General features: G+C 43.4%; 6 protein-coding genes across 7 annotated transcripts in view; 2 read left to right on the top strand and 4 right to left on the bottom strand.

Moving 5' to 3' along the window:
• strn3 (striatin, calmodulin binding protein 3) overlaps positions 1–8,539 on the bottom strand; it is a 21,994-nt gene extending 13,455 nt beyond the window's left edge. The window contains exons 1-4 of the mRNA XM_084045466.1: positions 7,954–8,539; positions 1,938–2,041; positions 1,649–1,719; positions 292–373 (exon numbers count right to left, since the gene is read on the bottom strand). Of these exons, the coding sequence (XP_083901592.1) occupies positions 292–373; positions 1,649–1,719; positions 1,938–2,041; positions 7,954–8,271 (575 nt within the window). The 5' untranslated portion in view covers positions 8,272–8,539. The remainder of the gene's footprint in view (positions 1–291; positions 374–1,648; positions 1,720–1,937; positions 2,042–7,953) is intronic.
• Positions 8,540–10,853: 2,314 nt separating this feature from the next.
• On the bottom strand, positions 10,854–20,130 carry LOC311036135 (zinc transporter ZIP12-like; the record flags this gene model as incomplete). The annotated part of the gene is made up of 11 exons (XM_084044659.1): positions 10,854–10,931; positions 12,453–12,640; positions 13,277–13,429; positions 13,812–13,875; positions 15,884–15,964; positions 16,487–16,648; positions 17,007–17,179; positions 17,775–17,886; positions 18,762–18,841; positions 19,299–19,311; positions 20,074–20,130. 11 exons carry the CDS (start codon positions 20,128–20,130, stop codon positions 10,854–10,856), a joined length of 1,161 nt encoding a protein of 386 aa, XP_083900785.1.
• A 1,788-nt stretch (positions 20,131–21,918) lies between these two features.
• sptssa (serine palmitoyltransferase, small subunit A) lies at positions 21,919–26,337 on the bottom strand. Its single transcript, XM_084045176.1, has 2 exons — positions 26,089–26,337; positions 21,919–23,386 (listed from the first exon to the last, which is right to left on the bottom strand). Exons 1-2 carry the CDS (start codon positions 26,189–26,191, stop codon positions 23,283–23,285), a joined length of 207 nt encoding a protein of 68 aa, XP_083901302.1. The 5' UTR covers positions 26,192–26,337; the 3' UTR covers positions 21,919–23,282.
• A 1,476-nt stretch (positions 26,338–27,813) lies between these two features.
• Positions 27,814–36,597, bottom strand: eapp (e2f-associated phosphoprotein). Of its 2 annotated transcripts, none has more exons than XM_084044455.1 (6): positions 36,439–36,597; positions 34,071–34,258; positions 32,294–32,407; positions 31,543–31,657; positions 30,281–30,394; positions 27,814–29,003 (listed from the first exon to the last, which is right to left on the bottom strand). In XM_084044455.1, exons 1-6 carry the CDS (start codon positions 36,522–36,524, stop codon positions 28,679–28,681), a joined length of 942 nt encoding a protein of 313 aa, XP_083900581.1. In that variant the 5' UTR covers positions 36,525–36,597; the 3' UTR covers positions 27,814–28,678. The 2 variants fall into 2 exon arrangements, with proteins under 2 accessions (XP_083900581.1, XP_083900582.1); XM_084044456.1 differs by having other exon boundaries at positions 32,294–32,404.
• A 2,403-nt stretch (positions 36,598–39,000) lies between these two features.
• Positions 39,001–42,389, top strand: LOC311036134 (prominin-1-A-like; the record flags this gene model as incomplete). The annotated part of the gene is made up of 2 exons (XM_084044658.1): positions 39,001–41,106; positions 42,360–42,389. 2 exons carry the CDS (start codon positions 39,001–39,003, stop codon positions 42,387–42,389), a joined length of 2,136 nt encoding a protein of 711 aa, XP_083900784.1.
• Positions 42,390–60,780: 18,391 nt separating this feature from the next.
• LOC311036133 (uncharacterized protein) lies at positions 60,781–61,726 on the top strand (the record flags this gene model as incomplete). Its single annotated transcript, XM_084044657.1, has 2 exons — positions 60,781–61,155; positions 61,632–61,726. Exons 1-2 carry the CDS (start codon positions 60,837–60,839, stop codon positions 61,724–61,726), a joined length of 414 nt encoding a protein of 137 aa, XP_083900783.1. The 5' UTR covers positions 60,781–60,836.
• Between the last annotated feature and the right edge of the window lie 9,816 nt (positions 61,727–71,542).

The following is a 71,542-nucleotide window of genomic DNA, read 5'->3' as shown; positions in this document are numbered from 1 at the left end:
TGATATATTGCTCAGGCTCTAGTGCTAATGTGTCTTGTTCCATGTTAAACAATACCTCTACATGCTGTAGAACATTGGTAAATGATTCATATTTATTTACACACACGCACAAAACAAGCTTTTGCACTTAGCGTCATTCATGTTTTACCCTATCCAATCGCCAGAGTGGTTTCGTGTGTACAGAGTGTGTGTGTGTGTGTGTGTGTGTGTGTGTGTGTGTGTGTGTGTGTGTGTGTGTGTGTGTGTGTGTGTGTGTGTGTGTGTGTGTGTGTGTGTGTGCGCGTCTCTTACTGTCGTAGAAGCTGTCTTCCCTGTTTCCATGTCAGCTGACTGTTGGCAGGAACTGCTGACACCTCTGTGTCTTTATATTCCTCTAGAGGAGAGGAGAGGAGAGGAGAGGAGAGGAGAGGAGAGGAGAGGGCACATTTTATGTGGATGTATGGTGTTGTACTGTTTGTAATGTAAACACGGTCTATAAACCGACCTCCGGTTTTTATTATTTAAAAACAATGTTGTTTACCCCAAAATAAATGGCATGGCTTCCATGTGTATCTGAGACTTCATTGGCTAGTCTATGACGTCAGTCATCTGTGACATCAGTACTAAGACATCAGTCATCTATGACATCAGTACTAAGACATCAGTCATCTGTGACATCAGTACTAAGACATCAGTCATCTATGACATCAGTACTAAGACATCAGTCATCTGTGACATCAGTACTAAGACATCAGTCATCTATGACATCAGTACTAAGACATCAGTCATCTGTGACATCAGTACTAAGACATCAGTCATCTATGACATCAGTACTAAGACATCAGTCATCTATGACGTCAGTACTAAGACATCAGTCATCTATGACGTCAGTACTAAGACGTCAGTCATCTATGACATCAATACTATGCAGGCATGCAAGCAGAGCAGGGGTGGAAAAAGGTGACAAGATAGGGCACGTGCACAGAACAATTTCTGGGGTCCAAAAACATTTTAGCGGGTGGGAACACCACCGTGTTAAGCTATACAGTTTGTCTTCAGTATTCTCCAAGTTATTTTCTCATTGACTCATAAATGTTGATAGAAAATATTGTTTCCCCGATAGGCCTGCCACCCCCAGAAGCAAATATTTGAGTAAAAAATGTTGGCTAAATATATATTATATATTCAAAGATATGCGCAAATTTTCAAGATTTTTCAAAAATAGCAGCTCTACAAGCTGTACTATTTTTGAATAGCCAAAGTATACAATAATGGTTAAAGTGGTTAAAATGATTGTGACATGCATTAACCTATTTAGCTGGGGACCCCCTGGTACCCCACCAAGAGTCCCTGGGGGTCCCCGGACCCCACTTTGAGAACCAATGATCTATGACGTATGACTCCAAATTTGGGCAAGGTTTCAGCCTGATCAGAGCCACTTTATGACTCCATTATAAAAGTATAAAGTTTAACATTTCAAAAAGTATACAACGTGAACAGACAAACTATAAAACAAAAAGCCATTTAGGTCTCCTAAGCCATCTAGATGAGGGTCTGTGAGTCTGACCGGGGGCTAATCTCACAAACAACTGCACTGAAAAATGTACATGCTGCCAGCAAGGTCAGCATCATAGACTTTCTGTACAGTTATGTAGATCTGATGTCCTACCTGTCTGATAGCTGGACGTTTTGACTCCCTGGTTCAACTCTGTTCCATATTTTAATTTGTGATATTTTGCTCTGTGGGGAAAACACAAAACATTCATATAAATAATATTAGAGCACCTTTAATCGTCATAATTATTAATCATATTATTTTTTATGTATAGTATCTGGACATCCATACAAATACTATATATAACATTGCAGCACTTCATATAATACATTTACAGAAATATATTTGACACTGTCACAACAATATATTGTTATAATGATGAATGCTTGTTACTGTAACTTGCCTCTCTTGTTTCAAAGCGTATTCCAACATTTTTATTCGTCGGACCAAATCATTCTTCAGGTTCTCTTGTCCTTTCCTCTCTCCCTGGAGGAACGCTATCCTCGCCTGGACCAGACAGACAGACAGACAGACAGACAGACAGACAGACAGACAGACAGACAGACAGACAGACAGACAGACAGACAGACAGACATATGGACAGTGAGAGACAGTTAGCTCAAAGGTTTTCAAACTTTTTTTTATCAAACCAGGGCAGAAGGAAAGAAAAATGGGGGAGAATAATAATAACAATAATAATAATAATCATTTTTGTTTCAATTCAAATTCAATTCATAAGATTATTGTCCCAGTTTGCACTTACATCAAACTGGCATCCCTAAACGTGCCGCGTTTAGAACTACTTTTGACACTTTTGTGTGACGCTGTAGTAATGATCCTAGTAGGGCATTTATTTACGGGAGAAAAACAAAAAGTTAGATTAAGGAGTTTTCTGCCCGACAGCAACGATAATAATGCCTATTGCTTGTTAGATGTAGACCTGATGAAGACCTGTGCGGGGTCGAAAACGTTGTCCTCAATAAAGCTATCTCCTTGGAGCTGTTGTACAGTGTGCTTCTTCTCTCCAGTGTAATGTATTGTCGTCCAGCACCTGTGCAGCTTTATTTTTGGATGTGCATGCTTCACCTTGGACTCTATAATATAACATTTGCGGACTCTTTAAAAAATGATGTGATGTGATGCGCTGTGACCTTGTAGATTTTTCTTTTTCGTATCTTTTTTTAAAGCTCTTTCTGCAATAGGGGGCCTATCGAGACTATGTATGCCTGTTTAGGGGTCGTTGGCATGGACCCCTGTGCCCCGTTGGCATGGACCCCTGTGCTTTTACGGCTGATAATGACCAGCTTAAAGGTCATTATACATCAATAATACACACCGACATATGGCCAACGACTGGCCAATATATCGGTGGGGCTCTACAATCAGTAGGGTTGTTGCACCAATAATAACACGGCCATTATGGTTGGCCAATAACAACGTTAACTTCAAGTTATTGAAGTCTTGTTACATCACAAGTTTAAACCAGGTATAAACGTTTGATTGGGTGAAATAATTGAGCAAGCTTCCTACAAATTGCAGTTATTATACATAGTTAAATAAGAGTAACAAAGGATAAAGATATACAAAGGCACAAGAATGGTACCACATACAGTAGTCAGCCTTCTATCAGCTTAAACAGATATTGAAGGACTTATGTTTCAGCAGAAAAACTTGTCAGTGCATTCATCTTCTAGTAGACTTGTTACTGTAGCAGCGTCTACAGATCTCCCTAAGAAACAACAACAATCACACGACTACAGTTGATTCAGTAGATTTCTTTGGCTATTAAAAGATTAGCAGATATACAAGCTTGTAGATCTGCTATTTTTGAAAAATCGTGAACATTTGTGCAAATCTTTGAATATGTATATATATTTTAAAGCGAACATTTGTAACTCAAATCTTATTGCTTCTGGGGATTCTACAAATGTCTTCTAAATCCTATAACAAAAAATTCAGTGGTGCTCAAACTTTTTCATGTCAAGGACCTCCCAAAATGACATGTATTTGGCAGCGGACCCCCATCTGAAAACATTTTGTTCCAGGGACCCCCCCCCTCCCCCCAGAAGCAAAGATTTCCTAATGGATTAATACCAAGAAAGTGGATCATCTCACTCCAGTTCAGAGCTTCACACTGGCTCACTTGTCTGTCAAAGGATTTATTTTCAAATGGCTACTGTTGATTTATAAAGCAGTGAATGGTTTAGGGCCCAAATAAATGTCTGATCCTGTGCCGATATCATGAACCATGTCTGAGGTCATCATAGGACACAGGTCTGCACTCTATCTACCTCTAATACACACTGTCACATACACACACAACTACATCATTCTACACACTGTTGCATAAACACTGTCACATATACACACCAGTAAGACTCCCTAATCGGGAGATAAGCGACCGTAGGTCACATGTATACAGAAGAGGGCTGTAACGGCGATTGGTTCCTAGTTGTGTGGGCAATGTATAGTTTTGTTTGGTGGTCTAAGAAATGTGGTGGCAGGCATGTTGATGACATGAGTGTACACATACTGTGTAGTGTGTAGCAATTTGCATGTTTTTAGGGGCAAAACTGTAGGAGTAGTGGGCAAAAATGTGTTGTGAAAAGCGGCCTGAAGGTGGCGCTAGAAGAGGGCCATGTGAGAAATTAGGGGTGGGGTGTCCGCGTTGCCTTGGCGGACGAATAGGTACCGGCCGCGGCTCTCCCGGACGCTCCTAGCCCGAGTTACGGCATTTTATGTGAGCTGCAGTGGCAGGGGGTCCTCCACTGGGGGCGCCACCACTTTTGCATCCGTTCTGGAGCACCAGGAGTGGGTGGTCCCCGGGAATGCCCCGTGAGCAGCCCCGTTGGGGTGGTCATTTGGTAATTTGTCCACATGTGCTCATTTTTTACACTTGGGGGTCCCCGAGGCAGCTGGGGGTCCCTGGAGCTCCGGGGGTCCTTGGAGGGTGTAGTTTGGCAGGTAAGGAGTGTGTGTGCAAAATCTGGCATGGATCGGGGCAACGGGTGCGGAGATATGAGCAGGGCAAAAGTGTGACGGGACGTGTGTGACGGAGGGACGGACGGACACCTGGAGCAGGTTTCTATAGTAAATGCGACCTACGGTCGCAACAATACACACTGTCACATATACACACACAACTACATCATTCTAATACACACTGCCACATATACACACACAACTACATCATTCTAATACACACTGTTACATATACACACACAACTACATCATTCTAATACACACTGTCACATATACACACACAACTACATCATTCTAACACACACTGTCACATATACACACATAACTACATCATTCTAATACACACTGTCACATTACCATATTGTTATAGTATTGAGTAATAGTATTACAACATAAGAATAGAGTAATCGTTTGGTAAGTGTAATAGAGTATATCAATAATAGAGTAAGAGTAATAGTATTGTTAGTGTAATAAAGAGCAAATTAATAATAATAGTGTAATAATAATAATAAAGCAATAGTTGTAGAGTAATATTGTGTGTAATAAATAGCCTGGTTACCAGATCCCATGAACCACAGGCAGAGAATCTCATTGTACATGAGGACACATTATTTATGTTTATAACTGTACTGTATATTGTACAGTAAGTATTTAATGTATACAGTACTGTGTATATGGTACAGCAGGTATTTAATGTATACAGTACTGTGTATATTGTACAGTAACTGTACTGTATATTGTACAGTAAGTATTTAATGTATACAGTACTGTGTATATTGTACAGCAGGTATTTAATGTATACAGTAATGTGTATATTGTACAGTAAGTATTTAATGTATACAGTACTGTGTATATTGTACAGAATGTGTTCATACTGTACTGTATATAATTCCATATTAGGTTGAATCATGTTTGTGAGCCACAGCGGTGGTGACAGCGAGCAGCTCTTATTTCTGACGTCAGATGCAGTCACGGTAAAGGCATGCAGCACTCACACACTCACACAGTCACACACACACACACACGGTCACACACACACACAGTCTCACACACACACCAACAAGTCTGTACACGGCCATGAACGCACACAGAGTAAAATCCTCCGTGTTAATGTAACTCCCAGGAGTGTAAATGGTACCAAATCGACCCGTTTTACTATGCAGGCGCGCACACACACACACACACACACACACACACACACACACACACACACACACATACACACACACACAAACACACACAAACACTCACGCGCCTCCAGTTCAGTTAACCTACTTGAGGGTGTGTTAGGACAAATACATGGACTGTCACTTCACCTCTCTCTCTCATTCTGTCTTCTCTCTCTCTCTCTCTCTCTCTCTCTCTGACCCACTGTCTCTCTCTCATTCTGTCTTCCCTCTCTCTGACCCACTATATCTCTCTCTCTCATTCTGCCTTTTCTCTCCCTCTCTCTCTCTGTCACTCTCTCATTCTATCTTCTCTCTCTCTCTCTCTCTCTCACACACGTCATGATACTATAAATCAGGGGTCGTCAATGTTTTCAGGCCAAGGACCCCCTAGCTGAGATAGAGATGAAGCAGCCAGGGACCCCCTACTCTATATTGTATAAAATTGTGTTTCAGATTAAAGTTTTTTTTTTACTTAGTCTGCTATTTTTTTCCCTCTACACCTATAGCCTCTTTGCCAAAAATAGCCGATCTACAAGCTCTCAACGCCTCGCAGCGCGAGGCGTTGAGAGCTTGTAGATCTGCTATTTTCGGCTAATGTTCCCCTCAGAAAAGGAATTCCAGGGTTCAAGTGGTTAATGTAAAAAAGCAAAAACACAAAGATTTGGCAGACCCCCTATAGTAGCTCTGAGGACCCCCTAGGGGTCCCCGACCCCCTGTTGAAGACCCCTGCTATAAATTGATGTCCACCCAGACTGGACGGTTGACAGAGAGGTGATCAATGCTGTTGATCAGAGGATCGCTCTCGACTACAACAGCGTGGCTTCAGTTAGCTGCTAGCGTAACAACCATTCATGGTTCTTTTTAGCGTCTCTTTACTGATGTGTGTCTGTCCACACAATGACAACAACAACAAATCAACACCTTAGCTCAATGGTCCTCAAAGTGGCCCCCGGGGACCCCCAGGGGTCCCCACAGAGTGCCGCGCTTGTTAGATCTGCTATTTGTGGAAAAATCCCTGGCACAAAATATGCTTTGATATGGGGGGGGGGGGGTCCGCAGCCAAATAGATGTCATTTTGGGGGTCCTTGACCTGAAAATGTTTTGAGAACCACTGCCTTAGCTAACACTATGGCTAAAGCTAGCATGACAGTAGTAGTGAGTGTCTGTGGACCAATCCAATATGGCTACTCTGTTATTTATAACAAATCACTTCTCTGATTGAGATAATAAACACAATACAATGTTGTTAAGTATGTCATAATCCTCTCAAACCTAGCACTACTACCATAGTCAGTGTTATGATTGTATCCATTAATGGCTTGTACATGGAATTTAGTCAACACATCTGTTATTAGTAAGTTATGACACTTCAATATCAAACAAACAAACAAACAACAACAAAAAGGGTCTATTTGGTTAAACAGAGTTAAAATAACACTGAGGATTTTGCTGTTTAGTTTGCAGCTGATGGTCAGAAGAACTTAAGGGTTTGCTATTGTTGTTAGTTTAACTATTCTTGTGTATTTCTATTCTATTCTGTTTTTACAGATCTGTTACTCTGACAGTGTGTACACATGGAACCAAATGGACCCCGAAAGAGTCCATTTGGTTCCATTTGTACTCTCAGAGAAGAATGGTTAACAGCTGGCAGTCAGAAAAACTTAAGCCTTGGTTATCGTTGTTAAGTTTTTATTCTGTTCTGTTCTTACAGATTTCTAACTCTGAGAGTGTACAAATGGAACCAAATGGACCCTTAAAGGGTCCATTTGGTTCCATTTGTACACTCTCAAGAGTTATGGGTGTCCATGGCCGTCAGGCTAGCATAATCAAACATGGGGGTTCATTGAAATTAAAACAAAAGTTTAAGAATCACTGTTCTGTTCTGTTCCATTCCATTCTATCCTGACAGTATGGTAGTTCTCTCTCTGGGAGATACTGATCTATTCTGTCAGTATGGTAGTTCTCTCTCTGGGGGAGTTCTGATCTGTTCTATGATAGAATAGAACAGATCAGAACCCCCCAGAGAGACAGGATAGAACTTCTATCCTGTCAGTATGGCAGTTATCTCTCTGGAGGTTCTGTTCTATCCTGTCAGTCAGTATGGTAGTTCTCTCTCTGGAGGTTCTGTTTTATCCTGTCAGTATGGTAGTTCTCTGTCTTGGGGATTCTGATCTGTTCTATTCTATCAGTATGGTAGTTATCTCTCTGGAGGGTTCTGATCTATTCTATCAGTATGGTAGTTATCTCTCTGAGGGGGTTCTAACTGACCTGCAGCTCGGCCCGCTCCACCTCCCAGTGGGCTCTCTCCATCTCGAAGCGGGCCCACTCGTGCTGGATGTAGTGCAGGATGCCGGGGATGGTGTACTGCTGCGGCCGAGGAGGGTGCATCTCCTCCGGCTGCTGCTGCTGCCCGTGTCCGCTCCCTCCACCGCCGGAGCCGGAGCCTCCACCGGAGCTCCCCCCCGGACCCGGAGGCACCGGGCTGGGCGCCGGGGTGGCGGTGTGCTGCTCCCGGCCTGCCTGCTGCTGCTTCCCGGCCATCCCTCCTCCTCCTCCGCCTCCTCCGTCGCCGGGGTGTTCTTCCATTTTTCTTTCAGGAGAAGTAGTTGGGGGAAAAAATGTATTTATTCCTCCTGTTTTCCTCTTCTTTATTCTTCTTTCTGAGTTTCTTTCCCTTTACTGTGTGTTGTTTTTTTCTCCCCCTCCCTAAGCGGTGTTTTCTTTTCTTTTTTCCCCCTCGCTGGGGAGGTGTTTGAGGGAAGGCTGTGCTTGGTTGTTGTTTTTTTTTACTGTCTGTCACAAGAAGAGTTTTGTGGATTCAGCCCGTCGCCATTTTGGCTCTGCTGCTGCTGCTGCTACCGCGGTGTATGACGGGACATCATCTTCATGATCACCGTTGCCAGATTCTGTGAGAGAGACAAGCAACCAGGTCTATGAAAACAAGCCGAATAGAAGCAACTAGACTTTTTTTGATTGATTGAATACTTTATAATAAAGTATTCCCGGCCATAAAGTAATACTTTATAATAAAGTATTCAATCAATCAAAAAAAGCCTAGTTGCTTGTTTTTCATGATTTGTGTGCGTGGGGAACTCATTTGAAACAAGCCCAGTGCTTTAATGAGTCTTCCAGTTTAGTAGACTTTAGTAGAGAACAACAGTACATCCATGTACTGTTGTTCTCATGTCTTACTAAATAAAGTACATCAATCAATCAATGTGCTTTTTTCTGCAGAAAAAAAGCACATGAAAGTACAGTTCAATACAAGGTCAGCTAAGAGGATTTAATTGAACAGATCTACAAGCTCACAACGCGTCACATCATCTGCTATTTTCAAAAAAGATGTGAAAATGTGGAATATTTTCGAAACATTTTAACAACACAAATCTTGTATGGGCCGGGGGTCCCTGACTCCCAGGCACAAATACATATTCATTTGGGGGTCCTTTCCAAATTCCTTGACATGCAATAGTTTGAGAACCACTGGTTTAATCAACATTAGGGATTAAGAAACAAGCACAAATAACCAACAACACTTTAGAAACAAGCCCAAAAAACCGCAGCCCGCAACTAACTGTAAAGTCACAAGCGACTTTACAGAAAAACAAGCCCAAAGTCGCTTATAATAAGCGGACGTGGCAACGCTGTTCATTATGCGACGCGTTGCACGACGGGACGGGAAACTCTCCGATGTGACGTGACGTGACGTCATCGGGTTGTGTGTAAACTTAGCCTGGGATCAATACCATTGTCGGGTTTCTGATCCGGTCTGGAGCGGAAATAACTTTACGTCATCAGGTGGCCGGAAACAATAACCGGAACCACTGGTGCCGTGCACCTCCAAAATGATTCCCCTAGTTTAAAACTCGTAGCGCAACTAGCGAGACTAAACTAATTCAGAGCTTGTAGATCCGGTATTTTTTGGCAAAGAGTTATAGGTGTAGAGAGAAAAAAGAGCAGCAGAAGTTTATCTGAAACACAATTTTATACAATATAGAGGGGGTCCCTTCTTCATCCCTCTCTCGGCTAGGGGGTCCTTGGCCTGAAAACGTTGAAGACCCCTGGACTAAACTAATTGATTCGCATTATGTGGGGAACAAAAACAATGTGACGCCAACCGGAACCCACCACCGGAACCATGATTCTTTTTTCCCTTTTTTTCTAAACCGGATCACACGGCTAGTTTTAGAACGAATACCAGGCTTTCCTCCGCGGTGGAAATACTGGTGAGTGGTGACGCGAGGTTAATGTGATGTGACGCTATGTGATATGTGAATGTGAGGGAGCTGAAACCAATAACTCAGTTTTCCATCGTTTAATCTTATCTGTATTTATGTATCTAAATCTAAATCGGACAAATATGCCTACAAAGCATGAACAAGAAGCACAGCCATCCATCACCCACAAGATGGCGGTATTGAAAAACAAATAAAGGCTCAGGCACATTTCTATTCACAGTTCAAGTCATATTCAAAGCAGCAGCAGCACTGTCTATGTTACTTTTTTTTGTTGGTATTAATAAAATGTAATTTTGTCCAATATGTATGTTAATATTGCATTTTTTAAAAAATAAGAAAAGCAGTTTATTTCACAAAATAATTTATTGGTATTTACAAATTATTATTGTACAAAGTCCCGAATCAAATATTCAGGACCCGTGCATCAAACAACCATAAAGCAACATTAACAACACACTCTACCATCCTTCAGTGGTGGAAAACGTACTTAAATGTTTTACTTAAGTAAAAGTATCAATACTGCAATGTAGAAATACTCTGTTACAATTAAAAGTCCGGAATTCAAAATGTACTTGAGTCAAGTATAAAAGTATTTGCATCAAAATGGAAATGAAATACTCGAGTAAAGTACAAATGCCTCAAAATTCTACTTATGTACAAGTACTTATTTACTCACCTCTGTAATTTAATTCATGAATCCCAGGATCCATTTTCTTTTGGACTTACATGATCAGACAGTATAGCCTATATGCCTCCTACAGACTACGGTACTTAACAGGTCACACTTGGACCATTGATATGCAGGAGTAGGCAGCTTTAGCTTTGTAAAAGGTGCAAATGGGGCAGCCAATGTATCACTGCAGTAACGTATCTATTGTTGTCGGAGCAGAATTATTTTTTATGTCGAATCTTGCCCTGCAGTTTGAGCAGCTAGACAGGGCAGGCCGGGTCTTTACTGTCCGGGCCATGGCCCCAGTGGCCCTCATGACGCTTCGCCGCTGTCATAACCTGTCATAAAAAGCACATTCATACAGCTAACATAAAGTACATCCTTGCTGCTACTGTTCCTCTCACTCTCTGACCAATTTGACTGGTCAAAATATTGCGGTTGAAGACACGTCCATGAATGAGAAATTGTGCAGTACTTGAGATAATAATCAACAACTTGAAAAAGTTATACACTTATTTGTGTGTACACACTGTGTGTGCGTGTGCGTGTGCGTGTGCGTGTGCGTGTGCGTGTGCATGTGTGTGCGGGTGCATGTGTGACTATTTAGAACATTGGTTCACAACCTTTTCAGGCCACGACCCCCCCAAAATAATCTTATGTGAATTGGGGACCCCCCACCCTGACAAGCACTCGGAATTGTAGGAGTTGAGGCATTATATTTAGGTTAGCTCGGTTCCACATACAGTAGCTGATCTACAAGCTATACTGTAAATCAGCTTTTTTCACAATGTTTGCCTCTTTCTTAGGTATTTTATTATTTGATAATTTGGACAGTGTTAGATTTTTTTTCATAGTATAGTTTGTTGATAACTTTTGACGCGATGAAAAAATCATTTAAAATGTGTTAAAAGGTCTTAAAAGTCCTTACATTTTCACTTTAGAAATGTGCAGATACCCTGTATACTGTATGTTGGTTTGTTTACTGTTGAGTGAGAAAACAATGTTGCACAATAAGAAAATCCCCCCCCCCCCCAAAATCATGTGGGGTCAGGCCCACTGGTTTAGAACATTTAAAGTTCAAACAGTGCGAGCAGAAAGAGACAGGCCAAGCCCATGAGTAAACCCAGGATCTGGACGAGAAACATGAGCCATGGTCTGTTGGTCTTCACATGACTCATCTCTGGAAGCTATTGGCAAAGAGAGAGTCAAATGTTACAAACATGTCATCAAGTTCATGGGTCAAACAATTACCACTGTTGATGTTTTCGGTTTAGTTTTTCGTTTTTTCTGTCAATATCAGCTGTGTGTACTGTGTAGGAGCGGAATTCTCTGTTCAGAAATTTAAAATGGCAATAGATGGGCTATTTTCAACTACCCAAAGTAAATAGTACATTTTTTAACTAATTGTAGTGGAGTAAAAAGTACAATATTTGCCTCTCGGATGTAGTGGAGTAGAAGTCTAAATGATCGAAAAGTGTAAAAACAATATAAATGTTTTTAAAGCGGCACTATGTAACTTTTTTTTATAATGAATACATGTCATTTTGTCCATTCTGTATGGTAGAGTATGTTAATACAAAATAACTTATATCATTGGGGTGGTTGTATTTTGTCTCCCTGCTCTTCTATTGAGACATTTAATCGTGTCAAAGGTCATGTCTCACCTAGATTTTGACCAGATGGTCGAGATTAAATATATCCCCTGAGCAAGCAGGCAGGCTCTATTAGCTCAATGGTAAAAATGTCAGCCCTTACGCAGGAAACCAGGTTCAAATCCGGGGTAGAAGAGGAAAGTTACATAGTGCAGCTTTAAGTAAAGAATTTGAGTAAACGTACGTAGTTACTTTCCATTTGCTTACCATTTCTACCAGAGCCAAATAGAGGAAGAACCCTGCAGTAAGGCTGGAGATCCACTGCAGGACGTGTGTCTCGGTGGAGACAAGCAACCCGATGTACAGACCCAGGAAGGAGAACAGAGCGCCGAATAAGTTCCACAGCACAGCGCTCCTCACAGGGACCCCTAAGCTGAGCAACACCGCAAAGTCCCCTGGGAAGTCAAGTGAAGGTACGTATAGACCATTAGTTCTCAAACCTTTTTGTGTCAAGAAACCCCAAATTGAAAACCGCAAAGCAAGGGTGATGCAACTTTGATGATGGAGAGGGCCACTGTATTTCTACACTCACTCCAGGGGGCCACATTGCATATGGTTGCTGTCGGGCAGAAACCTCTTATCTCTGTATTTTAAAAAAAACAAAACAATCGATCTACAAGCTGAAAACGCGTTGAGCTTGTAGATCGGCTATTTTTGCTATTTAGGAATTGGAATCCTGAATATTTTTGTTGCTATTTTTTAATTAAAGGAACTACACCATGAATTTTTACTTTTCCTTCTTTTTTGTGTGTTTTTGGTCTCCCCTACCTCTCTTCTATCCCCAAAAATACCCCAGTTTGAACACTCAGGCTTTCACAGCAAATCTGGGGTTTTCTGTAAATTGGTCTCAAAACAGGCCAAACTGATTTGCACCCTGACGTGACGTCACGTCAGGGTATAATCCCTCCCGTTTTTCAGTTCCAACCAATCTCTCTCTCTCTCTCTCTCTCTCTCTCTCTCTCTCTCTCTCTCTCTCTCTCTCTCTCTCTCTCTCTCTCTCTCTCTCTCTCTCTCTCTGTGCCAACTCTTACCGATCTCATGCGGGATTTCATGGCAGAGGATGGCCACAGTCGCTGCCAGGCCAGTCTCGGCCGACACAGAGAAGGCTGCCGCCATGACCAGGCCATCAACAAAGTTATGAAGGCAGTCTCCCACGATTATCATCACGGCCAGCCGGGAACACCCTGGGAACACAAAAGAGAGCTCATCCTTGGACCATGACAATTGCAATCTCATGCCAGGAGATTAATTATACAGTGCACAGCACACTAAACTCTCTCTCTCTCTCTCTCTCTCTCTCTCTCTCTCTCTCTCTCTCTCTCTCTCTCTCTCTCTCTCTCTCTCTCTCTCGTGTGTGTGTGTGTGTGTGTGTGTGTGTGTGTGTGTGTGTGTGTGTGTGTGTGTGTGTGTGTGTGTGTGTGTGTGTGTGCGCGCGTGTGCGTGTGCACTGTGCACCCAGACGCACGCCCCTGCACAGTGGCAGCTGTCTGGAGCACTGTCTGGGAGAAGAAAATCTTTTAAAAGCCTTTATTATGAGATTTGCACGCGCAAGGTAGTGTTCCTTACTTTGATGTGTAGGGCCCTCGGTAGCTGGTTCTTCACCACACCCCAAGTCCTGCGCTGTTCCCTGCTGGTCACAGAAAAAGATAAATCATTTTAGATGTTTTATCACAGCCACCCCTTGAGTGGCTGTGATATGGTCCTTGTTCGCTTTTATTAACGGCAAAATGGCAACTTGACTTCAGAAAATATGCATCAAGTTGATACAATGTAATGATGGCTACATTGATACTGCCGTCCGGATGACTACAATGAGGAGAGGAGAGGAGAGGAGAGGAGAGGAGAGGAGAGGAGAGGAGAGGAGAGGAGAGGAGAGGAGAGGAGAGGATGTGTGTGTGTGTGTGTGTGGGGGGGGGGGGGGGGGGGGGGGTACAAACACAGAAAATATTCACAGTGGTCGGGAGGACAGCGCTACCCTGTCAAACATATTTACAAAGTAAACATTTTAAATGAACTAATGTATAATTAATTGTATTGCTTTTTTCTGTTTGCTGTGGGTCTCATGTGTTGTGTGACCCCACCCTGCCTTATCAGACAGGCTGGCACATTGAAGGCATTTACATTCCTGTGTCATCATGCTTGTTGATAAGTAAATGAACCTGTCTGGGTTGCGGGGGGGAGGAGCTAAGTGTTTCAATCCTATGTGGGACAAAAGGCCTTTTGATGCTGAGGGACGCCTGTGGTATTTGGTGTATACAAACTGTTACAAATCAGTGTGAGACTGAGGTCGTTTCCATGCGATTCTCTGCTGCTGAATTGTAAGTCCTGAACTCCTTTTGATATCAAAATATAATCACTCATTCCTCTGAACTGTGAACTGTCGTCTTTGCCTTATTATCTTATTTCACTGAGTCCCCATTCAGATTTCCACCACAACCCCAGTAGAGAAAGGAAAGCTCCAGGATATTTAAAAAGTATCGTTGCAAAGCTAAATCTGAGGAAGAAAATTAGGATGTAGATTATTTCTACAGGGTTGCTTATGGTGTACCAAAAATCTGGAGAAGTAAGAAGCAGCCCAGAGTACAGTAGCTCTATCTACTTGTGAGGCTGTGCACTGGCAGCTAGCACACAAGAGAGCATGTACCTTGAACAACAATTAAAAGAAATGGATAGAGGTAGCCAGCATACACCAGTTAAGATATATGAGGACAACCAGGGAGCTATCACTCTATCCAAAGACCCAGTTTGCAGACAAAGAAGCAAGCATGTAGACATTAAATACTATTTTATTAGTTCTGCACAAGCAGAGGGTAAGATAGCAATAGAATACTGCCCTACGGCAGAGATGGTTGCTGTGTGTCGGTGTCCTAACTAAGCTACTGACAAAGGCTAAGTTTGAAAAATGTCAAGATTATTTGTTTGGAGAGTGATGTGATTTGCCAGGTTCAATTAAAATGCCAGAGGGAAAAGAGAAAAAAAAGAAATGTGTAAAGATGTGTTGTTCTAGGGAGCTATGAACATGTCTTTGAGTGGGGGTGTTGAGTATTGAACATAATTATGCAACGCCATGTTAGTGTTCTGACGTCATCACGTGCCTGCGTCTGCGTGCACGCTCTGTCTGCTAATGCACTCTGAGCATGCGCATTATGCCTTTCATAACCGGCTGAACCACCATTGGTTACACCATACGCTGTGACAATGGCTAACGCAACATTACCTCACTCACTAAGGACCCACAAATAGCCATAGCCTCTGGCTGCACCCCTTTTTGCTAAATGGCTTTTAAAGAAAATGGAAAATAGCAAAAATAGCCCACTGACAAGCTCACAACGTGTCACATCAGATAAATAAATATAAGTATATAAAATATTGATTTTAATCGAGGTAAACCCTTTGGCTATGGCTCCTGTTCAAAACAACAGCAGGCGCACAAGAGTCTCAGACGATAGAAGCATTTGCAGTGGCACACTATGCGGGAGTCTTGAAATACCAGATTTGGCCATATGCACCAGGCTTCTGTGGCTTCAATAATCCTCACGGTTCTGGGGGCTTGATTGCTGGTGGCCCACACTTTGAAAAGCTGTGGGTCATACTACTCACTGTAAGAGTTGGTGGTGAAGTTGGTTGAGCAGACTCACCAGCTCCATGGTGGAGAGAGACTTGCCTCTCTGACCCTGGCCGTTGCCGGTGATCTCCAAGGGAAGGTCGTGGGAATGGCCCTTTAGCAGAGAAAGAGGTTCGTCAGACTACAGTCACACCAGAGGTCACCTGGCTCAGAGGTTCAGCCAGGGCCTCTCAAGGAAGCTGGCTGCAGATACGCGCAGCAGTGGTGGTAAAGTAACTAAGTACATTTACTCAAGCACTGTACTTTTGAGGTATTTGTACTTTACTTGAATATTTCCAATTTCAGTACTAGTTACTTTGCACATATAAATTACTATATTATAAAACATACATTAACCACTTTAGCCCTGTTTTATACCTAGGTTATTTGAAAACAGCCGCTCTACAAGCTCACAACGCGCTGTGAGCTTGTAGATATGCTATTTTCAAACATTTTAGTACTTTTACTTTTCGTACTTTAGGTACATTTTGATACCAATACTTTTGTACTTATACTCAAGTAAATTTTGACTTTTACTTGTAACAGAGTACTTCTACAATGCAGGGTTGATTGTTATGCTTACAAACTGATAAAGGCTTGAGCAAACAATATTTAGGGGACAAAAGCTTTATCTTACATGGCCATTAGATGGAACCACAAAGGAGAATAATCTTTGAAGGAGGAAGAATCCAAAGATTCCAGCGATGACGACCAAGATCTTCCATAGATACTCCTTGTCCTTTTTAACGTCCTCACTGTCGTGACGGTGATCGTGGTGGTCATCATGGAGGTCAAGGATCTGCAATGGAATCCAAAATCAAGAAGTGTTGATTTTGACAGGAACCCCAAGATCCGGCTCCCTTAAAAGAGCCATTAATCCCATCTCTACTGTTAATGTACATACACAGAGAGAAATATATTCATATTTACACACTCATCATCTTCAGTAAACCCTAAAGAAGATCTCAGTGGTTAAAACACTGTCTATGTCAGCGTGATAAATGTAGTCTGCATCATATGGCTATTTGTGTGCAATCTCATCGTTTGATTTGAATAGTTCATGGATGGCACACCATGGTCAGTGCCACCTTCCTTTTGCTCATCATGGGTGCCTTAACTGCCTTCCACCCATAGCACCTGTTCTTATATGAGCATACCTGTGGTATGAGATGTAGCAGGGCATCTCCTGAGAGGGTTCCAACTGCGACCCCGACAAACAGCTGAAGGACGAGGGTGTACGTTTCCTGACACTTCTTGAAGAAGGTCAGGCAGATGCCCAGCATTGAACCAACCGTGACAATCAGAGCTGCAGCAGTACTGTAGCCATACTCTGGGGGGGGGGGGCACAGAAAGACAGAGAAATATTAAGAATGTGAGTTTGTATGTATGTATGTATGTATGTATGTATGCATGTATGTATGCATGCATGCATTTTCCAATACTTTTCCAATATTTCCAATACTTTTACTTCTACTCCACTACATCTCAGAGGCAAATAATTTACTTTTACCCCACTACAATCATTGGAAAACTTTAGTTACTACGTAGTTACTTTGCAGATTTTTATTATTATCATAATACATACATTAACCACTTCAGCCCTACTGTATATACATTTCAGCCATTTGAAAATAGCCGATCTACAACAATGCGTGGCGATGCATTGTGAGCTTGTAGATTTTCAAAAGATTTTTATACATTTGAAAACTTGAAATGGGACATTTTGCATAATGACTACTTTTACTTTTGGTACTGTAAGTACATTTTGATGCCAATACTTTTACATTTTTACTACATTTTGAATTCTGGACTTTTACTTGTAACAGAGTATTGCTACAGAGTATTTCTACATTGCAGACAAATGTTTTACAAGTAGGCTACTTGTTCCACCACTGGTTAGGGTCCAATCAGTGATGAGGACTTACTCTCAACGGCAGTGGGTGGACCTCCTCTCGCTGTCCGCTCGGTGGTGGACACACCGCCATCGCCTAGCAACGATGCAGCAGCGATGGCCTGGCAGATTTGTCTGAAGGGCTCCTTGGAAATTGGAGAGTGTGGATCCAGAGCAAAAACATGTTACAACTCTCACATGTCCATAAACGTTCAAATTTCAAATATTGTGAAATTAATATAATTGCTGACCCTCGAGCCACGGATGTTACAAGTTGAGCCGGACCACGATAAGTAGGCCTACCCGTATCTCCCGTATTGTTCAATAAAAAAACATTTTAATTTGATCGGCGGCCATTTTCTATTATTATTTTTTGTAATGTATCAGAGTGCAATACACATCCCAACCAGTAATGTCGCATAGTTGAAAGCATCGGAGAAAATTCTGAGAAAATGGCCGGCGATCGGATTAAAAAGCTTTTTTATTGAACAATACGGAATATACAGGTACGTAGACCATTGCGGCTCAACTTGTTACATCCGTGGCTTGGGGGTCAGCACTTTATATTTGAAATTTGAACCTTTATGTACATGTGACAGTTGTAAATGTAAAAAACAGTTCCATGACGCTTGTGACAGACGAGCGTCACGTGAACCATGGCTAGATATTCACCCAGCTGGGTTTAACGAGACAGAAGCGCAAAATGAAATAATCCGATCATCTTATACAAAATGTAAGCATATGCCAAGTTAACTGAAGTTATATAGCTGATGCTGAGCTAAACATAGTTGTTTTTATATTTAAACTTTATGATGAAAGGCCTCACACGTCACACAGACTCTCCATATAGGCTGGGCGCTGCGCGCACCGGAGACTCCATTGCGCAAGAGAAGGGAAAGGCATTGATTGCATTCATTAATGCCTCAAATAAACATCAAATAAAGATCGAGTGCGAGTCTTTGACTCGAGTCCCCATCTCTGGTACATATTAAATCAAAGTGCGTTCTATTCCAATCCTTACCTTATCACACAGCTCTTCTTGCTGAATCCTGGTGAGCAGAGCTTCAATCTGGTTGAGCCGAGGCTGGACGTCTGGGAGACCTACGGCCCCGAGATACCAAGGAAGACCAAGGTATAGGAGCAATGATAAAGACCACATTTTCTGAACTCCCTGACAATCCTGTCCTGGCAGCTGGCTGAGGGCTTGTGGTGATGTGGTGTGGGACAAAGCAAGTGAAGAGGACAAGTGAAAACAGTGAAGAGGCTAGAGTGAGAGAAGTAAGAGAGAGAGCAGAGGATGAATAGTGTTCCTGTAGAAAGGTGCCTGGTGGCTGCTGATGGGAGTGGCTACTGGCCAGGAGCATGGAGGAGCGGAGGTGAAAGAGGAGGGGGAGAGAGAGAGAGAGAGAGAGAGAGAGAGAGAGAGAGAGAGAGAGAGAGAGAGAGAGAGAGAGAGGGGGGGGGGAGAAACAGAGAGAGAGAGAGAGGGGGGGGGGAGCAATGAGTTTGTTCATTTATCCTCTCATCTTTTAAATAGTACTACTTAATGTAGTCCCACCTGTCAGCAGGTCCTGCAATATGGTGACACATATGGGACTCTTACAAAGTCCATTTTAACTCTGAGAGTGTAGTAATTGTATATTTTGGCAATTTTTGAAACATTTGGAAAGATTTGGCAAAAAGACCTTAATGTGGTTAAGGCCCTTAACCACATTAAGGTCTTCTTACCCTTAACTTAAGGGTAAGAATAGAAAGAATAGGATCTGATCCTATAGGCCAGCCAAAGGTATGTTTGAGTCTATATTTACAATGATGGACACATGTTGACTGAAGTTAATTGTGAATGAATCCTACAACAGAAGAGACTATAGTGAAGGTGTTTACCTAGAGAGGCAGACTGGATGGAGTTTCCTTTGCGACATATGTAACCAACTTTCTTATCACAGAGGCTGCCCTCCCACGCTTTCACAGCATCAACAGGGTTGCACTGATCACGGGGTGGCCTTTTGGACAAGTGCGTGTACTACTAGATTTGTAGTTATGTGTTCTTAGAGTCAAGTTCCTGTTTTGAGTTGCGTTCTAACAACATTGTGTCATGACATACAGTATACAGTAGTATTGTGCTTTACTCACCTGGCCACCAGTTTAAATATCTGAATGGGTTTCCATTACTCCACTGACTGTTGAGTCCAATCCACAGAGACGTTCCATAGGCAACCTATTCCGGTTCCTGTTGTCAAACAGTTTGTCAGACAACAGTCATTGTTACTGTACACTGTAAACATACTGTACATTGTAAACACTGTACACTGTACTGTACACTGTAAACATACTGTACTGTTCCTACTTCCTAGCTGTGTAATAGACAGAGCTCCAGTGATGGGAGTCATGGGACTATAACTTTCAAAGTATTTTTTATTGTGAATTTGGTTGGAGAATGGCACAACAGACTGCTCTGAATATTCACAACAGATAAAACATTCTGTATTGTAGCGTTCGCAACAGTAATGATGAGTCAATGAAAACGAATCGGCTTTATTATTGGACATCGCACTATTAAATGCTACTGTCTGGGTCATCATTAACTACATCATCGAGGACATATAGGCCTATGAGGACCCCTTATATTGAATCAAGCCGAAGGGCTTCTTTGGGGGTTTCATCCTTTTTAGTTGACCTTGTATTTTGAACTGTACTTCCATGTGATTTTTCTCTCTGCAAACTTCTAAACAAAGTATTCAATCAATCCATCAATCAAATTGAGTTTCTGCTCGATGATGTAGCGATTATATCATCTTCTAGTGAAAACATTTCTAGTGAGAGAGTAGATCTGCAAGGAAACCCACCTCTTGTCAATAATACAACAGGTAAACTATACATTTTATTATCGATCCATGTATCTACAACTTTTACACACGTCTTTAGACAGCCACAGCACTGCATGTCATGCAATAACATAGCCCTGATACATGATTTATGGATGAACTTCAACATAGTGTTTGCACGTTCTCCCTATTTGCCCCGTACATCTACATAAACGTTCAGATTTCAAATATAAAGTGCTTGCCTTATGGCCACGGATGTAACAATTATTTACGAGCCCTCAGAAGTACCCTTATCTTTCGTATTGTTCAATAAAAAGCATTTTAATCCGATAGGTGGCCATTTTCCCCTCATGCTTTCAACTACTTGACCCTATCGGTTGGGAGGTGTATTGCAGTCCCTGATAGATTATAACTATGATAAAATGGCCACGATCGGATTAAAATGCTTTCTATTGAACAATACGGGATATACGGGTAATTCTGAGGACCCATACATGATTGTAACATCCGTGGCCATGGGGTAAGCACTTTATATTTGAAATTTGAACGAATTGAATTTGAATTTGAATATGTAAGATATATATTTTGTACAATATTTTTGTTCCAGTGACCCCGCAGAAGCAAAGATTTGAGTTACAAATGCTCGCTTTAAAAAATATATATTCAAAGATTTGCACAATTTTCTTTAAATCCCCCCCCCCCCCCAAAAAAAAATAGCATTTTTTTTTAATAGCCCAAACAAAATCCAGAGTGATAGACAGTGGACATGCGTCCCACAAATTGAGACGCTGTTCTGCATTTTGATTGATAGGCTCCAGTTTTCAAATGCGTTTAAAATCTTGGTTTTATCAACTAACTGGCTGTGCGCAGCGGAGCCTGTCATCAGGGGGCGGGCCGAGTGAGTGAGTGAGTGAGTGAGTGAGTGAGTGAGTGAGTGAGTGAGTGAGTGTAGATTTGCTATTTTCAAATGGCCAAAATATATATATATATGTATATATGGCTGAAGTGGTTAGTGTGTTTTGTAATATAATCAAAAAGTAACAAGTAACTTAAGTTTTCATATAATTGTAGTGGAGTAAAAGTACAATATTATCCTCTGAGATGTAGTGGAGTAGAAGTAAAAGTACAGAAAATTGGAAATACTCCAGTAAAGTTAAGATACCTCAACATTGTGCTTAAGTACAGTACTTGAGTAAATGTACTTAGTCACTTTACACCACTGAGTATAATGACCAACAGTGTGATCAAGTCAAAGACTATTTGACTTAGGCAAAAAATAGAAATGGCCCAAGTGTGGAGTAAGTCACTTATTGTATAACAATAGTCATATATTGTTATTAACCCTTTGGATGAAATGATTGTTTGTTTTGGTTATTTTTTTTTGTTTTCTGAAAACGTTTAAAAAAAAGACATTTTAGCAAGGTAACGCATTGACAGATAAAGATGGGACAGTGACGCCAGGCCATCATTAGAGTCTGTCTTGTTTAATATAGTCTTTCAGTGTTAATGCACCAACCTCACAGAAACAAAGTCCTCATTATGTGCAAATCATACCTGGCAATAAAAAATCATTCTGATGCTATACATTCATGTTAACTCATCAGTGATAGCCCCGCCCCTATCTACTTAACATCGTTGATAACTTCTTATACTGTTCTGAGATAGTCAACTTTTTTAAAGGTAATGAGAAAATATTTCATTATTACAGTTAGTAATGCCAGATAGTAATAATATAATATATACAGTATATTAAGTCATGAGTCCAACTACAAAACTTTACAAATATGTAGGCACAATTATAAACACACCTCGTGAGAGAGATATGCCATTTTGAAGGGGAGATTTCCTGGTGTTAAGCAGTGGAATTACATATCACAAAAAGATATTTCAGAAGCAGTGGAATACATATCATAAAAATATATTTTCATAATCGTGGAGCAGTTCAAATGAGCCATCAATCAGCGAAACAACTTCAGCGATATTGGATCCATTCCATTCACTCGTCACATACGCCGACATCAACGCTTGAATGTTTCATGTCATTTGGAGACATTTTTGTGTGCAGTGTGTGTGTGACACATCATCACAGCAGGAGAAAACACAAAATAAAAGATGCTGCGTGCCACCCGAATCCAGCAAATAACCCTTAAGGAAGTCAGTGATGTGACCTGGTCCACTCCACACCTCCATATCCTCACAGCAGCAGCGTAACGTTGGAAGAGGTTCAGACAGTACAGTCGTTACAGAGGGAGTAGCTTTGAGGGGAAACCTCCACCACCCCAACCATATTCATAACAGACACACAGAGCGGTCTAGCCCAGTGGTTCCCAAATGTTTTCATGTTCCAAGGACCCCCAAATTAACATGTATTTGGCCACGGACCCACATCTGAAAAGATTTTGTGCCAGAAAATGTTGAACACGCAAACACAAAGATTTGTTGAAAATAGCCAATCTACAAGGTAGGGGTTTAAAGTGGTTGAAGTGATTCATGATGTTATAATAACTCATTTTAGCTGGGGACGTCCTGGAACCCTCTCAAAAGACCCCATTAAGAACCGCTGGTCTAGCCAGGCAGACGGGACGGGGGTCAGGTGGTGGTGTCTGTCCAGGAGCAGGTCAGGTACAGTAGTGTGGGTGGGGTCATCGGTCCAGGAGGCGGGGGGGGGGGGGATATGTGGGCGGAGTCATTGGTCCAGGAGGTGTGTGGGGGCGGGGTCACTGGGCCAGTTGGAAGTACCGCAGGATAGCCATGATGTGTTGAGGCATGAACACATAGCCTGTGTAAACAGCCATACCCGCTACCGACACCAGCAGAGAGTCTGAAGAACACTGTTAAAGAACAATATTTACACTGACAGAGAGAGACAGGAAGAGCAACACTTCCCCTAAATGGCAAATGTGTTCAGTCATGTATAGATTTGTCTTATAATAATTAAGGCTGAGACAAACCCTTTTTTAGGCTCCAGCAGTGGTCCCGATTAATGAACCATTATCAAAACAAATATTTAATTAATGTATTCAGACTAATCAATTTAGTCAATTATTTTATTGTTTGCGTCAATTCATTGATAGAATATAGGTTTCGGTATATTTCCGGTGAAATGCCCAGCCTTAGGTTGTAGTATGCTGCAGGCTTTAACCAGGGCTCTATACTAGTGTCGTTTCTGTTTTCTGTTATTGTGGGGAGCTTGTCGGTCAGCTATTTTCTGTTAAAAGCTTTCCCCACAATATGGATGCTGGAGTCAAACACAAGAGTTATAATCCGTCAACAACATCCACCTGACCGCATAATGAGGCGCAGTTTACGGAGCTAGTTCAGGCCAGGCAACTCAGGGATTGGCCATCCGACCAGGTGACTAGTCACATGCATTTTTTCTCCTGGTCGGTGGGTTGTAAGTATTGCTCTGCTACCTGTTCATTCTAGTTGCTCTCTTCTGCTTGGCTGTCGTGCCAACACTGCTGCTGCGCTGTTGCTGAGATCTGCTGGATCTGCTGCTGAGATCTGCTGGATCTGCTGCTTGCTTGCTACGTATGCTGCTACCATGAATAGTCTCATCCCACCGCCTCCCCGGCATCCACCTGTAGTTTCTGTTTCTAGATCCCCGTGGGGGTCTTTATTCACTCCCTGTAAATGCTATTTGGCATGTAACATTTATTAAAATGTTATTCTTACAGGGAGTGAATGGATTCAGAGTCCTGACGCCAAACCATGCTTCTTTATGCTTCATATATCTATGCTCAAGCTTGCTTAATAAATATATATTCTAATCCAATCCAATTGTTGTCTGACTGAAATATATAAAACACTTTTAACACAGAGTATACAAACTACTTAACACTGATATTTGATGTCAACTGTTAAATCTCATTCAGCAGGAAAGCAGATGTGCATGAAACAGGATTTGATGTCACTAGGATAAATGTGACCTCAAACTTTTGTGGTTATAGTTACACAAGAACGCCAATGCAACATTTGAGATTGATCATATTCTAAGTAAGCTTTTACATATCGTAGCTGTCGGGTGGAAACCTCATATGTCCAAAACTGCTACTTTTCAGGATTCAAATTCAAAAGTAGCAGATCAAAACGGCTACTTAAGCTCAAAACGCCATGTATCAAACTTGCTGATCTGCTAACTTTTGATGCTTTTGTGTGACGCTGTAGTGTGATCAAGTAGGGCGTTAATTTACGAAAAAACACAAAAAGGTTAAAATATGGTTTAGAGGTTTCTGCCCGACAACAACAATATACTGTATTTCAAACGGCGTGGCTCCAATGTGTGGATCTCAGACTATCTTGTGACCAGCCTGTTACATCAGCCATCTATGACAACAGTCATTTATGACATATCTATGATATGACTCCAAATTTGGGCAAGGTTTCAGCAAACAAAAAGTTTAAATATGGAGATTTCTGCCCGACAGCAACGATATCTAAAGTGAATTATTAAACCATTTAACTGTTGCCTTCAACTACAGTCCAGCAGTACAGCCCATGATATCACCAATTCTATAAGATTACATCTTAAATTAAGTGTACACACATTAAAGGAGGTTTAAAATGTTGATTTAAAACGTAAAATAGGTTACTGCAGAGGTACAGGGGTATTGTTTTATTTAAAAAAAGAATGTCCATTTGTCTTTACATATTTTTAAAACATTTTCCAAATTTATGTTAATAAATCATGATTCTGTCCATTTTGAATAGCTTGTAGGCCTATAGATGGTTATTGTGCAATTGACATTGTGCTCAGTTAATTAGGTATGTTTATAAATGTCAGTACACTACAGCCACCCTACTCACTGTACCTTGTACATGCATGTTTAAAATAAAAGCATGAATATATTAATCTGTCTATTCTTTTTTGATAGCTTAGTATTGAATACACAATAACATGGTATGTTATCGTATGAAACACAATTTTGTACATAATTATACAATATATGTTGTAGCCCCCACACCCTACGAGGTAGGGGGTCACTGGCCTGAAAACGTTGAAGACCCCTGCTCTATAGTAATCATTGCCAGAGTGTTTGTTCAGTATCAGTGGTCTCCTCATCTCTCCATGTGTATTTTCAGGCGAGGATACCAATTTAAACCAAAGAGGAGAGAGAAGTCATACAGCATACAGAAAATTAAATAAAACACAAATGAGCAGTTCACATTTTAAGCCGATGTACGGCTCACTTCTGATTGGATGAAATGAGTGACCCACCTGATGTTTACTAAAGAGCCAGAGAGACCAGACTGTTACTGAACAAACACTCTCATAGCAATGATTTATGAGAATATACAGCAGATAGAGCTTTAACCTTATAACACAACACTTTGTTTTAAACAAAAGCACCTTCAATCATTCTGTTTTCCACACACAGGTTAAGTAGCAACATGTTAGCCTGCTAACCTAAGCCTGAGGCTAGGCTACACGTTAGCATCCTAGGCTAAGGTTATTATAACATAGTTTAGGTTTAGGATTAGCATGCCAGGCTAAGTGTTAGCATGTTATTAATGAAAGGATACTGAACACCGTCCTCTCCCAGGGCTCCAACATGTACAGAGCTGTGACCAACAGGTACTGGTAGTAAAACCACGAGAGCTGCTTCCAACAGTCTCCCAGCGACATCTCTGCACCGTGTTTTACTTCTTTAACACTGAGAGAACACTCTTTCCTTCTTGTTTTCTTCCTCTTCTCTCTCTGTCTGTCTGTGGGATCATTCAGAAATGAACTAATCGATCCGTTCGTTGTGTTTCACTACTTCCTGGTGTGGAAACTGCAGTAAACATATCAAGGTGTGGTCGCTGACGTCACTGATTCACTTCCTGGTGTCCCAAAAAGTACGGTGACTGTGAAGACAACCTAGGATTGGTCAGTGACGTCGTTGTACATTTGAGATTAAATTTGTCACAAAACAAACCAAAACGTTATACTTCACTTACTGGTAACACTGGTAACTCATGTGATGCCTGTCATGCAAGGCATTATGCTGTAGTGCAGGTCTGTAAATCATACTATGTATTTTTAACATAAAAACAAATAATAAATATATATATATATATATATATATATATATATATATATATATATATATATATATATATATATATATATATATATATATATGTAAAGAAAAAACAAAACTAGGTACTGGTCAGTGATAACATCGCTCCCCCCCCCCACACACACACACACACACACACACACGTGACGTCTTGATTAAAGCTCTGTACATTTTTGCCAGTCAGGCATAATAATTTGATTAATTTCGCTGATTCCCCTTTCACTCTGCACTGATGTATGGGGTGACTTTTGTGCACTTCAATAAAGACCTGATATAATCAGATGTGTTTCTCGCCCCTCCCATTTGTATGCGAGAGCTGGGTAAAACCTTCTGGGAACTCATAGATTACATCAGATGTAGCTTCCTCATTGCTCTGATCAAGTCCCTGAATCCATCAATTACACCAACAGTAGGCAGCATGAATGTTTTGCTCACATGTGAGCATGCAGATGAGCTATTTTCACTAATTCTTTATACCACCACTGTATATCAGACTAATCGATTTAGTCGATAATAAAAATGTATTCGATTTTTGTGTGTCAATTTGTTGATATATGTATGATGACATTACAAAAAAAAAAGTCAACAAAAAAAAACTGCTTCACATTATTCGATTAACCTAACCTGAGCAAGATTAAGTCGTTTATTGGTTCTAAATATGGGTTTCGATAGATTCTTGGTTAATTGCCAAGCCCTATTTCAAACCAGGTACGGTAACCTTATGTGACTGAAGGCCCAACGTCAGGTGGGTGGGTGGTGACGTTACTGATGTTACTTAGTAGCACTTCATTCTCCTGTCATTCTCTTCCCTTAATCTATGACCCCGTAGTCGGCCCACACAAATTAATTACGTTACTTTGATCTTTTACTTTATAAGTCGCTCTAGAGATCAGTATTTCTCAAACTTGACCTGTATAACTCTGAGTGCATACCAATGTTATGGAACCCCCCTCAAGGAATGGAATGGAACCTCCTCAAGGAACCCCCCTCATGGAACCCTGAGGGTCCCTGGACCCCACTTTGAGAACCACTAATCTAGAAAAGAGCGTCGGCTAAAAGCAAGAGATGGTGGAGTGTAGATCCCATAGTCAAGAGGAACTCACTGTCACACAGTTATTGGCTAGTCGGTTGTCAAGCAGGGACCTCTTCAAAGACCTCCAAAACAAAACACAGAAAATTCTGTCACTGTAGTTGATTATTTTTATTCCATTTTCCAGGGTAGATTATATTTGGACAACATGTTCTCAAAGAAGTGCATGATGTATTACTGACCGTTCTTCCAGGTCAAGATCTGGGAGCTCTACAGCTGGGCCCTGTTTAATGTTGGACTCAACAAACTCAACAGTCTGATTTTACAAAACAAATAATAAACCAACCCGATCGCCAGAGGAAACGTTCTCATTGAACGTTTTTCAACGTTTCTCAAAATCCGTGCATAGACTCCTGGAAAACCACAAATTCCGTGCATAGCCGCCTCGCATCTCCCCCATTGTGACTAAACCATTTCGGAGGCGCGCAGTCTCAAGGGAATTGTCGCCGTGTGAAGGACCACCGAGCGAGCTAAAGCGAGCGAGTTGCCGTCCTGAACATTGCGACATTCCCTTGAGCCTACTCAGCGCTGTTTGAGTTACGTACCGATAGGCACAGAATCGTAAATTTTGTTGTGGGGACTGCTCTACTTCCTGGTTTTTCCGGGTTGCGACTGGTTACGCCCACCGTGGGACTCCCCGTACATATGCACGGAATTTGGGGGTTTCTAGGCGACTATGCACGGAATGACGTGCACAAATCCGTGCAATGTATACTAATTCTCTGGCGATCAGGCTGAATAAACACTGTGTTGAGCAGAGCCAGTGTTCAGTGCGTGTTCAGGTGTGTGTTTAGCAGGCGACATGGCAAAATGTCTGTTCTCACTTTAAAATAAAAGTGAGAAAGTGCTGGCGTTATTCTCTTTATGTAGAACTATTTAGAGCCGTGAAACCCAGTACGTTTGTCATGTCGTTATTGTTTGACTGCAGTTCGAAGTAGTGCTCGCATTCACTCCTTCTAGTTTAGCAGTGACTAGCCAGGATGTTGAAGAAATGATAAACTTCGTCTTTATCAAACACGGCCACTTCGGTGGAACACTCTGTACACAGGACAGGATGATAGACCTCCTCTGAGTCCAACACTGCTGCTGCTGTTGTTGTTGCGGCTTCTGACGTTGATGCTCCTGACGCTGTTGTTGTTGTTGTTGTTGATGCTGCCGGCGTATTCTTCCTCTTCCTGTTCCGGTTTCTCCTGTGGTTTTGTGTTTTGTATCGAAGCATCTCAGCGGTGTTGACGCTACAGTTCAGAACAAACATGGCTCTGTACTGAGAGCGATACCTCTCGTGTCTGGAACAGAAGAAAATACACTACAATGTCACAGTGCAATCAGAATACAACATGATACCTCAACATTATAACATATAACAATTAAAATATAATAGCAAAACAATCAAATATAATAAATGAGTGGCCTTGTTGGTTCCCAAGCCAAGTGGCGCATAGGGTAAGGAGCCTCCTGTTTCTGTAGCATGAGTTAGCTTGATGTACAAGTATATCCCCCAGCCATGATGTACAAGTACTGTACACCCCCTGGACATGACGCTAGTATGTGTCAGGGACTTACTCACAAAACAACCCTTAAATGCTGAGTGAATTGGCTAAAATATACAGTAATACAGTACATACAGATTATTAACTCTGGCATTTGTTGTTTCCTGAGGTTGGTTACTAAAGGTAACAATGAAAGGCAGGGTGATAATTAATTAGCGTCCTAATTATCTCTAAAGGGACCCTATTTAATCAAAAAAGAAAACATGATCACATTTGTGTTGAGCAGAGCCAGTGTTCAGGTGTGTTTAGCAGGCGACATGGCAAAATGTCTGTTCTCACTTTAAAATAAAAGTGAGAGTGCTGGCGTTATTCTCTTTATGTAGAACTATTTAGAGCCGTGAAACCCAGTAAGTTTGTCATGTCGTTATTGTTTGACTGCAGTTCGAAGTTGGGGGAAATACAGAGTTCCTTCAGCAGAGGACAGTTGAAGGTGCTCCAAGTTATATTTTTTGGTACAAAGTTAAAGCTCTATATTCTGATAGTAATCATTGCAATAGAGCGTTTGTTCAATAAGTCTCCCTGTCGCTACAGCTCTTTAACAGAAAAAAAAACATTCAGGTGGGTCACCAATCCAATCAAGAGAGAGAAGACAAATTATCAGTTCAAATGTGATAGTACTCCAATAATTTCAATTTTGTCTGCTCATTGTTTTGTATTTGTTTCATCACTTTTCAACACCTATTTCATTGGTTAATCCTGTATGAGTTCTCTCTCCTGACTGGATGAAATTGGTATCCTGTCACGTTGCAACGTGCTGTAAGCTTATAGATCTGCTAATTTGACTTATATGTGGTCATATGTCTTTTCACAAGAAAACAGGGATATTCAGACCTGATGAAATTCAAATCTTTATAAAAAAGTAAAACATTTATAATGTTGCTATATACCTGTATAGCCACACCTTAAATGACACAGAAAAATAGGCTTGAAAAATATAACAATATATAGGTGTAACAGGTCTAAATGGGTTAAATTCACATCATTACTATTAATAACATTATGATTATTCTGACCTCTGGCAGTCCAGACAGAGTGTGATCATACAGGAGGGACAGTTGAGGACAGCGTCACTGCTGGACAGATTCTGGACAGACCCTTTACACAACTTGGCACGCTTTCCACTGTACCTGGACAATACAGACAGACATACAAGGTTTAGTTTACCTTACTTGTCATTCTGTACAGACAAACTTTACTTTCCAACAAGGCAAGTCGAACATGACGGTGAGAATTGCCAGCATAGCTGTGAATGCAGCAGCATGTGTACAGTTTATATTTCAATGTACTTTGAATCGAGAAGTTTTGCTTGATTTCCTTCTTCCTATTTTCATACATCAACGAATCAATACAAATAAATTCATATAGACTTTTTCAAATTGCCAATACCGATGTCGTTATTGTTTTGGTGACGTCATGCTGCCATGTCTCTAGAAATGCACAAAATATCTATCTATCTATGTGTCTGTCTCCCGAAATATCTTGAGATTGATCGACAGATTGACTTTGCATCGCGGTGTGAGCTTACAGTTATACAGTGTGCAAGATTCTTCAAAGACAGTAAAGAAATGTGAGCTTATAGACAGGGGTGCACATAACTGGTGCGCAGGTGCGCACCCAAAATAAATGATGCGCGGCACATCAGACGACGCGGGACAGGAATTTCCAAGCTTTTATTTTTTAGCAAAAATAAAAAATAAAAGCCTGGAGATCGAGGCTAGGAATTTACTTCCTGAAGCCACACTCAAACAATCACGCTAAAGCATGCGTCGGCCCCATGTACAGCCATTAGGCGCAGGGGGAGAGGACGCATGCTGCAAGTGATTGTGCGAGTGTTGCCTCGCATCCTGACATAGACACGCTGCGACTCGCAGCACGCTGTGTTACCGGCACTCGTCACCGATGCTTAACGCAAAATATGCCGTGAACGTCCCAATGTGGCGGATAAAAGCAGCGCAGCACAGGGCAGAAAAAAACGGCGAAAAACGACGGAATTTAGAAGCAGGGCGCTACAACATTGACATTTTTTCTCGAGCACACAACACACCCCCCCCCGGCACCGGGGGGCAACGGACCTTTTATTGACCATTTATTTGGCGCGCACCAAGTAACAACTTCAGGTGCTCTTCTGAGAACTAGACCAAAAAAGTTATGTGCACCCCTGCTTATAGATAGTTATACAGTGTGCTAGATTCTTCTAAGACAGCAAAGACATGTGAGCTTATAGATAGTTATACAGTGTGCTAGATTCTTCTAAGACAATAAAGATGCGTCGTACTCTCTCCTCTTGGCATCGACCCAGGCCTGGTCTCTGTCATCCTCATCAGGATCGTATAATAGCTCATCATTGGTTAGAATCCTCCGCTGGCTCCGCCTCTTTCCTGTAGAACTGGCTGGGGATAGAAATAGAAGAGAAGAGAATCTAACAAGAGTCATGTTTAAAAACACTTTCACAAAGCACTACGAAATCTGAAGAGCTGCATGATATTAATGACTGAATTTACATAGCACCATAGTGCTTTAACACATTAAGACGGGAATCTGTGTTATTTTAAGATTTCTTTGGCAATTAAAAAAATAGCAGATCTACAAGCGCATAGCGCGGCACCGAGTGCCGCGCTATGAGCTTGTAGATCTGCTATTTTTTGAAAAATCGTGGAAAATGTGTGCAAATCTTTTAATATATATTCATATATTTTAACTCAAATCTTTGCTTCTGGGGGTCCCTGGAACAAAATATTTTGAGATGGGGGTCCCAAATACATATCATTTTGGGGGTCCTTGACATGGAAAATGTTTGAGAACCACGGATATTATAGCAACATAAGTTTTTTTTTTTTTTAAACTGTTGTTTCTGATTTAGAAGACATTTGTAGAATCCGCAGAAATATTCAATATTTTTCAAAGTAGTATATTTCAAAGTATAAAAATAATGGTTTATGTGGTTACACAGATGCGTTCCCGGTCTTAATGGGCTAGGTGAGTAAAACCAACATTATATGCACAAATAAATGGAAATAAATACGTACTTGGACCGGTTTCCTCTTCAGAGTCAGAGTCAAAATAGACATCGTCATACAGAGTTGGGGGTACTGGGTCATTGGTCTGTCCCACTGGGACAATGGCCTGTCCTGCTGGCTCTGCTGGAAGACAGTCAGACAGACAGACAGACATATGTGAGTGTGTCATCATCCATCTGGCTCCATCTTCCTAGGGTGACCATATTTACAAGCACCCAAACCGGGACTGAGAAGCAAAGTTCTAATACATTAAATGTATGCTCTGTCGTACGATGCAAACTTGTAGGTGCAGGGGCGGTTATTTTGGGGCGTGACGATACCATCTAATAATAAAGTATAAATCAGGCTCAAAACGCTGTCGTCTCATCTTGAACTGTTGGTTGTAAACTAGGCTTTGAAGGCATTTTCCCCAGGGTGGGTAACAATTATATACTGTATATATATATACATTATCTGGCTTAAATGTAAATACATCTGAAGGGAATCCCGCTCTGTAAAAACATCAGATCAATAAATACAACGTCTCTACTTCTCTCTCCTCTTCTCCAAATGTCTCTGTTCTGTCTCCATTATTCTTCCCATTCCACATGGCATTTGAATGTCTCTTGTTCTTTAGTTCCTATCCATCTTGTTCTGTGAAGTGTAAATGACCCTTTTCTTTCTGCTACTACATGCTTCAGTCCTTCTCTCATCCCCTGCTCTCTCTCTCTCTCTCCCACACAAACACACCTTAAAGGAGGAAGACCATCTACCCCAGGGGTCTTCAACAGGGGGTCCGGGACCCCTAGGGGGTCCTCAGAGTTACTACAGGGGGTCCACCAAATCTTTGTGTGATTTGATTTTTTGTTTTTACCTTAACTCATATACTGCCTAGAACGACTAAAACGACTTCTGTCCATAAGCCATGCCTGCCAAGAACGACTAAAACGACTTTTTAAAAAAATAAAAAAAATAAAAATATTTTTTTTTTTTTTTTTTTTTTTTTTAGATTTTTTTTTTTTTTTTTGACCCAAAGACCAAGGAGATATGATTTTTCGAAGATATAGACTCCCATCCACTTCCTTGTTAACTTAAAACTTAAAAATTCTGTATCTCGGCTCCTGAGTACTTTTTTTTTTCAATGAAAAATATGGCAGTGTTCAAACGCAGCCAGAATAATTCTGGCAGTGAATGAGTTAACCACTTGAACCCCTAGCATCCCTTTTCTGAGGAGAACTTTAGCCAAAAATAGCAGATCTACAAGCTCACAACGCCTCGCGCTGCGAGGCGTTGTGAGCTTGTAGATCGGCTATTTTTGGCAAAGAAGTATAGGTGTAGAGGGAAAAAAGAGCAGACCAAGTTGAAGACACCTGGTCTACCCCAATAGCACCCAAAAGTCTTGCGGAGCCAAGATTTCAAATGTGATTTCAGCAAAAGCTATTTTGACAACACTACGGTGGCTCTCGTGTGACAATAATACTGCAGTGACTTCCCTGAGGTCCTAAACGACACATATATACTAGAAAAAAGTATATAAATAAGCGGATTACACCACGGCCCGTATACTCCTGTTTCGGAACTGCGGTGGGGGTCCGCCAAAATGGACAACATCGCTCATTATGAATTTGAGCTCTTGTGAGGAGGTAACAACGTCAAATAAAGGTAAGAAAAGGCCTGGGGTGAAACTAAGTGGTATCGCCATCCAAAGTGTAAAAAACACATGAACACTAGCATCCCCAGGGTTGTGTGTGTGTGTGTGTGTGTGTGTGTGTGTGTGTGTGTGTGTGTGTGTGTGTGTTCATCAGACCTGTGCGCGTGGCTACGGCTCCCCAGCTGCCCTCCATGGTCCTGATGGTGGAGTTGAGTTCAGCGTCCATCTCCTTCTCAAACTCGTCTCCGCTGGATGACTCGCTCTCTCCGGTCAGATATTCCCGGATCAGCTTCCTCTTCTGGTCTGGCGTGCCGTTCAACAGGACCTCCAGCTCGTCCTCTGAACTGCAACCACAGCAAAGAGTCATTGTTCGGTTCCATTCTGACTTTAACTGCTTTGATTTTGAATTCACTTTAACCATGTGAACCTTACAGTGTCCCTATTCTCAGGGCCAAACATTCATTGAACATACAAAAGAAAATTCAAGATTTAAAAAAATAGCGCGGTGATTTTTTTCAAAAAACTGTTACGATTTAAAAAACATTTTTAAGAATCGCCTCAGGTCTTAATGGGTTAATATAGCATAACAATCAGTTCAATCACTTATATATGCATCAGCTATTTTCAAATAATCTTTTTTTTTGTGAAAGATTTTGAATAGTTTTGAAACATTTTAACAACACAAATGTTGTATTTGTGGCACAAAATATTTTCCGATGGGGGTCCCAGATCCTTGATATGGAACTGTTTGAGAACTACTGGCATTGAGCCCTGGGGCTGGGGGACCCCGGTCAACTAAGTACATACTAGGGTTTAAGTGGTTAATAACAATAATATATGGGTTAAAAGGTAACATAAAATGAATTGACATCTCTTTATAAAGACACACACATTAGGTATCAGCTCCACCTAGTGACCAGGTGAGGTACCACACATTGCATAACACCATATCATGCAAGTTATGCAACATTAATCTTCCAGCCTGTGAGGGTCGAAAACATCATGTCTAATAAAGTTTGGATCATTAGAGAAGTGAGTTGCGAGCCCTTCTTTCTAGATAATAACAACATACTCTCAATATCACTTCATGACAGAGGCTAAAGAGTACTAACGCCTCTTTTAACTACTTTCAACCTGGCAGCCATCCTTTTAGCTACAGTGACATCACGTGTGAACTGTGAATAGGGGAAGGGAATCAACTTCACAGGAATGTGTTGAAGGTCCAAACAAAGGTGCTTCTTGCATGGATTTGGCTCCTTTTTGTGACTCGGGAGCTTAACATTTCTATTACGTGGCTGTCCCGTCGTCATTTTTCATGTTGCATATCCATGCATTACAATATTTAACACAATTTCGCTCTTAGACATAATGAAAATGCATGCACTGTATAATCCATCTACTCAATGCTGATACCTGCCTTGTTTACACCACAACACGGTGGGGGACTTGACCACACCCCCAAATGTGTCAAATTACTGTATCTCAATGAATATTATTTTGGGGCATGTCATTATAATAATATTATAATGACATGCCCCAAAATAATATTATAATGACATGCCCCAAAATAATATTATAATGACATGCCCCAAAATAATATTCATTGAGATATTTGGTCATCATATTATGAGGACCAAATGCCTTGTTTTGACTGGGATTGTCCTGGTTTCAAAAAGTGTGTTTCTCAAATACTTTCATGCCAAGGACTATAGCTGCAAGCAACTTTATATGCTATAATGGTCAAGGACTCCTCAATTGATACATATATTAGGCTGCGGACCCCCATTTGAAAACATGTTGTGTCAGGGATGATTTGTCCCCAAGAAAATCTCATTATTTTTTACAGTCTAATGTTGGCAACTTAAGTATGAACTGTAACAGTACACACAACTAAATACACCTACACAATAGCAGTACACACACCGACTCACTAGACTAAACAGTACACACAAAGCAACCCGTTGTGAACTATGGGTTTGTAGATCTAGATTTTTATTTTACTGCTACTAGTGTAGATGATGTCTTGCATATTACTGTATATTATTGTATTTCTTTAAATATCTTGATTACATTTAGTGATATCTTTTATTTATTTTCTGTGCTGTGTCGTGTTTAAAAAAAAAGACACAAAAAAGACATGGTATTTTGGGAAGGGTTAAAAATGGTAAGATGTTCATCCTTTACCAAAGGTTCTACATAATGTTCAGTATTAAGATGAAACTATGTAGTAGGATGTACATTTATCCTAAAGAATTGCAATGATGAATGAATTGAATACACAATACACAGGACCACAATTGAAACAATTAAGCCCTTAGGGCTTTATGTGTGTTATCCTTTTTAACACCATTTGTATAGTCGTACCACTGCACTATTTTGCAAAAATGTTAATAAAGTATTAAATCAATCAAAAACATCTGCCTTTCCCTTGTTTACATGTTAGCAGTGGGTTAGCATTAGCATTAGCATAGCATCATGCTACAGCATATTGATGATGTGTTTAAAAGGTGTTGCTAATGCTAACCTGCTGGCCGCTCTCTCCTCATCACTGGGACATTCCTCTATCCCGTAGGACTCCACGTCTGACGGCATGTCAACGTTCATGTTCATCAGATGTTTCACAACAACAACAACAACTAGATCTATGAGACTGCTGCCTGTTGATGCTCTGCGTTCAGAGCGTGAGTCGCTGTCGCCTGGAAGTGACGTTACTTTTTACGCGACAATAAACGATGCTCAAACTGTGGTCCGAGCATGCACACAAATCATGATGATATATGAGAGACAGACAGATAAACACGCTACTATACAGAATGTCATACAATCAGCTTACAGGTTACTTGACACGCTGTGAGCTTGTAGATAGGCTATTTTCAAATTGCCAAAGTATATATAGATCCAGTGGTGAGCTGTGGATTTTTGAACTAAGGGTACTGTATTTTATGACGTCACGCGCGCGCACGTGCGCGCACATAGCCACTCAGCTCAGTGCTAGTTGAAATACTGTATTCAACATGTGATTATTAATGTAATCATATGTATTATTTTGTTGTTGTATTGTTGCATTGTTAATTTGTTGTTTTTATTTTTGTTTCAAATTGATTATTTTATTTTCCTTTTAATTTTATATAAAAGCCCTTTACATAGACTCACCCACACATAAGTAGGCCTACTTAAAATAATCAGACAACTTGTCTTTGTCTTGTCTCAGAGAACTGGGTCCTCTGCTAAGCGATCCCCTTCACACCTTGCAGTGCAGAGATGTTGTCTGTCATTGTGAGAGGAATGTAACACATTCAATTCAAGTCCGTGTCTTTTCTCGAGTAGCCTAATGTTATGCAAAGCAGCCAGGTAGACGCTATTGAAAACGGCTCGCCACTGACGGCGCGAACCTTGAGAGGCGATTGTTTTTAAACTTTAAGGCGTTAAAGACCGCCGCTGACGGTGCGTGCACGCGCGCCCCCAGCTCCCACAGTGTCAGAACCTTATTTTTAACTCTATGGTCAGAACCTTTCAGCTGACTCCATTCCAAACTAATCTTTGTCATTTTGATGTGGATGCTAGAAATGTCTCATACAAGATGGAGAGAGGTGTAAACCAATAGAGTTATAGGACTTTCATCATTTTCTTTTCTTTTTAGATTATTATCATAATTGTTTAAACAATACAAAATGTAAATATTCAGAAACCTTCCCACACCGCAGTATTAACAGGCATGTTAATAGAGTTTTCGGGTTCACACCAACCAACATTGAAAATGGGGGAAACTGTTACATTTTAGTTAATAATTAATAATCCTTAATGAAAATGTTAACATGTTTCACATTTGATTATTCTAACCACACAATTAAAAATAAGTATTTTGTAGTGTGTGTGTGTGTGTGTGTGTGTGTGTGTGTGTGTGTGTGTGTGTGTGTGTGTGTGTGTGTGTGTGAGTGAGACACTCACACTCGTGAGTGTGAGTGTGAGTGTGAGTGTGTGTGTGTGTGTGTGTGTGTGTGTGTGTGTGTGTGTGTGTGTGTGTGTGTGTGTGTGTGTGTGTATGTGTGTGTGTGTGTGTGCCCGTGTGTCTGCACATGTGTGTGGTTGTGTATGCAGAAAGCTACGTTATATGGCAGAAGCAAGTGGAGAGGCTTGATTCATCAGGCTGGCCCTCAGTCTATGTTTAAAGTTACTGAGTGAAGATGAACCTGAACATCATTAGTCAAGTCTTGATCACACTTCTGCCTCTCCGTGTTTCCTCTGGAAGATGTTCACTCTGTCGTCTGAATATCAGCTTTCTGATTGGACCAGATTGTGTAGGGCGTGAACACAAAAACTCTCTAAACCCATTAAGACCTGAGGCCGATTATACAAATGCCTTCTAAATCAGTGGTTCTCAAACTTTTTCATGCTGAGGACTCACAAATTGATATAGCATATATTTGGCCGTGGACCCCCATCTGAAAATGTTTTGTGCCAGGGACGCCCAGAAGAAAAGATTGTGTTAAAGCAGACTTGAAAAGACACCTATTCTCTCAGGCTTATAGCATATAGTTGTTTGTTGTTTTGTTTGTTCATTGTTTTTGATGTAAAGCGTCCTAGGGTTTATGAAAGGCGCTATATAAATTCAAGCTATTATAATTATTATTATTTAAAAAATCTAAATTGTTAATATTTTCAAGATTTTTCAAAAATGTTCAAAAATAGCACATAATACAAGCTTGCAGCGCGACACGAAGTGGCGCGCTGCGAGCTTGTATTATGTGCTATTTTTGAATAGCCAACGGTAAAATCTAAAATAACACAGATGTTTCCTGGGTTTAATGGGTTAAAGCAAGATCACACTTTGGTAGAGGGTTGGGTTACCATGACGTTTAGAACGCACATGACGACTTTATGGCATCATCAGTGTCGTCATCGTCACCATATTTTTCCATAAAAAGAGCAAGCACATGATAATTGTTGACTTGTCATTTTGTAATCTGGGATTGTAAAAGTTAACTTATAGAAATCGATTTGACAAATCTAATTGAGTGATTTTTTCCGACGAACCCCCAGGTCCAGCTGTGTCTCCGTTACCAGGAGAACGCAGTGCTGCTCCGGAATGGGTTTCATGGGAGAACTGATGAGGGCGTTTCTGAAGATTGTCCAGCCAAATCCTTTTCCATTAAATTTGGCTATAAAGATTGTCCAGAACGGACCAGGAGTGCTGTTCGATGAAAATACCATGAAAGAATTCTTATGGTACCAGATGGGATTTTTGGTGTGCGCAGGACTAGGTTTACTGTACATCGTGCTGATGCCATTATTTGCTGCTGGGCTTGTGGCAGGCGGCCACCGTGGCAAGCAGAAACTGGCCGGCAGCACCAACTTTAAGAAGAGAGCGCTTTGCATCGTGACGGTGATGATTCTCCTTGGGAACGTACACATGTTCATGAGCAACGGAGCCTTTAAAATGGATGTGGACCAACTCCAAGGCACTTTGAACAGCCTTCATAGCTACTTCACTGCTGTACCGGAACAGATTGACCACGTGGTGAATGAAAGCTACAACATGGTCGACGAGCTGACCGGAAACCTTGACACTATTGGCTCCAAGCTGGGTATGGAGATCCAGAGCAGCTTTGAAAGGGGAATGTACCAAGCCATGCACTCGGTTGGAATGATGGCCGATTTAAATCATGAGAATGCCACAAACAACCTTATGAATTTACATAATGTTCTGCAAGAGCTGGTCCTGATGAGACAAGGCCTCAGTGTGAGAATAGATCTTGCCATAAGAAACCTCAATGACGCCAAAACAGATGAGGAGTGCAAGTCAATCCATATTGATAAGAAATGTGAGCTGATACTAGAAGAAACTCTTCAAACACTAGAGTCAGGCATTTATGTGAAAACATTCGAGTTTGGGTATATTAACCAAAGTCTTACAAACTTCCAGTCTGCAGTGAAGGCAGTTAAGTGGGTCTCTCTACTCCAGGAAGGAAATGAAAGTTTGCACAGCATTCAACAGAATGTCACCAGTGTCACCAAGGATGTAGTTCAGGATATTGAGAAGGATCTGAAGAAGATAAACACCCACATCTCCCAGGTAACCAGTGACTTCCTCGTCTCTGTCTCCACCAATGTGACTGACTCTTTGCGGCAGCTGCAGAGAAACATCAACATGATAACTCCAGATATTGACAGAGCAGAGAACATCACCAGGGCAGTAGGTGTGGTCCTCTGCTGTATGGTTCTGCTGGTGATTGTGTGTAACATCCTGGGTCTGGTTCTGGGCCCTCTGGGAGTGGAGCCTAAAGCGGACCCCAAAGATCGGTCTTGCACTGCACATTATGGAGGTAACTTCCTGAAGATCAGTGCAGGTTTCATCTTCCTGTTCTCCTGGCTGCTCATGGTGGTGGTACTACTGCTGTTTGTGCCAGGAGGGAACATCTACTCACTGGTATGTAAACCCTGGCAAGAGAGAGACCTGTTAAACCTTATTGACACTCCACACCTGATTGGATTTGAATTAGGTCCAATGCTGGGACTGAAAAGCAACCTCACACTCACTGATGTTTACAACGACTGCCAGAATAACACGTCTCTGTGGTCCACACTGCACATGCAGGAGCTTGTAAACCTGGAGGAGGTGCTCAACGTGTCCCAATACACAGACAAGATCCTGAGTAACATTAACATTACTCCCATTATGTTGCTGAGCCATGTTGAAAAGGGGATCAGCACCCTCCTTAATGAGAGCCGAAATATCAACTTCACCAGGTTTATGCAACAGATCACCATGCTCAACAACATCACCAATAACCTCTTACACATGAGAGATAAGATTCCTTTTAATGATGACGGTTCAACAAGCAGCATAAAGACAGCAAGGAAAGAACTGGATAATGCCTATCATGACCTTATTAAAGGAAAAATCGTGTCAAAAATCAAGACGCTCAATTCGACCACAGAGAAACTTCGAAATAACGTGTATAAAATCAGTGGAACAGTCAGCAAGGTTTTTAGCGAAGTGGAAACAGCCCAAGACTTCCTCAACAACTACACAACGCAGATCAAGACTGAAAACAGAGAGTTTGTTGACCGTCATTTGGGCAACGTCACCGTCACATATGCTGAGTGGGCCAACCTGACACAGCAAGTGAGCCGCTGTGGGCCGGTGGCCATAGCCGTTGACTCGGTGGAGAACATCATCTGTGAAGACATGGTGGAGTCTCTGAACACTTTCTGGTTTAGTCTAGGCTTGTGTCTGGTCTTATTCATCCCCGGTATAATATTATCTATCAAACTTGCCAAGCATACAGAACAATGTGGGATAGGGCTGCCAACGATTTAGTGCATTTTTCAGATTGATGATGAGATACCTTGACATTCTGGGATAATGAGATATCTTATCACTATGATGAATCAGTTTTGATGTCAGTTCACTGGTTTGTTTATTCGAAAATAACTTCAAGGGGATAGCAATACTCTGAGTGAAGAGGACCTTTCCCTGTCCCACCCTAGCGAAACGACCAGATAGTGATACAGTTGGTTGATGGTGTAGAGCAGGAAAGAAAGAAGACAAAACAAAACAACTGTCAGATGGGTTGTTTCATTCACTTTGTCAGGGCAGGAGAGAGGTACAGCAGCAGAGATGAGAAACTAAGGGGTCCTTGCCATGGCAAGCAACTGGGAGATGTGGGCAGACAGTAACCACTTTAATCCTGGTGCACTTATTTTGGTTATGTCATTTGTGCGCTGGCACTATAATAGTGTTAATTGATTCACAAAAACAATGAATAAATTGACCTGATATTGTTCTGGGAGCTCTTGGACTGCTTGTTGAAGCCATCGTTGAGAAACGCAGAGGAAGACCAAAAAGGTTGAAACGTGTCCGTTGCTCTGTGAGGCAAATGAGAAGTGAAAAGGACATTTATTGAGTGCTGACTGTCTTATATTTTAAAAAGAGAAAAAAGAAGCAGTGGTGGCAGAGCCATCCTGGTGACGGCTAACAACATCACAGAATTTGTCTGTATGAGTAGACACTGTCTGCTGTCGTAGCCGCACCCCCCCCCCCCCCCCCCCACCCGAGTTGTCCTGAGCTTAAATTGATAAGATATAAAGAAAAGGGGGTGCCCTTTTGAAAACCTGCAGAAGACACTGGTGCAGTGAGGTATGCGGTCAGGTTTAGGCTTGGCTCAGGGAGGTGGATGTCCCTGCCATGCATAGTCCTGCGGATGCCTTTCATTTTCTCAACTTAAAGATCGTGAAATGAAAAATACATCCGTGGTCATCATATGGGCATACCTAACAATAGATGCCAAACAATTAAAAAAAAAACATTTGTGTATTTTTATATCAAAAGTCCCTAAAAAGCAAGTCTTAATTACTTCCTGTGAATGAAAATGTACTGCGTCATGACACACTTTCATGAATATGAATGAGTCTTGATTTTGTTCACCTGTGTGATTCCCATAGGTTCCCACAGGTTCCTCCAAACACAGCTGATTTTAAATACAGAACTACTTTGTTTTGAATCTCATTCAAGTTGACATCCAGACGGTGTATTACTCATTGTAAACTTAATCAGCACACTAAAATATGTATCTGTATATTTTGTGCCATAGCCATAGCCAGAAGGGATGGAAACTTCTGATTGGTTGTGAGGCCGTTTCAGACTGAAACTTCAAAATAAAATGACCGAAATGACAGCAGCAGAGATGAGGAATAAAGTGGTCCAGGCCACGGCAAGTGACTGACTGGGAGATGCGGTCGGACTGTAGGCAACTTAAATCCTTTATTTTGGGCATGTCATTTGCGTTGTGGGCTTGTAGATCTATTTTCTAGATCATTTAGAAAAATGGTGATCAGGGAGCCAACCTGGTGAAGGGTCTAACAACATCATAGATTTGAGTGTTGGTCAGCAGGGAAGGACGAGGATGGTGAGTCTGCCGTCGTACCCTCCCCACCCTTGAGGTGTCATGGACTTAACAGTAGTTATAAAACATGTAGGAAGAGGGGCCCGGACTCGTGTCACATTCAGACTTGACTTCAGATTCTCCCTCAAAGATGAAAGGCTCATCTCGGACTCAACTATAAAAATATCTACACTGAAGCCTACAAATCATAATGAAGACAATGGAATTAAACAGTAGGGTACAAACAAAGGGTAACCACTATGATTTTCCAACACCTTCTTCATCCCTGTACCTCTTGAAGATCATACATAATTTTGAACCGGTTCATTTTGAAAGTTTTATGTTTTCTTTTTTTTTTATGTTTTTAAATTTAGAGTAGCCAATTATTCTTAACCGTTATTTTACTCCCCAAATGTCCCATAAGTCCTTATGCCGATTAATCCTCCCCAGACAATTCTGTATTGGCACAGCTATTGGACCCTATCCTATATCAGTGAGAAGCCACCACCGGGAGGACGTACTGTAGCGCCTCCATCCTACTCCATCCTACTAGCAAAGTGACAAAGGTCGCTCTTCCCGCCCACCTTTCCTTGCCATGGTCAATTGTCATTTGTTTAGATAGAGGCTGGCTAAGCTGGATGTACCTGCACCGCGTTGGATTTGAACCCCTAGACTCCGCAGTGGTGGGCAGCTTTGCTGCTGTAGCCAACATTACCAAGGAGGTAGATGATACATCCCGGTGGATTTGGATTAAGCATGTTTGAGTGGTGGCAGAGCCAAAACCTGGTGATAGGCAACAACATCCCCTGCCATGCAGTCCTGCGGCTGCCATTCTTATTGAATGGGAGTGAGTTGGATTCAAAAAAATTTTTTTTTAATTAATTATGTGATAGCAGTTGTCTGCATACCTGTCCACATGCCTTGTTTCTATCACTGTAAAGTTCACCCATTTGTGGAGAATGCAAGCAAGAAGGTGAAACAACTGCCTGGGCCTCGTTTCATCCATTTTATCAGGACAGGAGAGAGTGACAGCAGCAGAAATGAGGAACAAAGTGGTCCAGGCCACGGCAAGAGACTGACTGGGAGATGCGGACGGACCGTAGCCAACTTTAATCCTGGCGTCTTTATTTTGGGCATGTCATTTGGGTTGTGGGCTTGTAGATGCCATTTTCAAAATAATTAAAAAAGGTGCTGGTCGGCGAGCCAACCTGGTGAAGGGCTAACAACATCTGTTGGTCAGAAGGGAAGGACGAGGATGGTGAGTCCACTGTCGTACCCTCCTCACCCTCGAGGTGTCATGGGCTTAAATAGTTAAGACATCAAGGAAGAGGAGCCCATTTGAACACCTGCAGAAAACACACAACTCTGGTGCAGTGAGGTATGTCAAGGTTTGAACTTGGCTCAGGGAGGTGGACCGCCGCTGCCATGCATAGTCCCGCGGTCAGAATTAAGTGAATTGAATTCATTTAAAATGTTACTGTTTAATTCTGTAATTGACTGCCGGAGATGGGGGCTTCACCAGCGGGTTCTGCCGACACGTTTCACCCTTTTTGTGGTTCTTCAGCAGCCATTGTTTCGGCGATTTTGTACACCCGCATATCCAAACGACTGGACGGCAGGCACTGCACTCCTTAAAGTCAAGCGGCCCCATACATGCCCCGGGTCTCCATATATGCCTATATATGGGCGTATCGGTTTTGTTTATAGTTATGTCTGAGTCATAGTGACATGCCTATATGAGCGTATCGGGTTTGTTTATGGTTAAGTCTGAGTCAATGTGATGTGGCTATGGTCCTGCCTATAATACATGTATGGGTGTATCAGGTTTATGGTTATGTCTGAGTCAGAGTGATGTCAGAGACCTGCCCGCTAGTGATAGCGGGCCGACCCGTAACCCTGCGGGTCAACCCGTGGCGCGGGTGGTTGAGTCAGGATTTCAGAGGCAATTATGCAGGCTGTGGGTGAACGGGTCAGCCGCTCTCACACGCAAAAAAAAACAAAAACAAAACAACATGTTTACTTGTTTATTTAGCCCATGACAATGTTGTGCTACTGTAGACATTTAACGCGACTTTGGGTAAAGAGTGCTATATAAATCTGAGCTATTATGATGATTTTTTTTTTTCCCCACCATAGGTCGCGGGGCGGGTTGAGCCATAGATTTATACATGGGTTCGTGGGGCGGGTCATGAAAAAACCCGACCCGCACATCACTACTGCCTAGGGCTTTCACGACTAGAGATTTTTACAGGTCGACTAATTTGACCCAGTGGTAGTCGACTAGTCGACTAGTCAAAATTTAAATAATTTATATTTAATATTTTTTGGGTGGCATTGTTTTAATACCATCCTACTACTATATTACTATTATTATTATCCTCCTGCCCTTATTTTTATGGCGTTTTAAGGGAAGCGCTTCTGGCAAAGCAGCACAGCACCACACCAGCGTCTCCAAGGATCCCCATTGCCCAATAATAGGCTTTTATTGGGCATGCTTTTGACCCCCTTTTGATAAAAAATAAAGTCAGGAGGATATAATAATAATAGTAAGATGGGCCATTACTATAGCATTAAAAATTAAATAAAAAATAAAAAATAAAGTTTTTTTTCCATTTTTTTTTTTCAACTATTCGACTAGTACCAACAAGGTCGACTAGTGGTTATACTAGTCGACTAGTTGGTGAAAGCCCTACTACTGCCCGCCCTCCCATTAGCCAAATTTTGAATTTTACTTGTAATATTCGCTTTGTCCACTTGAGGGGGACAGAGACCGTGTAATGAAAACCGTGAACCTTTCAGCTGACCACATTTATGTGGATGCTGGAAATGTCTCAAACAAGATGGAGAGAGGTTTATATCAATAGTGGAGATATAGCACTAACTACTTTGGTAAGATCTAGTTCTAAGATTCACAGGGAATTCACCAAATTCCAATCACCATCGTACATCAGTCAGAATGTATGGACAAAGTTGAGTTCAAGCCTTTTATTGTTCCATTGCACACATGAGCATTTTGAGCATTGGGCAAGGAGGTGATGGGGCTTCACCCATCGCCTGGTGTTAAAGGTTTGAAGGGTTTGAAAGGGTGTTAAAAGTTTTGATAGTGTTGACCAGTGTTGCAATGCTGAATTGGAACTTGGTTGCACTCTATTTTAATGACGTGATGCGCACGTCACTTAACACCTACACTACCGGTCACACAATGGACAATTGATATGCATCTAGCCTCATTCCTATGTTAATCCACCTGGTGTGAGTCGGGAGCCTTTGTAAACTTTGTTGAGGTGTGAATTTAAAGCCGTTTTAAATCTATGCGTGTGCCTGCGCGTGCTCTTGGTCAAATAGGTTCCTGCATGGCGTGCAAGGCCGTCCCATGAGCAATGCAACCCTGGTGTTGACAGTGTTGAATAGTGTAAAATGTATTTTTTTATGGGGTAAAATTGCTAGAGTCAAATAGGCAGTTTCTAGGGTCTAATAGGTGGTTGCTAGGGTCTAATAGGCGGTTGCTATGGTAAAACTGTGGTTGCTAGGGTCTAATATGCGGTTGCTAGGGTAACACTGGTGGTTGCTAGGATAAAAACGGTGGTTGCAAGGGTCTAATCGGTAGTTTCTAGGGTATAATAGGTGGTTGCTAGGCTCTAATATGGTGTTGCTAGGGTCTAATAAGCAGTTGCTAGGCTCCACTGTAGCTTATGGCATTTCCCCAAAGAAATGAATGGGATTTTTAAGCAATTAAAAGTGAAATTTGGATTTGGTTTTGGAGCTTGCAGTGTACAAATGTTTTAGCATCAAAATATACTTTGAGTACCAAAGTAAAAGTACTGAAATTTTCAGAAAATAGTAGATCGACAAGCTCATAACGCGTCACATTGTAGATTGGCTGTATGTGGTTACTGTAGGGTTTGTATTAATAATAAAATCTGCAAAGTAACAAGTAACTAAAGCTGTCAAATGCTGTCATTGTAGTGGAGTAAAAGTAACAACAATGGAAAGGAAAGTAAAAGGACCTCAACATTAAGCTTCGAGGCGAGGCAGGGCTTTTCGAGACAGGGTTTTTTATGCGAGGCTCGCGAGGAGGAGAAGGAGGACGCGGCGCCGTGAGGCGGGGCTTTGATGCGAGGCGGCGTGATGAGGAGGCGGCGCCGCGAGGCGGGGCTTTGATGCGAGGCAGACCTGGCTTTTGTTGTTCCCCCCCACATAGCAACCAGGAAGCTACGCTAGGGGAACGCTGAACACGCGTTCACACGTCATAATAGTTATTGTCCATGACGGAGGCGCGCCGACTTAGCAGAGCTTGAGGCCAAGGAGGCGCGCCCGAGCGCCTCCGGGCGTGAGTGCCCGCGCCGACCCGCCGATGGTCTGCTAGTCGAATCAGCGTCGTCAGAGTTGTAAACCGATAGGGAGAGAATAGATCTTTTCATGCATTACTATCCGTGTGTGTGTGTGTGTGTGTGTGTGTGTGTGTGTGTGTGTGTGTGTGTGTGTGTGTGTGTGTGTGTGTGTGTGTGTGTGTGTGTGTGTCAGGGATAAACTAAAACAAATGTGGTTTAAACTGGCAATAGCGTTTTTTGCCCCGCTTTTACGAGTGCTCTGTAGATCTCTTACGGTTACAGCACAGAAAACAGAGAGATTTCTTTTGAATCAGGATTACTTTATTTACGTGAGTATAGGAAAGCCTCACGGGAGAAGTTGTGAAAATTGAACTCTGTGTGAAACGTGTGGGCGTTCCACATCTAACATTTTTCACGGAAAATACTTTTGAACTGGAATCACTTGTTCAACTAGACTCGAGTCTCTAGACTATGAGCCTCAACTGTTATAGCATGTGGCGGTCTCTCCAAATGTCTAACACTAAATATTAGTATCCCCTAATATCTTAGACTAAATTAAATTTTGACATCAGCCTCTCTGATGTCCATTAATCTATGTCCAGCGTTCAGTTTAACATGAGCTGTCTATCTCATGTCCCTGTTCGGGCGCCATGTAACGACCTGCGAAGTCTAAACCAAATATGCCACAGTAGTCCGGCTATATTCGATAGTTTCGTCAAAGACTTAACCCTTCCCAAAGCATAATGGGACTATGTCTAAACAGAAATACCCCAGGTCGACTGTACATTACATTACATTACATTACAGTCATTTAGCAGACGCTTTTATCCAAAGCGACTTACAATAAGTGCATTCAACATAGGTAGGGAACGAAACTACTAATCACCAGAGGTCTTAAGTGCATTTCCTGTAAAAACAAGCAACCAAGAGTATACCTAGCGCTAAGGTAAAAGTGCAATATATCAGCTATCTACTTTCATAAACACATGAGATAAAATAGCCAAATCAAATGAGCACGAGCTAATAGATCCAATACAACAATACAACAATAGTTCCTACAACTAGTTAACAACAAGTAGGCCAGGCAAAGAGGAAGGGTAGTGTTTCCTGAAGAGGTGGGTTTTCAGCCTGCGGCGAAAGATGGGCAGTGACTCTGCTGTCCTGACATCAGTGGGAAGTTCATTCCACCACTGTGGGGCCAGAACAGAAAAAAGTCGTGACCGTGTCGATCGACCAGAAGGACCGTTGAGTGGGGAGGGAGTCAGTCGCCCCGAGGTGGCAGACCGGAGTGGTCGGGCAGGGGTGTGGGCATTGACCAAAACCCGGAGGTACAGTAAGAAGGAGCTGTTCCTTTCACTGCCCTATAGGCTAGCACCAGGGTTTTAAACTGAATGCGAGCCGCTACGGGGAGCCAGTGCAGAGAACGGAGAAGGATAGTAGCTGTAGCTGTGAAACTATGAGTATTCCTGTATAGGCAAACACTACATGCACGTATTCTATTAATAATAGACACTGCGCACACACACTCACCCATGGTCCACGGTGAGCAAGTTGAACCCACAGGTCCCTTGAAGAATTCAACTCTTACGACTTCTCTCATAGGAAAACGAGTTTTATTTTAAAACTCTAAGTGATACAGGGTATGGCAATAGTATAAAATAATAAAAAAGGGAAAGGTAACATTTCTGGTAAAACAGACAACAGACCCCCAAGCTCTATCTCCGCGTCCTCAATCTAAGGTGCCCGGCACAGACAGAAAAATATCCGCAGATTAATTTAATTCAACCAAGATACAGGCTTGCCTAGAATTCTTGATTGAATGTTAAATCTGGATAATATTCCTCAATTCCTGCGACCTACACGGTCATTGACAAACACATCCCAAGAGTCAGACCTGGAAATAATCTATCATTTCCCATGCAATAAGGCTACCTAAGATAAAGCGACCCAGCAATCGGTAATGCTAGGAGCTGACAAAATTCTCTGTTTATTCAACCAGATTATGGGCAATGCCAAGGTCCCTGTCGAATACAGCAGAATTCAATATCGCTCCAATCAACCTCGTTGCAGTCTGGTCACCAAGACAATCTGAAAGGAGAGAGCCCAATAGAATATTGGGGGGGGGGGGGGGGGGGGGGGGGATGTGGGAGAAGCTCCGTACAAGGCTTATAATGGCCTAAGTGCCAGTTGCTTCTTTTGGGCTTGTTTTCCTAGACCTGGTTGCTTATTTCTCTCACAACATCTGGCAACGCTGATGCAAGTTTGAAGTTCAACTCCGCCTCGTCTAAAGATAACAGATGCGGTGTCGCATCGCCTTGACAACTTACTGTTCTGTCTGGAAGCGGATCACGTAATAAATGCTCTCATGTGAAATGAGAATAAAGAAAGTATTTTTTTTTCTTTTTCAAGGTTTTATATTTTCACATACAGGTCAATAACAAAAGGCATACAAAAACAGTGAATGTATGTTACCCCTCCCACCCCCCCAAAGTTCCCGCTCCGAAAGAGCCACAACCCTGGTATCTTATTGTACCATTAACACAAAGGACAATACAAACAAGTAAAAAAAACAAAAAACAAAGTATAAGAAGTTTACAAGGTTTAACCCCATTACCAAATAAAAGGCTAATAAAACGTGGAAAGGATATTATATAAGTCTTTTCTAATGAACATTGCGCACCTTTACCGAGGTAAAAAGATGATGTTGAAAATAAATCCAGGGCATACAAGTGGAACGCTTCTATCCGATTATGGACCAGAGCTTATTCATTAAATTAGTTAATTTTGGATATCACTGTCCTACGTCGGAATGGGGAATGGATCTTCTGGACACAGCTTTCATCCACTTTAGTTTCCTCATCAGATGGTAATATTTATTAGGCTGTTGTGTGTGGTGTTCATGTGATCAATATAGTAGCCTACAGTAGGCTTTACAAATGAATACCGCGGCATGGACACTGATGCAAGTCAGTCCCTCCGCAGTTTTATTAAGACATCATAGCCTATTTTCATATTTACATTATTACGTGACACTTTGGCTGAGATGGCAAGATGGCAAACACACTGAGGGACCTAATAATTCAGCTCTAAATGCGACTCATAACCTAGAAAATAAATAAAAAGCGGTGGAATCTACACCATGTCTATATTATGCATAGGCTACAAGCAATACATCGTTTGACATTTATTTTTATTTTTTTATATATATGTGTTGACAAATGTTGGGCACATACTGTATATATTTTATTTGAGGTTTGCCACTGTTGTAATTGATTTTGGCATGAAGAATAAAGCATTTGTCGTCTCTGGACCATAAGGGGACCGGTAGAAATACGAGTCAATATCCAAATGACGGGGAATGAGTCCTGTTCTCTCCCATTACAAGTCATTATATAGCAAAACAGTTAACATAAATAGACTATCTTCAGTCTGTGACTGTCAATCACAAATGCTTGGGCCCGCCCCTTCTTAGTCAGCACAAATGAATTTAGCATCTACCTTGATTCGAACACATTATTCCCTTAAACCTTATCTATACTGAACTTTTCCATACACTCACATTATAACATTATTATACAACATCCTATTAGCTTTGAAATAAGTCTAAACAGTAACATGTCTGACGTGGTATAAATTATTTAGATGATTAAAATGACTTAAAAGAAACGCATCATTAATCTCGGATTTAAGAGACAGAATGATCGTGTTATCCCACTATAAAGGGTTTTCCCTCGGCCCTATTTTACTAAAACTTAGTCCTATATTTATCTGTGAATTTAGAGAAGATTAGTAAGCATTTAAGTTTGTTCCACCCAAGTAGAGAGCAGTTGTTAGTGTTAACAGGCTCTATTGCCTAATTTAGACGGCGCTTAGAGCTCAGCTTGATTCCACGATTAGACTCACACCCAAGACACAGGACAGAACAGCTGAAGGTGTCACCTTGGCCAATTCAGCAGCTTTTAGCCACTGCTAGAACCTCTCCAGATAGTGACTAGTGACTTTTATGGTCTTCACCTGTTTATGAGACACTCTACCGGTTTGTGCTTATAATGTACTAATATCATAATAATTTCATATTCCACTGTATCAGCCACATTTCAAAACTGTAACGCACATTTCAGCCCTGGTAAGACAGCCTCGGGGCTGACCTGAGAACGTGCGCACCTGACACACAAAACACAGACCAAAAAACGTTCATGAATCCGACTGCAGGTGTAGGATTTGTCCTAAATGCCGGTACGTGCAAAATATGGTCGTAAATCGCTTTATGAATCGGGGCCAATATCTATAGTGTATATATATAGTGTATAATGTGAGCTTGCTGCTGCAGCGAGCTACCTTTATTGTACCTTTATTGTACCTTTATTGATCGAATAACCCCTTGAGATGTGTCATCTCGTTTTCGAGAGGGTCCTTATCACACAAATACAGAAAGTACAATAGACAAAACGATACAACAAATACATCCATGGATACTGTACACATAAACAAGACAAAAGAAACTGTCCTGAAACTGTCCGCTCCCACCCCACCTGAACACCCACAAAATAACAGACTTCATGTCAGGACTGACGGTTTAGGACCCAAATGCAGACTCAAGACAAAATCCAACTTCACAGGGGGTTTAATAACCAAACACTGAACAACAGGACATCACAGAGGAACATAGGTTACAATATAATCCAACAAGGAACACGCCCAAACACAGGGTTTAAATACACACAAGGATAACAGGACACAGGTGAAACCAACAGACAATTAAGACACGATTGGCTAAGGGACTAACAGGACACAGGTGGAGATAACTAATAATCACAGGGAAGTGAGACAGGACAGGAAACAGTAACTAGATCAGACAGGAAAACACTAGGACATCACTACAAAATAAAAGGTACAAGGAGCACAGGAAACAATTGGAACGATACAACAAAATAAAGGTACCAGAAACACTTCAAAAACAAGACAGAAACGCAGATCCTGACAATACCCCCCCTCAAAGGGACGGCTACCAGACGTCCCACAAAACAACAAACAGGAGGGGGCCCGAAGGAGGGCAAAAAAGTCTTTACACTAGACTGGGGCAAAAACCTGAACACAGGGGAACTGATACAAACTGTCAAGAACAAAAACTGACTGGATACTTGACAGGGAACAGGACTGGACAAGAGCAAAGAACCAGGGGCTAGAGAATAGGGCAGGGCAGAGTGGGACAGGAACAGGGCTAGGAACAAAACATGGAACTGGGATGGGCAGGGCCAAAACTCTGCACTAGCTCAACTAGGCAGGACAGGCTCAGAGCAGGACAGAGCAGGGTCATACGGGACTGGGGACACTGACCAGGTACGGGGAGAAGGACTGAGGACACCGGGGCGCTGGGCAGCGAGGACTCCAGGGCGCTGGGCAGCGAGGACTCCAGGGCGCTGGGCAGCAGACGGCTAGCTGTAAGGCTGATAAACTGGACAGACAACAAGGAAACACTGACAGACAGACGAGAGGAGAACCAAGATATAGACATAGGAGCAGACAGACAGGACTAGACAGAGACTACACACAACCAACAAGACTGACTGAGACCGACAGAAGGACGAACAATCATACCAACAGAATCACACAGAAAGGCAGGTCGGCAGACACACAGACAGACAAGCAGAAAGGCACAAAGACAAGCAGACTGGTAACAACTGAGACAAACCAATAGACAAACAGATTAACTGACAAATAGGGAGGCAAGCGGACAAACAGGTGACTTGACACAACAGGCGGGAAAGCAAGTCAGAGGGAAGACTGGAGGACTGGGGTGTAGATAGACGGACAAACACACTGGCAGACAAACTAGCAGACAAGCAGAGAGGGAGACAGGCAGATACACAAATAGGGAGAGCAGCTAACAGGGTGGTTGGTGGACCAACTACACCCCTGGCCAGAGGGCGGGGTGTTCCAGAGTGGAACTGGGGGAACTTAACAGACTGGAGAAATGGGGAATTAAGGGCATGAGAAACAGAAGGGCTGACAAAGGGAGAAATGGGGGTGCGAGTGACCTGGGAAACAGGAGGTCTGACAGACCAGACAGGGGAGCTATGCTGGGAAACGGAAGGAATAGGCTGGCTAGGTACAGACCTAGGGACGGGGCTACGAACGTGGCTGGGAACAAGGCTAGAGACAGTAAAGGGACTGTGGACAGGACTACTACGGGAGCCACGCCGATCGCGCTTCTTCCTGAAGGGGCAGGTAAGACCGCTCCCATGGCTCCGGGACTGGGGCCATCTCTGGACATGCAGGTGCAGAGTCAGCAAAGTCAAGACAGGCAGGTTGAAGGTCAATTAGCCCTAGTCTGATTGACCTGGCCTCAGGCTCATCACTAGCAGGCTGGAGTACAGGCTGGGAAGCAGGCTGAAGACGAACATGTTGAAAGGTAGCAGGAAGTGAGGAGTTAGGTGAGTCAATGAAGTCCTTAGCCCACTTAGGTAACAAACTCCTCAGCCAGGGCTTAGAGGAAACCTCCCTTTGAGCCAAAGAGAGAGCAGCGTGTCTGCGTTCTTCACTCTGGGACCTCCTCCACTCACCCTGACAGCAGAGGATAGAATAAGTGGCTTCATATAGTTCATCTTCAACATAATCGACCACTGGGTCCATCTCCAACTCTTCCATTTCTTCTGAAGCAGGCAATGAGGCTTCTGGCATGGCAGACTGCCTCAATGGCTTGCTCCAAACTGGCATCGTAGAAAATAAAAAATAAAACAAAAAGCAACTTGTCTGCTGGGTCCTTGACTGGTTGGATTATAATGTCAGGACTGACGGTTTAGGACCCAAATGCAGACTCAAGACAAAATCCAACTTCACAGGGGGTTTAATAACCAAACACTGAACAACAGGACATCACAGAGGAACATAGGTTACAATATAATCCAACAAGGAACACGCCCAAACACAGGGTTTAAATACACACAAGGATAACAGGACACAGGTGAAACCAACAGACAATTAAGACACGATTGGCTAAGGGACTAACAGGACACAGGTGGAGATAACTAATAATCACAGGGAAGTGAGACAGGACAGGAAACAGTAACTAGATCAGACAGGAAAACACTAGGACATCACTACAAAATAAAAGGTACAAGGAGCACAGGAAACAATTGGAACGATACAACAAAATAAAGGTACCAGAAACACTTCAAAAACAAGACAGAAACGCAGATCCTGACACTTCATGCATTAATCGTACCCATGTAAAACTAAATGAGCAGACACAAGAGTAGCAACAGACCGTTACATATATGCACATGCGGTGTAAGCAAACCCCGGCTGATCAAGGATGATTTCTCAACTGATGGTATTGAAAGTTTATTCCAAAAACACCGTAAGAACTGTATAGGTGGGAAAACAACAGAAAACAAAACATACTACAATATGGCTGCTACAAACATATCCAACAAAACCATACTGTAACAAATGCAAATAATACACAACATCAACATTTGACAAAGAGCCTGTGAGATGCAAAACCTCAGCATAAATAGTTTTTTAACACAAAATGACAATCTCCTTTAGAGTGCAAACATGAGAAATAGCAAAAATGATTAACTTAATCACAATAAAATGTATTATCTTTTTAAACCAACAATAAATAAATTGTTAATTTGTTACTGTACTGTTATTTGTATTATGTATGTGTGACAGGGGGGGAAACGGGGTATTATTATTATTTTGTTATTTATTAGTGTATCATTTTTCATCTCTTAACCCTTTCTTAAAGCCTGTGTTGTGATGATCCGAAATGTATTGTGTGCTTTTATTGTTGGACAATGTTTTCCCCCGGTCCCCAAGCCACTTAAGCAGCAATGAGTGGCAATGACAGCTAACAGCTGAGACGCTGACAGAGACTCGGGCGTGGTCCCCACTGGCCAATCCCCTAGTAGGCGACGTCACCGGCGGCCAATCGAGAGTGAGGAGGACGCGGTGAGCGGAGCATGAACCAGAGCCGCGCTCATTCAAAAAGAGACAGCACAGAGGAAGGGTGTGTATTGAGAGCTGGTGAGAAGCCGAGTGTGAACAGAGACAAAGACCATTGCATTGGGGCAGTAAGAGGGACCAAGGGCGAGTACTCACACGACCGAGACAGTGTGAGGCCATTGGCGTGCACAGACATTTTGAGGGGCAGGTGCTCAAGTAAATTATCATTTTTTGTTTACTTGGTCTGCTCTTTTTTCCCTCTACACCTATACCTCTTTGCCAAAAATAGCCGATCTACAAGCCCACAACGCCTCGCAGCGCGAGGCGTTGTGGGCTTGTAGATCTGCTATTTTTGGCTAAAGTTCTCCTCAGAAAAGGGATGCTAGGTTTCGAGTGGTTAAGGTAAAAAGAAAAATCATATCACATAAAGATTTGGCGGACCCCCTGTAGTAACTCTGAGGACCCCCTGTTGAAGACCCCTGCTGTAAACTGAAAAAAAAACGTTTTTTTTCTTCTTTTTTTCAAAAGGACACTTCTGGTCAAGAGGGCAAAGGGCAGGTGCTCTAGCACCACCTAGAGTCTATCTGTGCACGTCCCTGTCTGAGGCGCAGCGTGGGCGAGGAACCCTGCGAGAGACCAGAGCATGCAGAGGAGACGATGAGCCTGGAAAAGCAGCGAATTCAACAAGTGACCAAGTGATCGAGCGGAGCGGGACCTGGAGCGAGCTAAGAACGACGGGCTGGCTACAGTGTTGCACGCGCAACCAACGCAGCGGCAGGTTCATACCTGCCGTCGTTGTAAGTACCATCATATGCAACACTAGCTGTGTAAACCCACTGAGTAAGACCTCGCAGTATATTATCTGGGAACAGATGAAGTGGCCCCTGCTTTTGTGATTACAGATTGAAGACGATGATGTGGAACTAGAAGATTACAGAAGATTACCTGCTTGGTCCCTCCCCACCGAAAAAAAAAACCCATTTGCACTCAGTATATGGTCTTTATTTATTATAGCATATTATAGCACTTTAACAGCATTTGGCACTTTACTTACCATTAAGTTATTGATGCGCTCTGTTATTTTGCACAAATTGCTATGTTTGCACAGCCCCATTCTCTTTTGTATTGCATTTTAGTTAGTTAGTTGGTGCCATAGGATTATTTTAGGATTGTATTGTTTTCTTTCTATTTGTATTTTAAAGGCACAGAGGCCTCCTGTACTAGGCAAATTCTTAATAAATGTATATTCACCCTTTTTAGCCATTTTGTCAGTTTCCATTTTCTCCTGGGTTTTAAAGTGTTGTTCTCAGTCAAAGTTTAAGTACTTACCTGGTTTTAACTCGAACTATTTAGTTCGAGTTAAAACCGAACCTGTGTAGAGCCTGAAAAGAAAGGTATTGTAATATTCTCATAGAATATGCTTGTACTTGGTACTATACTACCACCTAGCGTCTGTTTATTATAGCAATTGTGATTGGTTGGTACAACGCACGTAAGGGGTGTGTCCCCAGGTCAGTCTGTGGAAGTCAGCCTTCCTGTTTACATGTCAATACACTGCGGTCTGGAATAAAGCCTATATTAATGCACGTCGTCGTCCTGGATATTATTGTACATATTGTGCAACCCTTGTAGAACACAAGACATGGTGTCAGAGTAACCCGAACCCAAAAAGACAAGAAAATAACAAAGAAAAAAGACGAAAATGGACGTCGCTGGAGTGCCTTCACCCCGAATGGATTGGGATGCAAGCAACCTGCCCGAAGCATGGCGAAAATTCAAGTTACATGTGGATTTAATGTGCTCTGGTCCTTTCAAGAAAAAAAGTGAAGAGGAAAAGTGCAGCTACTTGCTCCTTTGGATTGGAGATAAGGGCCGGGATGTTTACAATACATGGACGCTCACTGAAGATGAACGTAAGCTATTGAAAACATACTACGACCGTTTCCAAGCATATGTAGAGCCTAAAGTGAATGTGATTTTCGCTAGATACAAGTTTCATGAGAAAGTACAAGGAGCTACTGAGCCGTTTGAACAGTTCGTGACAGAATTGAGACTACTTGTTAAGGACTGCAACTATAACAATAGTGAAGAGATGGTACGAGACCGTGTGGTCTTTGGGATTAATTCACCAAGAGTGAGAGAGAAGCTACTCAACGTTGGATCCGATCTAACTTTGGATAGAGCAATAGACATTGCCAGGACTCATGATATGGCACAAGCTCAGCTCAGGAGTTTTGCTAGCAGCAGCGCCAGCCCGCGCGAACAGGCTGTTCATGCTGTGAGTCGGCAAACATCAAAGGGTGCTACGTGGAAACCGCGCCAAGAATGGACAAAGGGATATCCATCGCAATTCCCCAGGAATCCTCCGGAGGGCGACAGAGGCCACTCTAAACCCTGTGGATACTGTGGAAACAAGCCTCATGGAAATAAGGACAGTTGCCCAGCAAAAGGCAAGCAATGCAAGATTTGCAACAAGTGGAACCACTTTGCAAAGGTGTGTCGTTCCAAAACCAGCAAAGTGCACACAGTAAGTGAAATGGATCAGGACCAAGATGCAGACATTGATGGTTTGTTTATTGATGTAGTGACACAAGGAAACAACACCAAAAATACAGAGCAAGCCTATGCAAATGTACAAGTTGGCCCAAATAAGACTGTAGTTCGCTTCAAATTGGATACTGGTGCTGACACAAATGTCATAAACCCAGATGTATTCAGATCTCTAGGAGTACAGGATGTACTGGAGCCTTCATTACGCCCACTCTATGGCTATGGAGGTGAGCAACTCAGTGTTAGGGGCAAATGCAGCATAAAATGCCAGTACAAGGACATTAACTTAATGTTAAAAATGCATGTTGTGGACACACGTGCACCCCCAGTGCTAGGCTTAAAAGCATGTCTGGATTTTGGACTGATTAAACTCATACTGTCTGTATCTGGAAAGCCAGATGTGTCAATTCTAGATGAGTTTGCAGATGTTTTCACAGGAATAGGACTATTCCCTGGTGAATGCACCATCCACCTTGACCCCGATGCAACGCCTGTGGTCCACCCACCAAGGCGTGTCCCTATTGTGTGCGTTTCAACATCTGGAGTGAACATAGCTCCTGGCTGCTGGGTAGTGAGTATAGCATATTTCTTATCTAGCAAGTTACTAGCAGTGTAGTTTAAGTGCTTTGTTACTGGTGCTGTATTCTCAGCTTGTGTTAGTCTGTAGTTTCTATTTTTATATTTGTGCTATAAGCTGTAGGCCATTGATACTCTGTGTGTGCCTCACAGAGCACTTGAGGCAATTTCAGGTAGAACAGGCCACTTAATAGCCCTGTGCTAAGTGGCTGGGTGGGGCAGCACAGCTCCAAGGATTTAAAAGTCAGGCTGCTATAGTTTCACCTCAGTGTGCGTTTCAACATCTGGAGTGAACATAGCTCCTGGCTGCTGGGTAGTGAGTATAGCATATTTCTTATCTAGCAAGTTACTAGCAGTGTAGTTTAAGTGCTTTGTTACTGGTGCTGTATTCTCAGCTTGTGTTAGTCTGTAGTTTCTATTTTGGTATTTGTGCTATAAGCTGTAGGCCATTGATACTCTGTGTGTGCCTCACAGAGCACTTGAGGCAATTTCAGGTAGAACAGGCCACTTAATAGCCCTGTGCTAAGTGGCTGGGTGGGGCAGCACTCCCCGGCAGACAATTAGCAATCAAGCTAAGTGGTTTTAAACCAGCGCTGAAAGCGGCAGCTTGCAAAGCGGCCAGCCGAACGAAGGCTAGAGGCAGCTGCAGGCGACTTTGTCAAAGCGCGACTTAGTCAATGTAAGACCTGGACCATTGAGTGCTTCTTCTAGATATAGTAGTGTGTATATGTTTAGTGATCTACAATGGGCTTTCTTCCTATTCCTGTCCTCTCCTCTTTCTGGCGGTCGCAAAAACACTGGGTTACACCCAGATGTCGCGAGACCGCTAATCTAATATATCCTACTATTTCAACTCACGTCGAGCAAGTGGTAACAGGGGGGCTCTGGAATTGCCGATCGGCTGTGGTGGAAGGCAAAGCTGCTTTCATCACAGGCTACGTGTGACAAGGGTGAAATGAGGGGTTCTTAAAACTTTTGTAATTTGTTTTTATTGGTGCTTAATGTGTATAATTGCCTCATTTAACCCCACCATCTTATTATTTTTGTACCAATTATTATTACGCACTGTATTGTTTATAATTGTTTTCCCCATGATCCCCTGGTCACATGTATTGAGAGACATTGAGTGGCAGAGCGGCAGTCACGCGGTCACGCCCAAGGCCACGGTCATGGCCAATGTCCCCAGACAGACTGTCACCACGGACAAATGAAAGAAGAGGGAGGTGTGGTTTGGCAGGTACAAAAGCGGAGGCGGGACCGTTTGAAACAGAGAACAGAGCACCCAAGTGACAGAGGCGTCAGTGAGGAGAAGGACAGCAGAGGGGAAGGTTGTGCCGAGACACGGAGTAGAGGAGTGCATAGATGAAGTAGACATACCAGCCACCTAGGAGTTTGGAAGCCGAGGTGTGCCTACATTCAAAGGAGAAACCAAGAGGAGAAAGCGATCGAACCGAAGGGGAGGAAGAGGCGAGTGAGACCAGACCATATGAGAGACGAGTGAGACCAGACCATCTAAGGAGCGCTGAGACTGGAAAGTGGCGATAACGTTGCATACGCAACCAACTCAGCGCCAGGTGTAAAAACCTGGCTGGCGAGTGAGTATTCGAACAAGCAACGTTGAATCCCTGTATAACCACTGCCTGAGACAACGCAAATGTATCGTGTAAATGCACAGTGAACTGGTCTAGATCTCTATAATTGCAGGCGGAGAGAAAGAAGAGAGAAGACGAAGACGACTGGCCTCAAACCCTTTCCCATCTTACCCCCATATATGGACATGCAGCATTACCCCTGAACAAACCGTGTTGAGTATCTTGAAGCACTTTATTGGCACAGCACTTTACTTGAAAAGTATTTGTTGCACAGAAACCCCCCATGCTAAGGAACCCTTGTGATTAAGCCCCGCGTAATTTGCACAACTTTATAATTTATTTTATAGTTGTTGTGTAGATTAATTGTGTTTTGTATGTTTATATAGGTTTTATTAGTATAGTGTTTATTTGATTGTTTTTAAGGCACAGAAGCCAATGTATTAGGGACCCAATAAATATGACTTACCTTTTTTGATACACTGTATTCGTGTCCAGTTTCTTAAAGGGATATTCTCATGCCAGTGTTGTATTCTCAAAACCAAAAGTATTGAAACTTACCAGTTAACCTCGAACCTGTGAAAGCCTGAAGAAGAAGTTAAAGTGTATTCAAAGGGGACTTCCCTCTATAACAAAAGTGGCGTAGTCGACAAACAATTAGTTCAGATAGGACTCACAGTAATTACGCACCCAGCACTTTATTGTGCATTTATATTTTATTGTTGTGAGTTTTATTCTGGATTATTTATTAAAGGAGAAGAGTGCAATAGTACAAACAAATTGCAAGTCAAATGTGATACAATTTCGGCCCTGTTCACATACGCATCCGGGCTCTCCCTTAACTTCCTTGCCCTGACTGAGACCTGGATCCCACCAGAAAACACTGCTACACCCGCGGCTCTGTCAGATGTGTTCTCTTTCTCTCACACTCCCAGAGGCGTGCGGATAGGTGGTGGTGCTGGTCTGCTAATTTCCAGAAAATGGAAATACTCTCCTGTCTCACTGTCACAATTCTCTCCTAACTCTTTTGAATATCACATGGTCACGGTTTCTCATCCAGTCAAGCTCACCATTGCAGTTGTTTATCGCCCACCGGGCTCTGCTGGTGGCTTCCTGGAGGAACTCGACCATCTAGTCTCTCACTTCCCGGTCGACGGCTCTGGAATCATCCTTCTGGGTGACTTCAACCTCCCGACCGAGAAGCAGCTAGACCCACTACTGTCGTTTCTCGCCGCCTTCGACCTAGTCCTTTCCCCATCTCCCCCTACCCACGAGAAGGGCAACCAACTGGACCTGATCTTCACCAGAGGCTGCTCTACTGCTAACCTGTCCGTCACTCCTCCTCCCAGTGAAAAGGGTAAGAAACTCTCTGATCACTACCTCATGTCTTACTCTCTCTCTCTCTCCTCCCCCCCCCCACAGCCCCTCCCTACCCACATGATTTCCTCACGTCGCAACCTTCGCTCACTATCCTCCTCTGATCTTTCCTCCTCTGTCCTCTCTGCTCTCCCTGCCCCCGAATCCTTTGCTCTACTATCCCCCGATACTGCCACTGATCTTCTTTTCTCTACTCTATCCTCTTCCCTGGACCATCTCTGTCCCCTCACCACCAGGCCTGCACGCCAAACTCCACCTGCACCCTGGTTGTCGGACTCAGTGCGTACTGAGAGACGGAGCCTAAGAGCAGCTGAGCGTAAATGGAGAAATGGCAACCTCCCGGAGGACCTTCTTACCTTCCAAGTCAAGAACTACAGGCCGGTTTCCCTTCTATCCTTCCTATCTAAAACTCTCGAACGTGCTGTGTTCAAACAACTGTCCTCGTATCTCCACCAGAACAACCTCCTGGACTCCAACCAGTCTGGGTTCAAAGTGGGTCACTCGACAGAGACTGCCCTCCTGGCAGTGGCGGAGTCACTCCATGCCGCTAGAGCGAACTCTCTCTCCTCTGTCCTGATACTCCTGGACCTGTCTGCAGCGTTCGACACAGTGAACCATCAGATCCTCCTCTCCACCCTCGAGGGGATGGGTGTCTCAGGCTCTGCACTCTCCCTGTTTGCATCCTACCTGACGGGTCGCTCCTACCAGGTGAAGCTGGGAGGGTCTGTGTCAGAACCACACAGGCTCACTACTGGGGTTCCCCAAGGCTCGGTTCTGGGTCCTCTTCTCTTCTCTCTCTACACTACATCTCTTGGTGCTGTCATCCGCTCCCATGGCTTTTCCTACCACTGCTATGCCGATGACACCCAGCTGATCCTCTCATTCCCCCCCTCTGACACACACGTGGAGGCACGCATTGCTGCTTGTCTGGCTGACATCTCGGAGTGGATGTCGACGAACCACCTGAAGCTCAACCTGGACAAGACCGAGCTGATGTTCATCCCGGGGAAGGGCTGTCCTCACCGAGACATGGCCATCACCATTGAGAACGCTGTGGTGACGTCAACTCGGACTGCGAAGAATCTGGGTGTGACCCTGGACGATCAACTGTCGTTCTCGGCTAACATCGCATCAGTGACACGGTCCTGCAGATTCCTCCTCTACAACATCAGGAGAATTCGGCCCTTCCTCACGGAGAAGGCAGCCCAGGTGCTCATCCAGGCTCTTGTCATCTCCCGCCTGGACTACTGCAACTCCCTCCTGGCTGGCGCTCCGGCATCTGCCATCAGACCCCTGGAGCTTGTTCAGAAAGCTGCGGCTCGTCTGGTGTTCAACCGCCCCAAGTTCTCTCACACAACTATCCTTCTCCGTTCCCTGCACTGGCTCCCCGTAGCGGCTCGCATTCAGTTTAAAACCCTGGTGCTAGCCTATAGGGCAGCGAAAGGAACAGCTCCCTCTTACCTCCGGGTATTGGTCAATGCCCACAACCCTTCCCGACCACTCCGGTTGGCCACCAAGGGGCGACTGACTCCCCCGCCACTCAACGGTCCTTCTGGTCGATCGACACGGTCACGACTTTTTTCTGTTCTGGCCCCACAGTGGTGGAATGAACTTCCCACTGATGTCAGGACAGCAGAGTCACTGCCCATCTTTCGCCGCAGGCTGAAAACCCACCTCTTCAGGAAACACTACCCTTCCTCTTTGCCTGGCCTACTTGTTGTTAACTAGTTGTACGAATGCTTGTTTTATTGTTGAATTGTTTATTGGATCTTGTTTAGTCAATACAATTATTTGTTTTTAGCTCCTGCTCATTTGACTACTTTGTCTCATCTGTTTAAGGAAATAGGTAGCTGATATATTGCACTTTTACCTTAGCGCTAGGTATGCTCTTGGTTGCTTGTTATTGCAGAAAATGCACTTATAACCTCTGGTGATTAGTAGCTTTCGTTCCCTACCTTTGTTGATTGCACTTATTGTAAGTCGCTTTGGATAAAAGCGTCTGCTAAATGACTGTAATGTAATGTAATGTAATGTATTGCACTACGTGACCGTCTCAAGCTGGAGCTCCAAAGCATGGAAAAGCAGCAGGTCATTGTCAAAGTGACAGAACCGACCGAATGGGTCAATTCAATGGTAGCAGCAGAAAAGCCACGCACAGGCAAGCTGAGAGTATGTCTCGACCCCAAGGATTTGAACAAGGCTATCAAGAGGCCACATTATCCCTTGCCCACTCTCGACGACATCACAGCTAAGCTGGCAGGAGCCTGCTATTTCAGCGTCATGGATGCCAGGTCAGGCTACTGGGCGATTAAACTCACAGAAGAGTCGTCCAAACTGACCACCTTCAACACAGTATTTGGGCGATACAGGTTCCTCCGCCTGCCTTTTGGAATAGTATCGGCCCAAGACGAGTTTCAACGGAGAGTCGACGAGACCTACGAGGGTCTACAAGGAGTCACCGCCATAGTGGATGATGTCCTAATTTTTGCTAAAACTAAAGAGGAGCACGACGAGAACCTCCGTGCCATGTTACAGCGCTCTAGAGAGCGAGGAGTAAAACTCAACCCAGAGAAAAGCACCATCTGTGCCACAGAAGTCAGCTATTTTGGGCACATCATCTCAAAAGATGGAATCAAGCCTGACCCAGCGAAAGTCAGAGCCGTGAGAGACATGGAACCACCTAAGGACAAAGGTGAGCTTGAAACAATTCTTGGCACGATCAACTATCTGTCAAAATTTGCACCTATGCTCTCAGACATTAACGCTCCCCTGCGTCAACTGATGAAGAACTCAAGTGAATTCGTATGGGACGCGCAGCAAGATGCAGCATTCAAGAAAATGAAAGAGCTGATCACACGTGAGCCAGGCCCAGTCCTCACATATTATGACCCCAGCAAGGAGCTCAGACTCCAAGTGGATGCATCGAAATATGGACTTGGTGCTGTCTTACTACAAGAAGGAAAGCCCATCGGCTATGCATCAAAATCACTCAGTGACAGTGAAGTGAACTATGCCCAAATCGAGAAGGAACTATACGCTATCTTGTTTGGATGTAAGCGTTTCCATCAGTATGTCTATGGCCGCCACACCATTGTGGAAAGCGACCACAAGCCACTGGAGTCTATTATGAAGAAACCGCTTGCAGCAGCGCCACCGAGGCTACAGAGGATGATTCTGCAGCTGCAGAGATATGACTTCACCATCATCCACAGACCAGGCAAGGACATTCCTGTCGCAGACACTCTCTCCAGGAAGTCACTGTCTGACCAGGATAACAGTCTCAGAGAAGGTATGGACATGCAGGTGCACACAGTGTATAGCAACTTACCTGTCAGTGACACAAAACTAAAAGAAATCAGAGCAGAGACTGAGAAAGACACACAGCTCATGCTACTGATAGACACGATCAAGTCAGGCTGGCCTGAGGAGAGGAGAAGTTGTCCTCAGAGCATAGCAGAGTACTGGAATCACAGAAGTGAACTTTCTGTGATGAACGACATCATATTCAAAGGGGAGAAAATCATTATCCCTGCACCACTGCGCACAGAAATGTTATCCCGAATACATGCAGGTCACATGGGCATGGAAAAGTGCAAGCTGAGAGCCCGTGACATCTTATTCTGGCCTGGGATGAACAAGCAGATAGAGGAGATGATTGGAAAGTGCCCCACCTGTCTCACATACAGACCTTCTAACACCAAAGAGCCCATGATGTGTCATCAGATCCCAGATAGGCCATGGCAAGCAGTGGCTACGGATCTGTTCACTTGGAACAACGACAACTACATCGTCACTGTAGATTATTACAGCCGATACTTCGAGCTGGATAAGCTACACAGCACCACGGCATCCGCCGTGATTCACAAGCTGAAGGCAGCCTTTGCCAGGCACGGCGTTCCCCAGACTTTGTTTTCTGATGGTGGCCCCCAGTATAGCTGTAGGGAATTTGAAATCTTTGCCAAAGAATGGGAGTTTACGCATGTCACTAGCAGCCCATACTATCCCCGCAGCAATGGCCTCGCCGAGAAAGCTGTGCACATTGCCAAGTCACTCATGGAAAAAGCCAAAGCAGATAAAAGAGACCCCTACCTCAGTCTTCTCGAATACCGTAACACACCCGTGGACAACTTCAAAACACCAGCCCAGCTGTTAATGAGCCGTCGCCTACGCTCAATCCTGCCCAACACACACCAGCAGCTTCAACCAGAGGTCGTCAGCCACGGTGATGTCTACGCCAGGAGAGTCCAACAACAGCAGCATCAGAAGAAGTACTACGATCGATCAGCCCGCCCGATGACATCGCTACAGCCAGGACAAAGCATCCGACTCCAGCAGCATGGCTACTGGAAACCAGCAGTCGTCATCAAGCCAGCTGATACGAGCAGATCCTACCACGTACGTACCACCGAAGGACGGGAGTACAGACGAAACAGATTCCACCTACTAGACACAAATGAAGCACACAGTGATGAGGTGAGCTCAGATGAACATTACACCACACCTCATGCCCCACAGGCAGCAGGTGACGCCACACCTCCCACTGGGACTGTCCCTTATCAGACAAGATCTGGACGTACAGTCAAACCTAGAAGTGTTATGGACTTGTAGGTAAAGTCACACAAGGACTGAGTCAGTTTCATGACATTAAGGCATTGTAAAAAAAAAAAAAAAAAAAGGAAGAAAAGAAATTGAGCCTGTAAAATGTCACCGATTGTATGGACACTGAGTCATTTTGATTGTGCTACTGTGAATGTATTATTTTGCATACAAAAGAAACTTGAAATGCATGTTCTGTATATTGCATATTTTGGTTTACAAAGATTTCTGCCTACTGATAACTGAAAATGAATATTTCTTTGCACTGGTTACAGTATGTATTTTTGAAGTATTGCACTATGCTGTTTGGTCTACAGTATCCTATCTGCCATGAAGACTATTTTGTTTATTGAGGTATTTCACTTAGAACTATACTGCGTAAGTTTTTCAAAAGAAGGGGGATGTAATATTCTCATAGAATATGCTTGTACTTGGTACTATACTACCACCTAGCGTCTGTTTATTATAGCAATTGTGATTGGTTGGTACAACGCACGTAAGGGGTGTGTCCCCAGGTACAGAGTCAGTCTGTGGAAGTCAGCCTTCCTGTTTACATGTCAATACACTGCGGTCTGGAATAAAGCCTATATTAATGCACGTCGTCGTCCTGGATATTATTGTACATATTGTGCAACCCTTGTAGAACACAAGACAGGTATTAGAGGAGGAGTTCTTAGGCTCCTATAAAAAACCTGAGTGGCGTAGTCTGCAAGTAATTAAATCCTTTGGTATTCATGATAATTATGCACCCCACACTTTTATGTGCAACCTATATTTTATAATTGTGAAACCACTGTGAATTAATTGGAAAGATTGAAAAGAGTGCCATTAAATTGGTAAGTCAAATGTGACCCAGTTGGCCACCGTCACATATTTGGCGTAGTCGGCAGGACCAGGTTTAAGAGAACAACACGGAAAAACAGGAGAAACTGAACTGCTATAATTGTTTTTGATTTTGTTGTATTAGGAAAAAAAAGTGACTATGATGAATTGGCCAGTCTATCCAGGAGCCCCGTGGCTGCCCAGGTTCGGCGGTACCGAAGGTGAGAGGAAGTATAGGGAGTGGAAGGAACAGATAAAAGGTTTATTAAGCACACAGGATTTAACCGAAATCAAGAAAGTCGCATTGTGATAAAAACATTAACCGATGAGGCTAAACGACAAATTTGTGTAGTAGATGAGGAAGAACGAAATACTGTAGCAAAAACCTTTAAATACCTTGATACTTTATATAAAGAAACAGTGTCCATCTCACAGCTTAGGTCCCAGTTCTATGGCTGCGCCCAGCGGCCAGGGGAGAGTGTACAGGCATTCATTCTAAGGTTGAGAGAGCTGTGTTGCGGGCTGCGGCGACACAACTCCGACACCGCTCCCTCCGATGCCGTCCTCCGGGACCAGTTGCTCATGGGGCTGTCCGAAAACCCCTTGGTTCCAGCACTACGGGTTTATGCCCGACGAAACCCAGAGGAAGATTTCTCAGCACTACGAGAAGAGGCCCTTCTACTAGAGACTGAACATGGAGGTATGAGAAATGCCGAAGTAACCTGTCACGCTGTTAACCCTACAAATTCTCCCCAACCCTCTCAGGACGCCGCTTGGAGAGCCAACCTGAAACGCGAAATCATGGATGATGTGAAGGCTCAGATGCAGGGGCTAACTAAGGAACTATTGAAAGAACTACGGCCGATCCTCCAACCAGTTACCACCGAGCAACGACCGCGCACTCCGCCTCCGCCTGAGCGCCGTTACGCACCGATCCAGCGCAATGAGTGGGATGAAGGAGGTAGGCCAATATGTCGCCAATGTGGACAACCGGGGCACATAGCAAGGTTTTGTAGGGCCAACTGCACTCCTTTAAACTAGCACGCCCTGTCGCCGAGGTCCGGGAGGCAGGAGTTCGATCCCTTGAGGAATCTAGGGCCAATGAAGTGTTTATCGGGCAATGCCCAATTATCGGAGTTACTATGGAGGGGGTCCACTTGCAAGGGTTATTAGATGCAGGATCACAAGTCACACTAATGCAACAGAGTTTATTTGAGGAAAACTTCTCACCAGAAAAATTGGGTAAAAAGTCCCTCGTTTTTACGCTAAGAGCCGCCAATGGTCTTGAGTTACCTTACGCTAGCTATGCTGTATTGGACCTTGAATTAGAAGGGGTGGTGATCCCAGGGAGGGGGGTGGTGATTGTAAAAGATGAGCATTGTACCCAACCCTTAATAATAGGAATGAACGTCGTACAAGCATGTTGGTACGCGCTGTTTAAATGGCCCGGGAGGTCTGCTTTCCCTCTTCCACAGAAGAGGACCTTATGGAAGGATGCTTTCGCCGCCTGCAGGAGGGTGGAAGCCATAACCAACAAGGATGGGTCGCTGGGCTATGTGTGGCCCGTAGGCCACCAGAGGATTCGTGTCCCTGCCAAGAGTGAAGTGGTGATATGGGGGCGGACCTGGAGAGGACCAAGTGGAACCAATTATGAAGCCCTGATGGAGGCCTTAACCGACGGAGAGGACCTTGGAGTAGCCCGTGCCCTGGTCACGGTGAGGGACAGACGAGTGCCGGTGAGGATCTACAACCCCCTTGCCTACAACGTGTTCGTGGGCCGACACCAGAAGCTGGGAAGACTGTATCCGGTAGACGAGGCCGATGTCCGGGGCCGGAGGGATCTGAACCTGTCCATGAAAAACGACGGAGAGGTGGAAGTCTCCTTTGTGAGCATAGTAGATGACGAACCTAACTTGACCTTACCTGACGAGATGTGGACGCTGGCCGAACGGATGGACCTACCTGGAGAACCACAGGAGGAGTTACGCACGATGCTGTACAAATGGAAGAAGGTGTTTGCGGTCCACGACGAGGACTTTGGTCGGACCGACCTAGTCCAACACCAGATACCGACCGGGGATGCTGCACCCATTCGAGAGAGGCACCGGCCGTTACCCCCTTCGATGTACAAAGAAATGAAGACCCTGTTGAGTGACATGTTGGAGAAAGGAGTGATTGCAGAGAGCTGCAGCCCATGGGCCGCACCGATCGTCTTAGTAAAGAAGAAAGATGGCAGCTGGCGCTTTAGCGTAGACTATCGCAAGCTGAATGCAGTAACCCATAAGGACGCTTTCCCCCTGCCACGGATCGAAGAGACGCTGACCAGCCTGACTAAAGCGCAGTGGTTCTCCACCCTCGATTTAGCCAGTGGTTACTGGCAGGTGGGGATGGACCCGCGTGACAGAGAGAAGACCGCTTTCACTACCCCACTGGGGCTCTTCGAATTCCAACGTATGCCGTTCGGGCTGTGCAATGCGCCGGCTACGTTCCAGAGACTAATGCAACAATGCCTAAGCGGTCAGGTGACTGAATCCCTATTAGTGTACCTGGATGACATTATCGTATACTCACCTGACTTCTCCTCCCATCTGCAGCACCTGGACCGAGTATTCCAACGACTGGCGCACCACGGGTTGAAGTTGAGGCTCGATAAATGTAAGCTTCTGCAACAGGAGGTGAAATTCCTGGGACACGTCGTTGACCGAGAGGGGGTGCGACCTGACCCCGAGAAGGTGGCTGCAGTGAGGGACTGGTCGCCGCCTTCTACTGTCCGAGAGGTCCGCGCGTTCCTGGGTTTAGCGGGGTATTATCGTCGCTTCGTGTCCTCCTTCGCTGCTATCGCAAGGCCCCTTAACAATTTATTGATCGGTATCCCTAACAATGTAAAATCTCACTTATGCAAAATAGTATGGTCCTCTGAGTGCCAGACGTCTTTTGACGCATTAAAAGCTGCCCTTACGCAGGCCCCAGTGCTGGCCTATGCCGATTATGACCAACCCTTTATTGTCTATACTGATGCCAGTGGTCGTGGGTTGGGAGCGGTCCTGGCCCAAGTCCAAGAAGGGCAGGAGCGAGTCATTGCGTATGCGAGCCGCAGTCTCCATCCAACAGAGCAGAACGATGCAAATTACAGTTCCTTTAAATTAGAACTTTTGGCCCTTAAGTGGGCCGTGACCGAGAAATTTAAGGACTACTTGACGGGTGCCCAGTTTACTATTTATACTGACAACAATCCCGTTGCGCACCTCCAGACAGCCAGGTTGGGCGCAGTAGAGCAGAGGTGGGCCGCTCAATTAGCCTCGTTCACATTTGAGATTAAGTATAGGTCGGGTAAAAATAACGCCAATGCCGACGCACTATCTCGGTTCCCCGTACAAACCGGTGTTGTAAGGGCTGTCGAGCTGACGCCAGCAGCAAAGCAAGGCGGGTGGGCTGGGGACGAATGGCGCCAAACACAGAACCGGGACCCCGATAACCAGGTGGTGAGAGTGCGTGGAGCGGAGGAAGCCTCCTACGGCCCTGGAGAGGAGGACTTGGACACAGGAGGCTCGCAAACTCCTACGGCAGTGGACCAAATGAAAGGTGATGGACAATGTACTATACCGCCAAGTAATCGATCCGTATACACGAAAAGAATATTCACAATTTGTCTGTCCAGAATTCAGGAGGAAGGAGGTGTGGAGAGGTATACATGTAACTCATGCGCATGCTGGGGTAGAATGGACATTGGCGCAACTCCGGCGTCGCTTCTACTGGCCTGGCATGGAGGGGGCGGTGCGTCGATTCAAACAGAGTTGTGTCGTCTGAAGCCCGCGGAGAGTCAGGTCAGAGCCTCGGGGCCTCTCGCATCCAGTCCTAGTATCATGTCCGTTGCAGACGGCGGCACCACGAAAGCGCGTCTATGACCGCAAAGCAGGTATAACGCCTTTATTACCAGGAGAGCGAGTGTGGGTAAGGAATAAGGATCGACACGGCCCATGGTGGGACCCCGAGCCTGTTGTGGTAATAGAGCGGGTGGGAGACGCTGGGGAGGTGTACCGCATTCGACCTGAAAAGCGGAGGCATGCGTTAATCCGACAGACCTTTTCTCCGACTATGTGGCATCCGCCTGCGGTTAGGGTTAGGGTGCGGGTTTGGTTCGGGTTTAGTATTGGAAACGTCGGAGCGCTGCGCTGTCGGAGGAATGCGCTGTCGGACTAACGTACTGCACCCCCTGAAAAGAGGGGTCATGCTCAAACTATTCACCGAAATGCATTAAAAGTGTGTAAAAGCTCCTAGGCAGCCGACGGAGAGCGCCACGCCTGTCCCGGTGCCTGTCCAGAGAGAGCCTGAATGGGGCCAGTGTTATGGGTTCTTCCCCGGCCCAGTGGACCAGAGTGGTCCTAGGAGGTCGGGAAGAGCGAATTTTGGACAGCCACCTGCAAGGTATAGAGATATGTGAGGTCAGCAGGGACTGCTAACGGAAAAGTGGGGGGGAATGTGACAGGGGGGAAAACGGGGTATTATTATTATTTTCTGTTATTTATTATTGTATCATTTTTCATCTCTTAACCCCTTCTTAAAGCCTGTGTTGTGATGATCCGAAATGTATTGTGTGCTTTTATTGTTGGACAATGTTTTCCCCCGGTCCCCAAGCCACTTAAGCAGCAATGAGTGGCAATGACAGCTAACAGCTGAGACGCTGACAGAGACTCGGGCGTGGTCCCCACTGGCCAATCCCCTAGTAGGCGACGTCACCGGCGGCCAATCGAGAGTGAGGAGGGCGCGGTGAGCGGAGCATGAACCAGAGCCGCGCTCATTCAAAAAGAGACAGCACAGAGGAAGGGTGTGTATTGAGAGCTGGTGAGAAGCCGATTGTGAACAGAGACAAAGAGACCAGTGCATTGGGGCAGTAAGAGGGACCAAGGGCGAGTACTCACACGACCGAGACAGTGTGAGGCGCAGCGTGG

The sequence above is a fragment of the Gymnoscopelus microlampas genome (genome assembly GCF_963454915.1).
Source record: "Gymnoscopelus microlampas genome assembly, chromosome: 20".
Classification (NCBI taxonomy): domain Eukaryota; kingdom Metazoa; phylum Chordata; class Actinopteri; order Myctophiformes; family Myctophidae; genus Gymnoscopelus; species Gymnoscopelus microlampas.
The sequence above is the reverse complement of the archived record's forward strand: the minus strand, read 5'-3'. Positions and strand labels throughout refer to the sequence as shown.

Bases quoted from the DNA above. Each gene is read 5' to 3' on its own strand.
- eapp (XM_084044455.1), bottom strand. From the start codon at position 36,524: ATGAACATGAACGTTGACATGCCGTCAGACGTGGAGTCCTACGGGATA. The intron at 31,658-32,293 runs GTACGTATTTAT...TTCTATCCCCAG, and splicing joins TGAAGAGGAAACCGGTCCAA to CCAGTTCTACAGGAAAGAGG. The intron at 30,395-31,542 runs GTACGACGCATC...TGTATTGTCCAG, and splicing joins GTCGATGCCAAGAGGAGAGA to GTACAGTGGAAAGCGTGCCA.
- sptssa (XM_084045176.1), bottom strand. From the start codon at position 26,191: ATGTCGCTGGGAGACTGTTGGAAGCAGCTCTCGTGGTTTTACTACCAG. The intron at 23,387-26,088 runs GTATCCTTTCAT...AGTGTTCTTCAG, and splicing joins CTGGGAGAGGACGGTGTTCA to ACTCTCTGCTGGTGTCGGTA.